The 66,349-nt window shown below is 49.5% G+C and overlaps 3 protein-coding genes across 9 annotated transcripts; 1 reads left to right on the top strand and 2 right to left on the bottom strand.

Moving 5' to 3' along the window:
* Window positions 1-14,256: 14,256 nt before the first annotated feature.
* GUCD1 (guanylyl cyclase domain containing 1) lies at window positions 14,257-26,123 on the bottom strand. 5 transcript variants are annotated; one of them, XM_058531949.1, is made up of 7 exons: window positions 26,047-26,123; window positions 25,386-25,536; window positions 22,017-22,101; window positions 20,994-21,159; window positions 19,686-19,777; window positions 17,525-17,766; window positions 14,257-16,786 (listed from the first exon to the last, which is right to left on the bottom strand). In XM_058531949.1, exons 2-7 carry the CDS (start codon window positions 25,426-25,428, stop codon window positions 16,692-16,694), a joined length of 723 nt encoding a protein of 240 aa, XP_058387932.1. In that variant the 5' UTR covers window positions 25,429-25,536; window positions 26,047-26,123; the 3' UTR covers window positions 14,257-16,691. The 5 variants fall into 5 exon arrangements, with proteins under 5 accessions (XP_058387932.1, XP_058387935.1, XP_058387936.1 ...); XM_058531952.1 differs by lacking the exon at window positions 25,386-25,536 and adding an exon at window positions 24,305-24,422; XM_058531953.1 differs by lacking the exon at window positions 26,047-26,123 and adding an exon at window positions 24,305-24,422 and having other exon boundaries at window positions 25,386-25,465.
* SNRPD3 (small nuclear ribonucleoprotein D3 polypeptide) lies at window positions 26,124-44,936 on the top strand. Of its 3 annotated transcripts, XM_058531955.1 has the most exons (5): window positions 26,124-26,480; window positions 26,831-26,915; window positions 28,157-28,300; window positions 42,563-42,755; window positions 44,692-44,936. In XM_058531955.1, exons 3-5 carry the CDS (start codon window positions 28,175-28,177, stop codon window positions 44,751-44,753), a joined length of 381 nt encoding a protein of 126 aa, XP_058387938.1. In that variant the 5' UTR covers window positions 26,124-26,480; window positions 26,831-26,915; window positions 28,157-28,174; the 3' UTR covers window positions 44,754-44,936. The 3 variants fall into 3 exon arrangements, with proteins under 3 accessions (XP_058387938.1, XP_058387939.1, XP_058387940.1); XM_058531956.1 differs by lacking the exon at window positions 26,831-26,915; XM_058531957.1 differs by lacking the exons at window positions 26,124-26,480; window positions 26,831-26,915 and adding an exon at window positions 26,551-26,644.
* Window positions 44,937-57,253: 12,317 nt separating this feature from the next.
* On the bottom strand, window positions 57,254-63,917 carry LRRC75B (leucine rich repeat containing 75B). The gene is made up of 4 exons (XM_058531948.1): window positions 63,744-63,917; window positions 61,049-61,177; window positions 59,591-59,706; window positions 57,254-58,073 (listed from the first exon to the last, which is right to left on the bottom strand). The coding sequence occupies exons 1-4, from the start codon at window positions 63,915-63,917 to the stop codon at window positions 57,533-57,535; spliced, it is 960 nt and encodes a 319-aa protein (XP_058387931.1). The 3' UTR covers window positions 57,254-57,532.
* Window positions 63,918-66,349: the final 2,432 nt, after the last annotated feature.

Below are 66,349 nucleotides of genomic sequence, written 5' to 3'. Positions count from 1 at the left end.
TAAACCACACATTCTTAAACAACCAGTGGATCATAAAAATCACAAAGTAAATTAGAAAATGTCTTGAGACAAATGAAAACAAGAACAAAACACACTAAAACTTATAGAATGCAATGAAAACAGTGCCAGAGGGAAATTTAGAGCTGTAAACACATTAAAAAAGAAGAAAGATCTCTAATCAACAACTTAATTATACACCTTAAGGAACTAGAAAAAGAAGAGCAAACTAAAACTGAAGCTAAGAGTAGGAAGGAAATAATAAAGACTAGAGCAGAGATAAAATAGAGACTAGAAAAACAATAGAGAAAATCAACAAAACCAAAAGTTGGTTCTTCGAAAAGATCAACAAAATTCACAAAACTTTATCTAAATTGATTAAGAAAAAAAGAGAGACAATTCAAATTACCCAAATCAGAAATGAAAGTGGGGACATTACCTATTCTACAGAAATAAGAAGGGTTATAAGAGAGTTCTATGAACAGTTTGTTGGAGGAGGTCATCCAGAGGACATGACTGCCGATTAACCCGTGAGCTGGACTCAGGCAACTGGAGGCTCCTTATCCCCTCCCCTATCTTTGGAATGTACATTCTGCCCACTGTTTCTGCACTAGGAGCTACTTCAAGCATGCAGTCTTGAGAGAGTAATGTGTTATTGAGACCATCTAGACTGCATATGTGACTGAACCCTGTTAAGGCCTCTATATAAACTCTTAAGATTCTGCCAGGTGGGTGTGGAGAACTACTCATCTTGCAGCTGCCCAAGACAAGCCTCATATGTAAGTTCCCTTGCTTATTAAAACTTTCCTTGCCCTCTGTGTACAGGGGCCACTTTCAAATTTCACCCAGGGAACTCTCGATGTCGCAAGCCAATACAATTGTATGCCAACAAATTGGATAACCTAGATGAAATGGACAAATTCCTAGAAACACAAAACCTACCAAGACTGAATCACAAAGAAACAGAAAATCTGAATCAACCTATAACTAGTAAGGAGATTGAATGAGTAATCAAAACCCTCCCAACAAAGAAAAGCCCTGGACCTGATGGCTTCACTGGTGATGTCTACCAACCATTTAAAGAACTAACACCAGTCCTTCTCAAATTCTTCCAAAAAACTGAAGAGGAGGGAGTACTTCCTAACTCATTCTATGAGGCCAACATTACCCTGACAGCAAAGCCAGACAAAGACACTACAAGAAAACAAAACTACAGACCAATATCTGTTATGAATATTGATAGAAAATCCTCAACAAAATACTAGCAAACTGATTTCAGCAGCATATTAAAAGGATTATACACCATGACCAAGAGGGATTTATTCCCAGGATGCAAGGATGGTTCAACATACAAAAATCAATGAATGTAATATATACCACATTAACAGAATGAAGGAAAAACACCTCACATGGTCAACTTAATTGATGCAGAGAAAGTATTTGACAAAATTCAAAAGTTTTTCTTGATAAAAATTGCTCAACACACTAGGAATAGAAGTAAACTACCTCAACATAATAAAGGCCATATATGAAAAACCCACAGGTAACATCATACTTACTCAATGGTGAAAGACTCAATGCCCACTTTTTCCACTTCTGTTCAACATAGTATTGGAAGTTACAGCCAGAGAAATTAGGCAAGAAAAAGTATCCAAATTTGAAAAGAAGAAATAAAATTATCTCTGTTTGCAGATGACATAATCTTATATGTAGGAAACCCTAAAGATTCCACAAAAAAAATTATTAGAACTATTAGAACTAATAAATGAATTCAGCAAAGCAGCAAGATATAAAATCAACACATAAAAGTCAGTTGCATTTCTATACACTAACAATGAACAATCTGAAAAGGAAATTAAGAAAACAATTCCGTTTACAACAGCGTCAAAAAGAGTAAAATACTTAGGGATTAACTTAACCAAGGAGGTGAAAGACTTGTACAATGAAAACTACAAAGGGGGCTGGCCTGGTGGCATAGTGGTTAAGTTTGCATGCTCCGCTTCAGTGGCCCAGGGTTCGCAGGTTCGAATCCTGGGCGCAGACAGACACACTGCTCGTCAAGCCATGCTGTGGCAGGCATCCCACATATAAAAGAGGAAGATGGGCACAGATGTTAGCTCAGAGCCAATCTTCCTCAGCAAAAAAACAAAAACAAAACTACAAAACATTGCTGAAAGAAATTAAAATAAGATCTAAATAAATGGAAAGACAGCCCATGCTCATGGATTAGAAGACTTAATATTAAGATGTCAATACTACCCTAAGCAATTTACATATTCAGTGCAATCCCTATCAAAATCCCAATGATGGTCTTTGCAGAAATAGAAAAATCCATCCTAAAATTCATATGAAATTTCAAGTGACCCTGAATACCCACAACAATCTTGAAAAAGAAGAACAAAATTGGAGGATTTATACTTCCTGATTTCAAAACTTAATACAAAGCTATGATAATAAAAACAGTGTGGTACTGGTATAAAGACAGACACATATACCAATGCAATAGAATAGAGAGCCCAGAAGTAAACCCTCACATGTATTGTCAAATGATTTCTGACAAGGGTACCAAGACCATTCAATGTGGAAAGGACAGTTTTTTCAACAAATGGTGCTGAAAAACTGGATATTCACATGCAAAAGAATGGAGTTAGACCCTTACTTTACACCATAAACAAAAACTAACTCAAAATGCATCAAAGACCTAAATGTAAGAGCTAAAACTATAAAATTCTTAGAAGAAAACATAGGGGGAAATCTTGATGTTGGATTTGGCAGTGATTTCTTGGCTATGACACCAAAAGCACAGGCAACAAAAGAAAAAATAGATAAATTGGACTTCATCAAAATTAAAAACTTTTGTGCATCAAAGGACACTATCGACAGAGTAAAAAGGGAACATACAGACTGGGAGAGAATATTTTCAAATCGTGTATCTGATAAGGGGTTAATATATAAGAAACTCCTAAAAATAACAAAAACCCAAACAACCCATTAAATGGGTGTGCATGGAAGGCCTTCCTGGTCGCACACCTCAGTCTGTGATGAGCCATGGGCTCTGGAACGCAGGTGTCTGTGAGGTGCTGGCTGAGGGCTGGGCTTCTGCTTTTATTTCTCCATGTTTCTCTTCTCCCCAGCTCTGGGTGCAGAGCAGGCCCTCAGGGGAAGTCTGTTGAGCAAGGAAGGCAGCTGGCTCAGCTGGCACTGTGGGTAGAGGATCTCATGGCTGGGGACTGTGGTAATCAAAAGAGAAATCAGCTTTTTATTCCTGATTGTAGTGAGCAAGTATTTTATAGAAAATTTAGAAAATAAGGAAAAATATGGAGAAGTGAAAAAATTATCTCCAGTCCTCCAACCTAGAGACAGACCATAGCTAACATTTTGGCATGTTTGTTTTCAGTCCTTTTTATGCCTATTTTAACATAATTGGGGTCATAATGTCTGTATAATCTTGTGGTGTTCCCTTCTGTTTCACAATATAATGTGAGCATTTTCCTTCACATAAAAAATTGTTTTTAAACTCTTCACCAGCTGCATAATGTTTGACATGTAGGCAGTCCCTTATTTATTTAATTATTACCCTACATTAGACACTGTTATACATTTATTCATCCATTCATTCATTCACCACTATTACAAATGATGCTGGTATGAACATTTTAATGGCTAAATTAGTCTTATTTCTATAGTTTTCTTCAGGGTATGTTCCAAGAAATGGAATTCACTGTGTTAAAAAGCATCCCGTCTTGTCAAGAACTGGGAAGAATCTGAGATCTTACCCTATTCACAAGCTGACAAGTTAGCCTACTTCAGTTTCATGGATGCTGGCAGAACACACGACATTCCTGGGTCAGAAACAAAGGAATTTATTACAGCAATAGTAGCAGCCAGAATACTGGCATTTTCTTGCAGCAGTTCCCCAAGCCCCAATTACCACAGGATAACGCAAAGAGGGCCAAGTGACTCCTGTACATGTAGTGGGTTGCATTCAGGAGAGAAAGGGAAAAAGAGAGAAGAGAGCTTAGAGAATTTGAATCTTTTATACTAGACAGTAAAGTATGCCTGCTCCTTGCTCTAAAGGCACTGTCTCTATCTACCAAGGTCACAAGAACACCTGCCTTTTACTTTGGAGGGAGACCTATCTCTACCTTCCAAGGCTGTGGACTAAAGAAACATCCTTGAAAAGATAGTCCAGGGCAAAGGTATTCATGGTTTTAACTCACAAGTCATGCAGAAATGGGAGAAATGTGAGACACCCACAGCAATAACTTCCAACAATATCCACCCCTCATTTCTACACCATCTTGACTTCTGGCAATTTCCGCGTGAGTATACCACTCCATCAGTTGCTCTGATTAATCTGACCAACAGAGGCTGGACCAAATCAGTTCAGTTTATCTCACAGCATTTAATTGATTTCATCCACAGCACTTCAAGGAGCCTAAGGAGCCCAACCTGCCCCCTCAGTCTTGCCCTGCCAAGTTCCTCCATCCAACAGACTGGACAAATCTCATATACTGTCAAGATCTACCTTAGAAAAAGCCATGTGGCTTTCTCAAATATTGACCTTTCAACTTGGCCTAGGTCATTAATCCAAGTACAGAAGGACATATTAGTATTGCCCATTCTTGACTTTGGCCCACAAGGAGGAAGTGTAGGCAAGTCTATCATCCGTATCAATCCTGGCCAGTGAGTTGGACAAACGTTGTATCACCTTTTCTAATCAGATGACTACCATCACAGGGAGAACTCCCCACAGAGGGTGCACATAAATAACAAGTCAGTTATGTGTCCAGGAAGCTCCCTGAATAGCTAAGGCTAGCCTCATTGTAGCAAGATCTCCGCAGTTTGTCTGTGGGCTTCCTGATCTATTGGTGTTGTGTGCTTAAACACTTGAAGGTCCCTTACGACCACTATGAAGATGCAAGACACTGTTTTGGGGAGGTTGGCAAGTTAATGCCTGGCTTCCACACAAGAACAGTCATCATGGCACACGTGGTGCCCCTAGAAAGAAAGTATTGTTTGCAAGTGTTGGGGTCCCCCAAGAGGGACCTACATCAGTCAGGGCAGAGGTTGATAATGCCTCCAGTGTGGCCTCCTGGCCAGTTGGTAGGTCTTTGGGTTCCCAGTTTAGTTTGCATAATTGAGTCTAATCCTTATATTTGGAAGGACTGCCTGAGGGCAATCAATCCAATCTATCCTGTTTGCCCATGCCACCAGCAGGGTGGCATTCATCCTCCCCATAGAATGACTGAGAGAGGTCTGTGGGAGTGGGGATTGGGAAGACATCTGGTGGTATTGCAGGTGTTTCTCCTGGGAGATACAGGAGCCAGGGGTATCCCCTGCATTTCCAGTAGACTTCTGGTAAGGTTAATAGGAATGGTGATCATGCTGTGCAAACCCTGCCATCAGTTACTTTTATTTATTATTTATTTATTTATTTATTTATTCCCCCAAAGCCCCAGTAGATAGTTGTGTGTCATAGCTGCACATCCTTCTAGTTGCTGTATGTGGGACGCTGCCTCAGCATGGCCAGAGAAGCGGTGCGTCCGTGCGCGCCCGGGATCTGAACCCCAGGCCGCCAGCAGCGGAGCGCGCGCACTTAACCACTAAGCCACGGGGCCGGCCCGCCATCAGTTACTTTTAAGGTACTTGCAGAAGTTTGGGAGAGCTGCACCAGGGCATGTTTGTTCATAAGGAAGGCTCCAGAAAGACATAGATCATTAAGATTAATGCCCCTCCCAACCTATCTCCTGGGATCTAAGGTGTTCCTATCTAGGTGCCAAAGTTGCTGTTCCCCCTCCAAAATCGGTGTAGCTAAATTCCAATAGCTAAAACATCACCTCCCCCCCCCCCCGTTATCTTTTTCTCAAATCCAAACCTTTTGTTTGGAAGGATCAGGTGCAAGATGAACAAGGGCATTTTTATAAAATGCACAGAGACCCATCTTGTTCCTCACTTTGTCCTGCATGGGCCACCATAGGGGGTCTCAGTGAGCAGTGTGTTCCCCCAAGTGGTCGTTGTCCTTATGATCGAAAACCATGTCAACCAACAAGAGAATCCAAGTGGCTCAACCAGAATCAAATTTGAATCCCTAGGCCCACTTTCAGCTGGAATGTCTCCTAGAAGATGTGCCAACTGGGCTGGCCTGGAGTTGCTCTTAGGGGAAAGAAAGAAGCACCATGCCCAGAAAGAGTCAGGTCTGAATTGGCAAATTTCAAAACAGGTCCTTATGACTTTCATACCATTTTCATCCAAATATACCCAGGAAGTGGCCTTTCTAAGATAGCTGTGTTCAGTGACCAAAATGCTTTATGAAAGTGTATGGACTAGGAGGGAGCGAGGGAGGTAGAATCAGAAACCTTTTTGAGTTGATTTTCGAGGAGGTATTCTAGTGTTGAACAATTCTAGATGCCTGTGGATGGCACGAAGTGTGGAGGGTCCATTGAATACTTTGCCTGCCCATTGTTGAGTAGCTTTTGTGATAAAAGGTGCACCCTCATCAGACTGCAAACGGTCCATAGAGCCAAAAACATCACACAGATTAGTTTCAAGGGCCACAATGGTGTGTCCAGAGTTGGCTTATTGGACTGGAACAGGAACTCCATAACCTGAAAAAGTGTCAGCGGTGGTGACGTTCCACCAATAGCCCCGAGAGGGAGACAGAGGTATGATGGAGTTAATCTGCCATGAGCTGACCAGGGCCATGCCCTGTGCAAGGTGACCTCCTTCTCTGCAAGATTGTGGGCCAGCCCTTGGCAGGAATCACAACTTTGGCATGTGCTGGTAGCCTCTGCATCAGAAACCATCTTTTCCTTTGTGCCCGGTCCACAGTGGGGGATGTGTTGCCATGCCCAGCACAATGATGAATCCAGGGGGCAATCTGGGTGCTATAGGTGGTGCAATCAACAGCCTTATTCCAGTTGGTCTCATCAGAGAACAGGCTCTTACCATGGACATCTACATGAGTGACCTAGACAGGTCGACCACAGCCACAATTTATTTCCACAGCTGATGGCCCCAGAGAGGAGTGTCTTTAATCTGCCAGTCTGAGGTTTTCTAAGTGGCAGACCAAACAACTAGGCCATTGGCGACAACCCAAAAGTCAGTAAAAATATACTAAGGTTTACCAAGTGGAGTATTGGCCCAGGGCCATAAGAATGGCCTTGAGTTCTATCTACTGAGCAGAGGGGCTCACATCCATTTTCAGTTCGGGGTAGTGCTGCTAAGGGTGAATAGCACAGCAGCCCAGTGGACACCATCAGGTTTCAGCTTAGTTGACCCATTGGTGAACCAGGCTCAAGCATTTCGAGGAACTTGAGGTCACCAATGAGCCAGTGGCTTTGCTTTGGTGGAGTAGGGGATATGTTTCCCACAAAAGATTAGCTGCCAGTTTTTTCATGTAAAGCTGAGGTGTTCCTCAGGCCAGGCCAGCTGTGTTCTTGAATGTTCAATTTCCATTTCACAAGCAAGGCTTCCATGGGCCAGGTATTCAGTTTCAACAAGAGCCCGATAGTAAGCTTTTCCAAAGGGGTGTATATGGTCACTGTGTCAAGGAGGCAGTACATCCAAAACCCCAAGGGGCACCTCTGGGTGCAATCTGCCTCCCTTTGCCAGAGGCTCCAGTTAGTACAGCCATCAGTCACAGAGACGTATATGGCTTAAAGGGGTCATAGAGTTGTGGGGCCCCAAATGTAGAGAGTGGGCCACACCTTGCTGGATGTTTTCCAATGCAGGCCGTGGTTTAGGCCTTGCTCAAAGGGTTTGCAGTTTAGCCAGTATAAAGGACCAAGTAGGATGCCCAGGTGAGGCAATACTGTCTCCGATACCAAAGATTCCAAGAAGGTGCCAGGCCTCCTTTTTTGGGAGTGGTGGAGGGGGAAAGAGGAGGCAGCGGCTTTTCCTTACCTGCTGGAGGGATTAAGCGTTGAGTCTGCCTGCCTAGTCCCAAGAAACTGAATTTGGTCAGGGTTTATCAGTCGTCCCTGCTGGTGGAGGCATGAAAAGACTACAGTTAGGATCTCTGAGGCTGAGGCTTTTGACTTGCCACCAACAGGACTTCATCTATGTAGTGAAAGTTTTGGACATCAGAGGGTGAAGGGGCTCACACTAAATTCTGACCTACCCACAGGGGGCAAAGGGTAGGGGAGTTCATCCCTCTAGCACTTAGAGAGGTACATGCAGGTCTTCCTGATTGGGAGAATCCCTGCTGGCACTTATGAACTAGAAGGACAAGCATCAATTCCTATGAAACCTTCAGATGTAGATGGAACAATACACTGAATTGCACCAAAGGGTCCCAGGTCCTTAGCTTTTTCTCCCCTCGCTGGGCAACCAAACCTCTCAGTTGAATTTGGAAACCTTTCTCCCCCTCAAGGACTGGGTAGTTTCGTGACTTGGGGACTCATATCCAGCAGAGCCATGGAAGTTTGAAGCCCTCCCATCCCTAAAGTTCCCTCGCACACTCAGACAGGGCCCTCAGCCCTGACCTCATTTCTCCTTAAAGCAGCTGAGGTTGGGGTAGAGGGGGAGTGAGGGATCAGGGATTGCGGAAGGAGAAAGTGGCTCCGCGCCGTTAAACAAGGGCACATTCACTTTCAGTTTGCAGTGGTGTGGCCGAGGTTCATAAGTTTTCAGCCCAGCCCAAGCCCTACAGCAGGTGGCAAGGCCATCATTACTGAGGACATCTCCTTCAGCTTTGGGGACCCCTTGATCTGGCTGGCGCTGCAGGCCTTTTGTTCTTGGCTGACACAGACTAGACGTGAGCCACGGTAGTTTTTTTTGAGGAGTCCAGTTTAATCTGAGACATTTTCTGCCCCGCCTTGTCAATAACGCTTCAGTTTTTGTTCAGTTTTCACAGAAGGACTAGGACAGTTCTCCTGGTGGCGGGGCTGACTGCAAGACTTTATCTAGACTTCTTCGGGTCAGTTTCTCACTCCCATCTGCTCCCTTCATCAGCACTGCAAACCAGTCGGAGGCAGTAAGAGCCCAGCTTAGTAGCTTCATCTATAGCTTTCTGTGGGAGTTTGTCTCAGGGGAATCTCTCTGAGAGGGCCAAAGCTTCTTTGTAGCAGCCAGAACCCACTGCAAAAAAACTCTGGGGCCTTTTACTGTTGTCTGCTAATGGAGTTCAGGTTGGCGTGAGAGAATGCAGGAGAGGCTGAGCAGACAGAAGGCCCAGCTGTGCCATTCCTCCTTAGCAAGCACTGCGTGCTCCAACCCATCACCACCCAAGCAAACCAGCCAAGGTTCCAGTGATCCGCTTGCTTTCTTCCCACAGCTGTCTTGAATTTCCTACCCTTCAGGCTCAGTGTAGGTGTGCATCTCTGTAACTGGTGTTTGAAAGGGGTTGCAATCATCTGCCCACCTAAGACTTACTACTGGTTATTACAATGGGGAGGACATGAAACTGACCACCAGATAGTGCAGGACGCCTCCTGCTCAAGGACAGTTAGCAACAACCAGGGCACCATCCAGGTAGCTGTTTTCGAACCTGCTTCCGGGGACTAAGCCTGCAGCCCCTCCCCAATTCTTCTTCATTCACGGGCAGTAAAGTGAAGGACCATTGATCACCTGATTACCATACAAGTTTGTCAACAAGTTTGCTACTGTCTCTCATGGACTTCCCATTAAGTGGACTGTAAGGCCCTCTTCCTTCTTGCAGAAAGCCATGTCTCTGTCAGCATCTCATTCTTGCCATAACTGTCAGGAACCATAAAGGGCCTTATTTGCAAGTTAGCCTGCCACAGTTTCGTGGATGCTAGTAGAAGACATGACATTCCTGAGTCAGAGCTGTCAACTTAAAAATAAAATTTGCAGTTATTTTATCTCGAAATGAGTTTATTAAGGAATAGCCAAAAGAATTGCAATACAGGATGCGCATGCTGCGGCAAACCATAGGCGAATCCAGAAAAGAAAGGAGAGGAGCTGCCTTTGTAGAGAAAAAGAGGGAGTAGGGAGGGGCTGTTCTAAACGAAAGTCCATTGGGGGAAAGTAACAGTTCAGGGTGGCAACGGCTTCTCATTGGCTGAGCTGTTGCCCGGTAGGGAGAGACATCTTCCTTCTGTAGTGAAGTAGTTTTACTTCCTCTCCAAGATGCAAGCATTCTCTCTTCCTGGTTGGTGTAATTGACGATGTATGCTAGGGTGTGAGAGCTCCCCCTACAAGCCTTCCCAACTCCAATTTAGTTAAGGTTTCTTTTATTAATTTCCACAGAGCAAAGGACAGTTTATTATGGCAATAGCTCTAGGCAAAGCGCCAGCATTTTCTTGCAGATTCTCCAGCCCCAATTCCAAAGCGGGCCAGGGGATACCTGCATTTGTAGTGGGTTGTGTTAAGGGAGGAGCCCTGAGTTTAAAGAACTGGAATCCTATAATGGGCAGTATGTTTGCCTGTCTTTGGCTCCAAAGGGAGACACATCAAGCCTTCCAAGGCTATTTGCTGTAGGAACATCCCTGAAAAGGTAGTTCAGGTGAAGGTAGCCAGTGCCTCGACCCATGAGACATGCAGAAATGCAGCCACCAGTGGAGAATTGCCTCCCAATAGTATACTGCAAATTACCTATAAAAAGCATTAGCAGTTTACACTCCCACCTACCCTTGTAGGAGAGAATGTCTGCTGAATTCTGCATGACATCAAAGGTTCAAATACAGCCTCCTCTTTAATCATGACCTATGGTTCTGAAAAGTATAGGAAAGCCACTAAAGCAGGTGTTGTTAAAGATCTGCTGCTGACCATTCACTGATGTACTTTATTAAGCAGCTACTAGGTGTCAGGTGCTGGGGCTACAGCAGTGGAGACAGGTAGGCAGGATGCCATGGTTGGGGGGCACAGGGAAGGGGTGGAGATGCTCCTTTAAAAGTGGCGACATTGAGCAGAACCTTGATGGAGGGCACAGGGGAAGAAATAGTAGGTGCACGGGCCCTGAGGGAGGAATGGACTTTGGCAGGTGGGAGGTACCAAGAGGAGGTCAGCTTGGCTGCCTCGTGGGTCTCTTGTAAGGGTGGAATGAGATGTGGACATTAGGCCATTGTAAATCAAGGGTCTCCAAAAGGCTCAGGGAGACTGGCTCACCAGATCTCCTAAGGCTGGGGGAAGCCCAGGATTTCACTCAGGGCTGGGAGATAGCCTCAGGAAGGAGTATTCAGGATGCATGTCAGGGTGGGCAGCCAGGGAGAGGAAAAGAGGGGGCCCAGGAGGAAGAGAGGATGGAGAAGCCACTGGAGAGGCCACTGCGCTGGGCCCGTGGGAGACTCAGCCTCCATTTCCTGGCACTGAGGTTTTTCCATGAACACTCCATTCCGTTCTGGTCCCATCACTTGCTCCCCAGCACTAGCAGCTCAGCAGGATGACGTCTTGGTATCTTCCAGTTTTCTCAATCCTGTTGTGAAGCTGGAGGATGGGGGCAAGTCCCTGGATACTGTGGCAAGGGCAGGTCGGAAGGAGGCAGGAAGAGCAGCATCTGTGCTCTTCCAGGGTATCAGGACCACGTGCCAGGCTTTCCACCTGGAGGTAGGCCCCCAGGGGCCAGTGGCAGCCCATCTCTGGCTCCAGAACTCAGAGTTCACTTCCTGGCTCTTCTGGCATTGGTTCCCTTCTACAGGGTCACCAGCCGTGGCCTCGACTGAGGGTTGGGAAAGCAGCAATGACAGGTTTGGGTATAGCTCTGTCTACAGCTCGTTGAGTGATGACCTTGGGCCAGTCACTCCTCTTTCTGGGGCTGCAGTCTCCTTCTTGGACTAGACCAGTGGTTACCTAAATGTCAGCGTATCTCACAGAATACCGGTGTTACACAAAACCAAACTGTGGCTAAGTAATTTGGGGAAACCCTAAATTAATGGGGTCCGCTTGCCGCAGGATTATACAGAGCCTTTTCTGCACAACCTAAATCTCCTGGAGGGGACTGCAACATGCAGTGTTCGCCAAGCTGACCTGACCAGGGCACCTCATTGTATAGAACTTCTCACCATTGGCATTCTGAAAGGCATGCCTCTGGATGCACTAGACAAGATGGTCTCCAGGGTCACCCCTAGCTTTGTTTTGAGATTTAGAAAACAGAACTACCCGTTGGCTGTCGTGGCAGGCAACGTTTCAGATGACTTCCAGTGATCCTTGCCTCCTGGTATTCATGCCTGCATAATCCCCACTGTATGCTGGACTTTCTGATTGCTTCTAACAGATAGAACACTGCAGAAGTGATAGGATGTCACCTCTGAGATTACGTTATAGAAAGGCTGTGGCTTCCATCCTCAGCGTGCTCACATGCTCTCTCTCTCATTCTCACTCTTACGTGGCCACTGAATGCAATTATGGGAGAAAAATGACAGAACGAGGGAGGTGTTCAAGTAGGAGGGACAAAAGTGGGTGGGGTGGTGAGTCCTGGGTGGAGTTGGCTGCCCAGGGCATGCAGGGCGGGGATAGTAGGGCAACAGGCTGAGGACTCCTGAGAGGGGCCCCATTGGGAGCCAAGGGGCCAGGCCAGAGCAGAGATCTGAGCCCAGATGCCACATCAGAGCCAACTACCCAGGGGTGAGAGGGTACACATGCCACCCCAGCTTGCTAGTCTAGTGTCCAGACTAGTGTCATGTTAGGAGGACACCCAGGCAGGCTGTGGCCAGCAGCCCTGTAAGTGAACTTGGACACAGATGCTCCAGCCCCAGTTGAGCCTTGAGGTGACTGCAGCCCTGGCCAAGAGCTTGATGGCAACCTCATGAGAGACCCTGGGCCCAAGGCACCATCTCAGCTGCACCCACATTCCTAACTCACACAAACTGCCAGATAATAAATGGAATGTTTGTTGTTTTAAACTGCTAAGTTTTGGGGTAATTTGTTATGCAGCGATAACTAGTAAAATTGTGCAGTGTCTTCTACAACCCATGTGTGTGTGATTCTATTGGTATAACCGCTAGATTACACGTGTAATGGTGGAACCTACTCGTCCTGTGACATCCCCTGTGCGTCTCCCCCTGGCACTGAGTGTCTAGTGTCCTCTGGTGGCCCCCAGGGGTTCTGGATGTAAGAAGGAGGCGGCCTCATGAGGTGGTGTACAGACAGGAGGTGGGCTCACAGGGCATCTGGGCATGGGGGTGCTGTACCCTTCCAAAAAGCAGTCTGGACAATAGACTAGCAAGGTGGGGTGGCGTGTGTGCCCTCTCACCCCTGGGTAGTTGGCTCTGGTGTGGCATCTGGGCTCAGATCTCTGCTCTGGCCTGGCTCCTTGGCTCCGAGTGGGGCCCCTCCCAAGAGTCCTCAGCCTGTCCCCCAACTATCTACACCCTGCATGCTCTGGGCAGCCAACTCCACCCCAGACTCACCACCCTACCCACTTTTGTCCCTCCTACTTTAACATCGCCCTCATTCTGTCATTTTTCTCCCATAACTGCATTCAGTGGCCACTCAGAGGCCCCATTCTCTCCCATGCCTGTCTCAACCCCTGATATGCCCATTCAGGATGGGGCCCCTTCCCCTAGGGTGGGTAGAAGGCTCACTGAGGGGCAGAGAGGGGTGAGCTCACTGCCAGTGTTCACAGGCTGTTGGCTACACGTTTAAAACACCTGGTATGCTGCCTGGCACACTCTAGTGGGGCACCCCAGCTAGTCACTCAGCTGGTCAACTTCCTGACTGAAGGCATGTCTACAGGGCTGCTCTCCAGTTTGGAGTAAGGAATCCAAGACCTCGGTCAGAACTCCTACTAATATATCTCCACACCGTGGGGCTTGGGGAGGGCAGGGCAGCAGGCAGCCAGGAGGAGCACAGGCCGGAGACCAGGACCCTATCCAAGAAGCCAGCTCCGCTCTTTCAGCTCCCCGTGGGACCGGGGGAGGTCTGAGGTGCCAGATTAATGCAGGATTTCCAAATATTTCCTTTTTCAGAACTAGAATTCTTATCAAATGCAATACTAGAAGAGCCCAATAGCTAGTAGATAAGGGGAGCTGCTGGTTGGGGGTGGCGGGTGCAGGGAGGGCTGGAGCCCCTCTATTCCCTCTTGTGGGCCCCACTGTCCCCCTCTCTACACTGCCCCCCCAGGCCCTCCTCCTACCCAAGGTTGTGCGTCCTCCGTCTGTCCGCTGAGCTCCGAGGCTCTTCCATTTCCAGCACTGTCCCCCCAGGCTTCGCACAAGCATCAAGGCCCGAATAGGAGAAAACCAGATTCCAGACCCAGCTAAAAACAGGCATGGCAAGTCAAGGACCCGGTTCCCACGAGCTCATGCTGAGAACTTGGGAAGGAGACAAGAATTCACAAAGGTGGGCCAGAGGCTACCATCATTTTGCAGTGAGAATGTTTATTGAGAATGGCTCATTACAAACAAAATATATTTATGTATAAAATCTCTGCAGTGCAAAAGATCCCTTTTGTCCCCGAGTGGCTACAGTGAACAAAGCCAGCTGTCCAGTGTGGCTTTGGGAGCTGCACTGGTCCCCTAGCATGTGGATAGGGGGCCACAGATGCCACATGCTGTGGGCAGAAGTTCCTGATGTCCAGGCTCCTTCTCCGGCCCCACTTTCATGACTTGTACAAGAACACAACATAGTGTGGTTTGTGTTCTGCCTCCATGACCCTCCCCAGGCAGGTGGCACCATCTCAGGGGCAGGTAGCTTTCTCATTCATCTTCTAGATAGGTGACCTCTAACTTGTGGCTTGTCCCTGGAAGCCATCCTCTGAGCCTGGGGACTGAGCATTTCTAAATGTTACATGGTGGGCTGAGGTGCGGTGACTACTCTCCACGGAGGCTGCTCTCTACGGCAGCCCCACCAGCATGTGCACCGTGTCTCACTCACATTCAGCCAGCCTGAAAGCTTCACTTCCTCTCATTGTTTTCCTTGATACATCTATTCTCACCACAATTTTACCCAGACCCTCCTGAGGACGCCCAACCCCCACAGCTGCCACGTGTGGTACTCCTGAGTGTAGACCCAGAACTCCCTGGGATCTTGGGCCTCCCAGCATTAAGGCAACAGAGATGAGACCAGTCTAAAGGCAATGCTAGTCTCTGAAACCAGGGTGGCTGCCCAGCTAACAGCGCCTCCCTCTTGGCCAAAGGCTGTACCTGGTGTCGAGGAGCAATACGACTGGGTGGTCTGATAGCCCTTCTAAAGCAGAGCCCACCTCTGCCCCTCAGAGCAGCCACAGTGGGGAGGGGCCAGCTGGCAGGTGGGGGCAGAAGCTGAGCGTGGTTTGCAGCCTGAAAGAGGGGCAGCTGCCACCACATCATGCCCTGGGCACTGGAAGACCAAGATGCAGGGGTACAGGTGTAGTATGGCTGTTGGGGCACCCCTGCCCTTTGCCAGAGGCAGCCCATGAGGGGTGGGTGTCCCCAGCCCCTTTGGGAGTGATCCATTTCCCTTATTTTTTAGGTGCAGACCTGGGTTCAAGACCCAGCTCCACCACTGTCCTGGGCAAACTTGCCCCAGACTGGGCAGATGCTGTCTGGAAGGTGAAGGGCCCTGGCACTCAGCCCGGGGGCCGTGAGTTCCCCTTCTCTTCGAAAGAGAACTTGGGCTGGCTTACCTGCCCCGTAAAGAGAGGTGTCTGTGGTTCCAAAGTACCTGCAATCTCACTATTATTGTCTTACTTGAAGGTGATTCTCACCTCCCAAAAGTTATAACGTAAATCTAGAAAGACAGACCGAAGGGAGGGAGGGAGGGAGGAAGAGCTCTAGTCTATGCTACGTGCCATGCTATGTGATCCTGGGCAGGCAGCACCCTTCTCTGTTGAGACAGAAGAGACCCAGCATTCTGTGCAAGAGGTCCTGGCATGAACATCAGGGTGGGTGGGAGGTCACAGGCTGCCCGTGCCATTGCTTCCTTAGTGCCCCAGCACGCTCAGCCCTGCGAGACTCGGGGTCCCCACACTCGGAGGTTGGGCCCTGCTGTCGGGACTCAGGCTAGTGTCAGGAGGCCTTGTGGGTGGGGGGGATCTCTGGGGCTCAGGCAGCCGTTCTTGGCCCTTAGGGTCAGGTATTCCTGGAGCACACTCAGCACTGCCAGCCAGCAGGAGCCAGGGCCCCATTATTCCCCTGATGACCCTCCATCCTACGTGGCTAGGGTACCTGGAGGGCTGCTTTCTGCCTGAGGTCCAGCCCTCCCTAGGCCCCGGAGGCCTCACAACCAGCCACAGGAATGTGGGTCCACTGGGAGGCAAGAGGGGGTGGTGGCACCAAAGGGCATGGAGGCGCTGCAGTACTTCCAGGGGAGAAGGGTGAGAACAGCTCCAAGCGAGGCCTGGAGCAGTCCACAGCCCTGGGGGCCGGGATCAGATACACACACACAGATGCTGTCCTGACGAGCGGTGTTTCTCTCCAGGGCTCAGGCCCCAGGTCTTTGGGGAGACAGGCTCGGCTTCTCCCCTAACCCTGGCTGGCAGGCAACAAGGGCACCTGTGAGGCGGAATGTCCCCTGGGCACGGTTGGAGTCAGGCTCAGGGTCCTGGGGGAAGCTCTGCTCAGACGCTCCGGGGACACCTCCAGCAACCAGCAGGTGCCCAGGCTAAGTGGCATGATGACACACTCAGCACTGGCGGACAAAGCAGGCACGCCGCAGCCTCCTAGAGTTCCCCAGGGCTCTGTCACACGGGCCAAGGCTGCAGCTCCACATCTGAGCCCCAACAGCCCAGGGCCTGGGCCAGGGACTCCTGAGTGGGCCCAGCTGGGGCGGGGCAGGGTGGGGTCTGAGGGCCTGGGCACACCAGGCTTCTGCTGTCAGCTGTCCAAGTAGACAAAGAGGATGTCCTCGTCTGTGCCGTAGCTGGTTCTGGCCTCCTCGAAGTTACTGATGCTGGTGCTGCACATTCCTGCTGGGGGCAGGAGGGGCAGAGCGGGGTTGGCAGGTGGAGGGAGCACCCCCTTCACTGGCACCCAGGGGAGCCAGGGGAGGTCTGACCATGTCCTGCCCGCCGGGCCACCTCTTGCTGATCAAGTCTTCTACCTCCAGGAAGCCCTCGTTGCCTATTTCAACCTTCGTGAGCTCCTTCTCTGACCCCTCCCCAGGTTAGCAGATGGAGAAAGTGAGGCCCAGAGAGGGGAAGAAGCATGCTTGAGGCCACATGGGTAAGTCTGCTTGAGTCAGGGCAGTCCTTCCCTGTCCCCAGGGCAATGGGGAGCCCTAGATGGGTCTGGAGCAGGGGCTGGGGCTGGGCACTATCTCTTCTGACGAGCATGCTGGCTGTCCTGGGAGGGCCAGAGTGGGGGAGGGAGGAAACTGCAGCCTGTGCAGCATGAGGCTGAGGCGGGGCCCTGGGTAGTGGCATGGGGCTGGCGGTGTGGGAGGGAGATGGCCTGGCCTGGCCTGGCCTGGCCTGGCCTGGAGATGACTGGGATGTGGAGGCCAGCAGGGCCCCAGCTTTGTGACTGGTTTGCTGCACGACCAGAGGGGTGGCATGGATGACAGGAGCCCAGGAGGAGCAAGGGCTCTAGGGAGAAGGCAGTGAGTGAGATCAACCACAGCAGGTTGAATGGAAAGGAGTCATGGGGGTGGGAATAAGGGACCGTGAATGCAGCCTGCCCCACCCACTGTCCCCACCTTCGACACTCACGGTCTGCGTAGGCTGGGTTGTTGTAGAAGATGCAGCCGGTGGCCCGGTTATAGCCACGCAGCACGATGAAGTGGCCCTGGTAGTCGGGGGTGCGGCAGAAGCAGCGGTGGCCACTGGGGGCAAAGCAGCAGTACTTGACGGGGCTGGAGCAGAGGTCGCAGTGCAGCACCCCCGAGTTCACCAGCACGATGGCCACGTGGCCCTGTGCCAGGTGCTCCTGGATGTCTTGCACGCTCACAGTGCTGTGGGTGGGAGGAGGGTCAGCTGGCGCCGCTGGCCCCATTCCCTACCTCTCAAGTGGACCCCTGCTGGAACCCATTCCGCTCTATGTCACAAAGCTTGGGGACATGGCTCGTCTTCTCTCCGCCCTGAGATCCTTGCAGGTGGGAACGTCCTGCTTTGTCACTGTGGCCCAGGCTCAGCACATGGCCAAGCACAGGACCAGGGGGGTGGCTCTGAGTGTGCCCAAGGATAAGCTGGCCCCGTCAGGCCCTTCCTGGGGTGGTAGGAGGTCCGCTCCGGACGGGACCCTGTCAAGCGCCACTGGAGCAGCACATGGGACCCCGCCTCCTGGCCTGATTAGTGAATTTTTTTTGCCAAGCATCCCTCCTTGGTCCTTTACCCTAAATCATGTGTGGTTTACACTGGAAACTGTCAGTTTAATTCCTAAAATCTGAGCCAAGCATGCCTTTGCCAGTTTCAAAACCAAATGCTTCTCTGAAAGGGCTATTTTTCTCTTTTTTTCTAAGGCTCCTCATGGCAGAGGGGGCTCCCCAAGAAAGGCTGGTCAGCAACACTTCTGGGGGACCCCCAGTTCAGCAGAGCCAGTCGCGCCCTGAGGCAGACTCTGAGGCACTGCCCCATTCGATGCCCCACAGAAGGCAGCCAATCCAAATAAGAACTCAGAAAGGGAGAAGGGCTGGGGTGGTGGGGGGCACCCTTGAGGCCGGGGCTCCACCATCTTTGCAGGAGGGGACGCTCGCCCACTCGGGCCCTCCTTCCTTAGCAGTCTCCTCAGGAGTGGCCGCATTAGCTACGTGGCCTGGCCCAACCCCAGTCCACAGCCGTGTCGCATGGCAGTTTGGTTTGAGGCCTTGGCCGGGGAAACAGGCCATTTTTCCATTTGGTCTTTGAAACGAAACAGCTGGCTGAATTCCCAATGGTATGTACAAGAGCGAGATTTCAGCCACAGGAAAAAAAAGCAGGGGCTGAGCTGGAAACAAAAGCAGCAGGCTTCATGGAATAACCAGGTGCGGAAGGGCCAGGTTTGGATCACAGCATGGCAGAGTTGCTGGCGGTGACCGTGGGTGGCTCACACCGTTTTCCCCATGCCCAGTTTCCTTACCTGATGAATGGGCACGGCACCAGCTTCCCACTCAAAGAGACAGCACCTGTCAAGTGCCACTACATAACACATGCTGCCTTTCCTTTCAGCACGTACTCGGGTGGCCGAAGAACATGCGGAGACTTTTCCCGTTTTCCAAATTGCCTATCATGTGGCTACATTATGTTAAAAGTGAAAACAGAAATCTGTAAAGAACAGCGAGACCTGAGAAGAGTGGTCCAGGGGAGCCTGGCCAGGGTCTGAGCCAGCAAGCCTGAGCAGGGCACCAACAGTGAGCCCAGAGAGGATAGTCGCTCATGTCTAGGCAAGTTACTCCCAGGGTCTGGCTGAATCCTGCCCCCACGTACAGAAGAGAAGGGGGAGATCCATGTAGGTTGATGGCAGCCCGTGGGGAGATCTGGGAGCCAGGCCTTCCTAGACAGCCTACACACTGGGCTGTCCTGCCAGCCTTCATCACCATGCTGGCATGTTCCTCAGGCTGTCACCCCTTCATTAGAGTTCCTGTGTTCTGTCCCATGCCACCAATCTGTGAGCAGCCCGAGGGCTGGCTGGAGTCTGTCTTGCTCACCTGTCCCTCCAGCCCCTGCACAGGATCTATCCCAGCCCAGAGTTTTGTGTACAGTAGGTCAATAGCCCTACTTGTCCCCATTTTATTGATGGAAAAACTAAGGCTCAGTGGGGAGGCAAGTCAGTGCTACGGCCACCTGGGTAGGAAACCTGATTCTACCTGACCTCCAGGTCCCTAGACTTTCCTGTGTGCCATCCCGCAAGACTGCAGGTGAGCAGGCGAGCAAGGAAGGGCGAGGGGAGGCTCACCGTTTCTCTACCAGCACCTTGCAGGCTTTGGCTTGTGCAAACAGCTGGTTCACCCGGGTCTCCTCTGTGTCAAAGTGCTTCCTGTAGAAGGACTGAAAAGAGAAGAGCAGTTGGAGGGGTCACCCGTCCTGGCTGCCCTCACCCCACCTGAGTGAAGTAAAGAGCACATTAGAGAGTTAGAGATGGTGGGAGAGCAGAGGAGCCGGCCTGCCTGGGGAGACAGCATATGCAGCATGCCTAGGCAGAAAGCTGTGTCTGTCCTGAGCTGGCAGGGTGGCTGACTGGAGTGCACAGGACCACCCACAGGCATGAGGAGGACACTTAGGAGATGGGTGGGCAGCCGGGCTCAGGTCGGCCCCCTCAGGAAGCTCAGTCACCCCTGGGCTTGTACATCCCCGAGGGCATGAACAGGAGCCTGTAGTAAATGAGCAAAGGGGGGCTGAGCCCACTTGGACGCTCAGCTACCACCCGGCTTAGCCAGGTGAGGTCCATGGAACATACTTTGTTTGGTGCAGGGGCCTTAAGAGGGCCAGAGTCCCCGTAGGGGAGCAGAAGAGATCTTGTTTTGGGGACCTTTTCTCTGCCCCGAAGCCATGGTGACCAAGCCAGATTGTGAGCCTTCTTCCCCTGGCCCGGAAGGTTCAAAGGAGAGTTAGGTTGACCAGCACTGGCCACCAGGCAACAGCCCTCTTGCTAACGAGGCCAGTGGTGACTCTGCTCTGCCAAGTTTCAGAGCCTAGGCTGAGATCTGCCTCCAAGGCAGGCAAGACCGGCTCTAGCTGTACAGTGAAGGATAACGCACTGGTGTATTGGCAAGGCTATGTTGGCATTCCTTTTCAAAAAAAAAAAGAAGGAAAGACAGTATTTTGGTTTTTCTTCCAGAATACCAATTGACTTGGAGCTTGGAGCCAGCTGGCCCTGTGAGAAGGAAGAAAATGGGCAAATGATGCCTGGACAAGGTCAAAGTGCTCTGAGGCCCTGGGCCTTGCCTTGTCCTGAGGGATAGCAGGGAAGGACTCAGGAAGGCGGCCTGAGATGCTCCCCTGCACATCCTCAAGTGCTGTCGGAGGCAGGCAGCAGAGGGCTCTGGGGTGGGGGTGCCAGGAGGGCACCTTCCTGAGCTCACTGCTCAGATCCTCTGGGCAGGCCAGACCTCAAGGTCATCGGGTCTGACTGGCTCCCAAGTCCTGCCCATGGCAGGTCTGCCACTGCTCCCTGGTCTCTGCACACCTGTGTGTCTACTTGGGTCTCGACCGCACCCTTTTCCAACGAAGGGACCTGGTGAAGGCTCGGCGGCCAGCCACTCACCTGGTTTTTGTAGCCCTTGTCGACGCCCAGGGTCTGGGTACAGAAGCGGTGCCTCACGCCAAAGTGGCGCATCAGATAGGCCAGGTCGATGGTCCAAATGCTCCTGGTCAGCCGCAGCTCCTGCAGGGCACTCTCGAACTCACTGTCGTCCAGCTGGCCCAGGTACCTGTGCAGACACGCCACTGAGGTCGGCTTGCCCTCGAGGAGAAGCTGGTCCAGGTCACCCTCCCCCATGGGCCTATCAGCCACTATCAGAGCTCCCACTCCCCAGAAGTCTCCACCCTTTGGCATGAAACCCTATGTCCTGCCCACATACTGCCTGGACACAACCTGAGGCTGCCTGGGGTGCCATGCTGACCTCGGAGTTGAGGGCCTAGATTGTGCTTCTTGAGTCTCTTGCAGGCTGTGTGACTTTGGGCAAGTTGCCGCCCTCTCTGGCCTCATTAGCTTTGTTTCTAGGATGAGGTGCTTGGACCACGTCAGTGATTTTCTAAGTTCTAGGCACAGACACCTTTTGTTGAACCTTTTCTTGCCTGGAACTCCAAGATATAAAACAGGTAAGGGAGAGGCTTCTCTGGGGTTCCAGGCAGCCACCTAAAAACTCTCCTACAAGGACATGGCTATGGTCCCTTCAGGCTCTGATGGTCAAGGTTCCTGTGATGTTCACACAGCCTCAGCTTAGCAGTCAACTCCCCAGTGACCCAGTCTCCCAGGAGCCCGAGGCTGGAAGGGTGGAGGGCCCTCTGTCCCATCATGGGGTGACTCTGTGGGCCAGGCCTAGGCACCTGGAACTTCCCTGACCATCCCCAGAGCCCTCAGGCATTTCCAGAGTGGAGACCTGGAAGGCCTGGTCCACTTCTTGTTTTTGCAGATGGGACTAAGCCTGGTTGGAAGCTGAACTTCCCACAAGCCCCAACAAAGGACAGCCACATGGATGATGAATCCCACCCAGGTCTCTCCCTCTGTCTTCCCCAACCCGGAGAAGGTGGTGTGGATGGGGAGGGCCTCAGCCTGCCCACTCACCGCAGCACCATCCTGGAGCAGGCCAGGCCACAGTCCCAGTGGTAGAGCTGCTGGATGATGGGCACGGGCAGCTGCACAAAATCCCCTGCATGGAAACACAGGGAGGTCACAGACCCTTGGCATAGTGCCCACCACTGCTGCCCCCATTGGAGCCACCGTCTTTGGCTCCTGCCCAGATCTTGCAGGGGTTGTTCAGGGGCCAGCCCACAGCCTTTCAGGCCCCCCGACCCTTTCTCCTTACAATAGCAGTGATCTCCCAAAACACCAGTCGGAACAGCTCAGCCTGACTCAAAATCCTCCAGTGGGTTGGTTCCCATATCTCTTAGGACAATGCCTTCAAGGCTGCTGCCCCAGCGCCCTCTGCTTCCTCACCTCCCCTCATCCTCAACAGGTCACCCTCCAGGCAGACCTTCAGCTGCTGTGATCCCCTATGCCTCTGGGCCTTTGCATACCTACTCCCTCTGCCTGGACTCTCTTGGCATCACAGGCGCCTGAGCTAACTCCTGTCTTCGGACGTCACTTCTCCACGACGCTGCCCGTCATGCTCAGCCCCCCCACTCTGTGCACTCTCAGAGCAGTGGGAGCTCCAGGGAGGCAGAGATAGGGCCAGCACATGAGAGGCACTCAGCAGATATTCATGTCTGAATTCACGAGGCCTCTGGAGGTTTGCCTGACTCCAAAGTCCCCTGGGCCAACAATGTGTGAAGACCATAGTTAGGAGGAAGGGACTGTAAGGTGATCAGTGTATGTGGAAAGCTATCCTCGGCAACCGCTCAGTCTGTCCTTGCCAAGCAGTGAGGCGGAGCAGAATGGGCCAGACCTAGGCATTCTAGCCCTGGCTCTGTCACTGGCTGGCTGTGGGCTGAGTAGCTGACTTCCTCTTGCTGGTCTGGGTCTGGCCATCTCTAAAGTGGGGGACTTTGGTCTGATTCAGCCATTCGATCAACAAATATTTCCCAAGAGCCTGGCACATAACTGGAGATACAGTGGTGAGAGACATAGACAGGGCCCTGTCCCGGTGGACAGCAAAAACAGGCAAGTATAAGAGAAAAACAGGGGACTAGACTAGGGAAAAGGGTGAGGTGTGCCTTAGAGAGGCAATGCTCAAAGTCTCCTCCTCTAAGAGGCTTTTGCTGACTATGCCTTTGCTGTAGGGGGGGCCCTCCTTCACAGCATCCTGTTTGTTTCCTTCACAGTACTTAATAAAAGTAACAACAAAAAAAAACTAAAGCTACTTTGTCTCCCCACTAGACTATAAGCTTCCTGAGGGCAGAGAATTTGCTAATCTTGTTCACTGTTATTTCCAGTGCCTAGTGTCTAATGCTTAGTAGTAACTCAATAAACATTTGTTGGAAGAAATGAACTTATTAAACACCCACTGTGTGCTAGCCTCTGGGGACACTAAAGGTGACCAAGACCCAAGCCCTGTCCTCCAGGGATTCATATTCTAAAATAATTCCCCCCAATGAGCTGAGTGGAAGGAGAGCTCTAAGTAGGGTGCTGTTCCCTCATGGTGGGATACCTCCCTTATCAAGAACCCCTCACTGTGGCCATAAACTGCCCTTTTTGTTTTTCTCTACACAGGCTGTTTACTCCTCAGCCTTTGCTCTTGCATATCCCTTAGTCAGACTGTTATCTCCCATCTCTGAATGTCCAAATGCTCTGGTTTCTTTCCCTCTCTGAGCCCTTCAATATGGAGTATTTGAGGTGGTGTCTGCCTTCCCCACCAGACAGGCCAAGAATTCCTCAGTGACAGGCAGGGACAGGGTTGCATTTGTCTCTTCCCAGCCCTAGGCCCAGTGCAGGCATTCATACATGCTCGGTGATTGGAAGGCGTTTTTCCAAAAAGGCCTTATCCCTTGCGATGTCTACTTGTCACTGCAATGCTCCCCCACCCAGGCTTCCAGACTATGGACCTCTGTTCACAGCTCCCTACTTACTTTGTGGCCTGGGCTCTCACATCAGCTAGCTGGGCCATCTTTGGCCAGGCTTTGACTCTGTCTGTGCCTTCTCCTATGCCTAGCTGTAAATGTGGCATAGGACAGCTCTCTGTAGGGCCCTCAGGAACTCCACTGCCCCTCCTCTTCTTGCCCCAATCCCTAAAACACCTTGATCCTGAGACCCGGCAGGGCTATACATCCCCACCTGACCATCCCAGTCTTGGCAGGGGCAGGTCAGCCCAATGGAACTCAGAGATACTCCTGTGGGGAGTGATAAGGGTAGGTGAGGCCTTCCAAGCCCAAAGCTGCTGCCAGTTGTTGATGCTTGGAGCCAAGGGACTGTCTCACCTGAGAGCTAGCGTCTGCCTGGAAGGCCCTGGCCTGGCTTCAGTTGGCAGGTGTCGCCAAGGAAGGAAGGCAGCTCACTGGCCCTGGATACTTAACCCCTCAGCCTCAGTCTGCTCATCTGCAAAAGCGCAAATAACGATGGTAACCTACTTCATGGGGTCGTTATGGGGATTAACGAGGCACTGCATGTAAACAATTTAGCACAGTGCCTGCCCATAGAAAGCTCCCCACGAATGTGAGCCATTACTCCACGGAGGCTCAGGAAAGGCAAGCGCCTGGTCCAAGATCACAGAGTTGGAGGAGTAGGGATGCAAATCCCAGGACAGCATCAGACCCTACTCCTTGTTGTAATCACAAAAGAGACCACTCCCTAGGTGGGACACCATGGTCCCACTGATGCCTTAGGGTGGGGCTGGGCATGCTCTTGACCTCTCCCATGAGCTGGTACCTCACTTTAAAGTTTACTAGCTTTAGAGTTTACTTTCTCTTTCTCATCAACCCTACACCTCACCCGGAGCAGGAATCACTACTTCCTCCCCCACTTAGAGAAGCAAACTGTGGCCCACGCACTGGATGTCAGTCTTGGTTTCCGCCCTAAAGGAACTCAGACCACCTTGGGGCAGAAGGAACCAGAGGATGAGGACTGTAGCAAGACTAAAGGCTAAGCCGGGGAGGCCAGGGGAAGGGGACCTCCCACTGCTGTGTTCTCGGCCAGCTCCCCGCCCTTCTAGGCGTCAGTTCTCCCACAGTTCCCCTAGGGGACAGGATCTACCTGCGGCTCCAGCAGGACTTTTCGCTTCGGGGAAGGTGGCGCCCCTGCCTCACAATCAGGACCCTCCCATCACGACCGCTATCAGAACTACTGGGGTCCCAACCCTGGGAGTAACAGGAAACACCAACTGATGGCAGCTGGGGAGAGTGGGGGCCCAGGCGGGAGTGTACACCTGGCCAGGTTTCACTCAAAGCTCTACAGCCTGAGGCGGCGGTCAGCCCAAGGTCGCGCAGCCAGACCCTGCCCCGAGCTAGGGCGGGGTCCCCTCGTTCCCCGGGGTGAGGGGTGGGCCCTCGGGGAAGCACTGACCGGACTCGAGCGGCGCCCCCGCTGCCTCCGCCTCCGTCCTCATGACCCGGGCGGCGCGGGGCGCCCATGGCCCCGGCCCGGCGCCGGCTGCAGCTTCGCCTTTGGCTGGGGCGCGAGCGGGGCCGGCGCGTGTCGTGCTCCTCTGCCGCCACTGCCACCGCGGTGGGGAGAAGGGGAGGCGGCAGCTGTGCCGCCCCAAGCCCCGCCCCGGCCCTTCCAGGCCTGGGATCCGGGGGCCCGCCCCTTCATTAAGCCCCTCCCCTCCCCTCCCCTCTCCCCGAGTCCTGTTCTTAGAGGCCCCCAAGCCTCCTGCTCTAAGCCCGCCCCCGCCTTTCGCTGTCTCGGCTTCTGGTGGCCCCGCCCCTTTCCCAGCCCTCGCGCAGACGCGCAGGCCCTTCTCCGCCTCCGTTCCCCGGAAGCCCCGCCCCTTTCCTGAGCCCCGCCCCTAACCCCAGCGTTCCAGGAACATTGGCTCCCCAGAGGCTCTTCCCTTAGCAAGCTCCGTGTCTGCCCAGCCCCAGCCTCAGGTCTAAGGTCTGGTCCTGCCCCATACACCGCGGGCCTCGGGAGACCACGACCCTGGGCCTGCCCCCGCTCTACTCTATACCTGTTTCCCTATCCGTACGGTGAGATAGGTCGCCTCAATCAGGACGCCCCTTACCTAGAGGTGCCGGGTTCCAAAGATTAAATTGTGAGGGGAGGTCTTGGACCCTCGGCCCCACTGCCTGCCGACCCCGATCCCCGCCTTGCGGTGCAGTCCGTCCCTGGTCTGGGGTGCTAGGAAGCGCGAGTCGTCCTCTCCCCTTGCCGCCCCGGGGGTCGGTGTTTCCGGCAGTACCTGGGCCCGGTCATCAGCCGTCCATTCCGGGGCCGGAACTATCATACTAGAGCGCACGTTTCCTAGCCGGCGGAGTGAGGAGGAAGGAGAGACGAGACCGCGGTCACCGCTAGGAAAAGGAAAGGGGCGGGTCCTGCGCGAGGCATTTTGGGAACGCGTGGTATTCTGGGAGCGCGGGCCCCGCCATTAGTTCCCCACACGCTTACGCGTTCGCCAGAGTCCCTGCCGCCCTAGAAAGGAAGAGGAGGCCGGAGCCGGTGAGGAGAGGCCGGGGGCGGGCGAGGGTAGGCCGAGGCACCCGTGAGGGCCCGGGGGCTGGGGAAGGAGGCGCTGCCGACGAGCTCTGCAGGGCTCGAGGAGGGAGAAGAGCGGAGAAGGCTGGGCCACCCGAGCATCAGCGGTGCCTCCCTAGCGCCTGGAAGTGAGTTCATTAGCTTTTCCCCAGAGTACATGTTCTTCGCCTTCTATACCTCTCCAAGTCAGTGTTTTTCGAAGCATCCAGGCAGTAGTCTTGAAATCATTCCTGGCTGGTTGCCTCCTTCCCCAAATCCTACCTGGGTAATCTTTTTCAAAGTTCTTTGCATCTCTGCCTCCATCCCCCTTTCAGCCGCTGGTCCTCTCCTGCTTTCCACGCTGTTACAGAAGTTCTGTCAAGTTTCCCTGCTTCTAAACCGTGTTCGATCCATTTTGTTGTAAGTGCTGCTGCCTTTTCATTTGATCATTCCTTACCTATAATCCTGCAGTGATTCCCCGCTGCCTTCAAGTATAAAATCTAGACTCCTAAAGCTCCTCACCAAGGGAACTTGTCTTTCCCAACCTCGTGTTCCCTTTCCTGTCTTGACCACACATAATATGTTCCAACCTTCAGTCGTTGCTCACCTTGGAATAAAAAGTCCACTGCTTGTCTCTTCTGTGACATCAAGTCAGTCACTTACCCTGATTATATTTTTCCTACCTGGATTTCCTGCACATTGTCGCTTTGTGAGCACTTTGTATTTTCTTTTTAGCCTTGATGGTGAAGTAAGTGGAGGGTCATGGGCACTTAATGGGTTGAATTGAATGCACAGCCTCTTCTACCAGATTTGCCTGGATCCTTTGGTCTGTATCTGAATTGCCTGATACTGTACACATGTGCCCAATACTAGTACCCACATGTAGCCACTGAGCGCTTGAAGTGTGGCTAGTGTGACTGAGGGACTGAATATTTTAATTTTATTTCATTTTGATTGAGTTTAAATAGCTACATGTGGACTGTGGCTACTGTATTGGACAGCTCAGGTCTATGTCATGAGTTCTCAAAGTGGTGTTAACCACAACTATGGGTTGACAGATACCTTGTATGCACGTTCATTCCAACCCCCTTTCCCCCAACACACAGTATGGTTAATGGTTATTTGATGAAGATAAAGGGACATATGGTAGCAGGGAGGGAGATGGAAAGTACTTTCTTTTCATTCCCAGGCCCCCTCTTTCCCCCTACCCCACATCTTGCATGTGTTTGCCAGATAGGGTCCTCAAGCTAGGAGTTAAGCTCTATTTTTTTTTTTTTTTTTGGTGAGGAACATTGGCCCTGAGCTCATATCTGTTGCCAATCTTCCTCTTTTTGCTGAGGAAGATTGGCCCTGAGCTAACATCTCTGCCACTCTTTTTCTATTTTGTATGTGGGACGCTGCCACAGCATGGCTTGATGAGTGCTGCATAGGTCCGCACCTGGGATCCGAACCTGTGAACCCCGGGCCGCCTAAGCAGAGCATGCAAAGTTAACCACTAGGCTACTGGGCTGGCCCCTTAAGCTCCTTTTTTCTATAGAAAGTGCAGCTTTGGCATTTTTACTAAGTTTTATGGAGTGTCAGGCCTTGAGGGAGGCATGGTGTGTGCTACATGCCTTCTCAGGCTCTGAAAGATGGACTAACTGTTGTCTGTTTCACCGTAGAACTCTCTTCCTGCCAAGATGTCTATTGGCGTGCCCATTAAAGTCCTACACGAGGCTGAGGGTCACATTGTGACATGTGAGACAAATACCGGTGAGGTGTATCGTGGGAAGCTCATTGAAGCGGAGGACAACATGAACTGCCAGGTATCTTGCTTTGCACATGAGGCTGGGGGGAAGCTTGGGCCTCTGTCTTGGACAGAAAGATGGTGATTGGAGGTCTTTTTGAAGTTGTTCTCATTCCTCGGTTATTTATTGAGTGCCTGATGTGTGTTAGGAACTGTTATAGTGGCTGGGCATTTGGGCATAAATAAGAGCCATTGGGAATATTTAACTTTGTGCTTTGTTTTCTCCATCCCATAATCATTTTCTTCCATATTTTGGAGACCTGTTTAGGAAACATAGCTCTACTACCTTCAGTAGAATCCGTCAGGATCGGGGCCATTATCCATTTGCCCCTACACATTTGCGTAATGCTTGGTGCTAAGCAGAATCTTACACTCACGTGCTATGTTTGCCATTTTTCTTGGAGGAGGCATCTTGTTTGATTATAGCAACTACCTTGTGAGGTAAGCAGAATTGGTGATAGGTTTGTCATCCGTATAGTAGGGAGAATAAGATTAATAGACTCATCTACTGAATGTCAATCTGCTAATAAATGTTGGGGCAGCTTCCTGATACAATGCCCTTCCCGTGGCACGATTTTGTTTGCCTTTTGCTAATAATCACGTGAGTTTGTATAACATTGCTTTACAAAGTGTATCAGCACACTTTCTCTCTTGTTCTTTAAACCATCACATGTGGGTTTAAATCCTAATTGTCTAATCTTAGGCATGTTAATCACCTCAGTTACCTTATCCGTAAAATGGGAATGGTGTTATTTTGAGTTGTCTGAGATGTAGATGCCAAGACAAAATTAGTTGTGCAAGAGACTTATTGGAGGAACTGACAATAAAGGAGAAGGAGTAGGGGTAGGCAGGAGAGTTTTCAGTCTAGGATACTGGTCTGACATTCGTGAAAGAAGGGGAAAGGAAGGAGGATTGAGTAGGAAGAGCCTGAGACTGCAGTGTATCTCTAAGGAAGTCTTGGCCAGGCAAAGATTGCTCATTAGAAGAGTCTAGCATGGGGCAGAAGTGGTCTGGCTCTGGTTCCCCCACTGTGGTCAGTCATTGGCTGGCAGCCTAGGGAGAAAGTGGCCTCAGGTTGAATGCTGTAGTGGATCCCACAGGTGGCAGCTGGAAGCTGTTAGCTCCCTGCATTCCTAATAGCCTTTGTCCCCCGAAGGGAGATCTGAGCAGTGCACTCCCAAGTCCACCACAGGGGTGAACCTACACCCCAGGGCTGTTCCCAAGATCAGATGAGTTATGTGTGTGCAGCAGCTAGCTCAGCACCTTGTACATCATAAATGTCAACATATGGTACCTTTTAATATTTTCCAGTTCTCAGAGAGGTAAAGTGACTTACCTAAGGTCACACTGCAGATCAGCTGTCCTAACTATCCATTCTTGTCAGGGCTCATTCATTTATTTGTGATTTCTCTGTAGCTTGAGGCATCATCTTCCTGCCAGGTTGACCAGCTGGGACATTTCCCTGACATTTGGGAAGATAGACATCTGGTGACTGCAGATTTCTCTCCTCGGTGTTGATGCCATAAAGATGTGTGGTGTGGGATCTCCAAAGGTCCTGTGGGGCCTGGCTTCCTTTGCCTTTGTGAGGTACCACCATCATAGATCCAGTCCTCTGGCTTAAGGCATCCTTATTTGTTTTAGGGTACTTTAGTTTGGTGAGCAGAATGCAAGACTGAGGGTAGGAAATCTTAATATGTTTATTCAGCTATTTGGACAACTTCTGAGCTTCCAGGGCCTCAGACTTCCCATCTGTCATGTGAGGAGGGTGTCTAACCAGATAACATTGGTGGTCTCTCACATGTAGCCAGTATGATGTAAAGCACACACAGCCTGGTGACAGACAAATCTGGAATCAGGTTGCAGCCTGCCACCTAGTGTGACTTGGGACGAGCTTTCGACCTCCCTCACCCTCTGTCCCCTCCTTTCTAAATTGGGTAAAAAGAGCACCTCAGCCTCAGGACGATGGTGCAGAATAAATGAGTAGATGTTTGTCACATGGTGGGGGCCAGCCACCTACCTCCCACCTGTATTAATCTGTTAGGGCTGCCATAACAAAGTTCCACACTGGTGGCTTAAACAGCAGAAATTTATTCTCCGAGTTCTGGAGGCTAGAAGTCCAAGATCAAGGTGTCACAGGGTTGTTTCTTCTGAGGGTTGTGAATGAAGGATCTGTTCCAGACCTCTCTCCTTGGCTTATAGATGGCCATCTTCTTCCTGTGTCTTCACAGGGTCTCTCCTCTGTGTGTCTGTATCCTAATCTTTTTTTTTTGCCACAGAATAAAGATCTAACTAAAAGTTGCGTGTAATCTCCACCCTTAAATACTCGGGAGGCCAGCTTTATTTTTCAGCACTCCCAACACACAGAATCCTATTTACACTCTGCCTTAACTGACACCGTATTTCAGTGTCCTAATCTCTTCTAAGGAAACAAGTCATGTTGGATTAGGGCCCAGTTACCTCTATAAAGATCCAGTCTTTAAATATGACCACGTTCTGAGGTATTGGGGGGTTACGACTTCAACATATGAATTCTTGAGGGGAAGGGGGGATACACAGTTCAGCCCAAAACACTGCCTGTGCCAAGATGTGAGGCTTGGCTGGGTCTGCCTAAACCTGGCAGGCACATTGAATAAACCCAGCAGGCTGTGGCCAGCTGAGCCCAGCGGCAGTGAACGTTGAGCACAGCTCACTCCCGTCCTTTGGTCCCCGCTGCTCTCCATCTTTCCTGGCCCATTAGCAGCTTCGGGGATGAGAGCAGCCTCTTAGTACTTGCGCAGCTTGTTCCGTGCTAGAAGGCAGCTGGAGTTTAGTGTTTGCCATTTGGTGTTGGGTTTTTTTTTTTTTTTAAGGATTTTATTTATTTATCTTTTTTCCCCCCAAAGCCCCAGTAGACAGTTGTATGTCATAGCTGCACATCCTTCTAGTTGCTGTATGTGGGACGTGGCCTCAGCATGGCCGGAGAAGCGGTGCGTCGGTGCGCGCCCGGGATCTGAACCCGGGCCGCCAGCAGCCGAGGGCGCGCACTTAACCGCTAAGCCACAGGGCCGGCCCCGGGTGTTGGGTTTTAATAACATTTTTTAATATAAAAGTAGGATTGATCACACACTGCAAAGATTTGGAAAACAGATGAGAGAATCCTACCAGAGTCACGATTGGCATGGACTTTTTCCCCTAGGAGTATATTTTGAGGTTTTAGTATTTTTTATTCTATCTTCTTTCAAAAAGAGGTACAGGTGGCTTATAAGATATCATATGGTAGGATGGAAATAGATAGGTCAAGGTGCAGGTCAAGGTGCAGGTAAGCTGGGGAGACAGTAAAATGAAGCCAGGCAGTCAGTACCCAGAAATGTAAACCTGAGTCCCTGTGCATTTGATAGAGGTACGTTTGGGTGTAAGCTCAGAACGTTCCATTCTAAGTTTCCTAGAGGCCAGGCAGAAGGAAATCATCGGTTCTGAGGTGTAGAGTGTCCTTAAGATAAAATACCAGTTGTGCAGTTTTCTTTGGCACTCGGATATGAGAGACGTTTTTTCCTGGGCCCTGATAAAGGAGATATTGTCTCATATTAGATAATGTCCTCAACAACATCCGTGTACACCTTCTTTTTGGGTTCCTTGGGTGTTTTTAATGTAGCCTGTTTTGCCCTTTTTTGACATTTGAAAATGTAATGTATGCATGCGTTAAACCAAGGATGGGGTCCCTGAGATGGTGTTTATTGGGTCAGAGGGTGCAGGTGCTTCTGTGCATCTGAGGTTTTGCTGGGAAGGCTGGGAGCCTTGCTCTCCCACTCCCTGCACCCCATGGATGCGAGGCAAGCCTGGTCTGCAGGTGGCCAGTGCCACAGGATGTGGCATCAGCTACAGATGATGGTGCCCCACACGTGCTGCTATGAGCATCTCCTGAGCTGAGCAAGGCCACTAGGGCTCGCCACATGATCCTCTGCAGTAGATTTTCGTTTGTAGCAGAGATGGGAACGATGGAGGAGTATATTCCATCTCTCGCCCAGCTTTGGTATGGATGATTTAGAACCAGAAGCCCCCAAATGGGGAAATTTCTGTTCTTGGTTATGTGTATGCACCACAGGCTTGAAGCATCTTGTCTTTATTAAATGTCAAGGAGGGAACTAAGGGATTTTTCTTCAAGATCATAAAAAACAATATTTCTTAAGAAAGAATCCTCTAGTCAGATATTTGGTAAAATATTAAAAACCATAAAAGGAGTTTTAAGGTGAGGGATAATGAGTAGAAATAAGCAAATCATTTTGATTTTACAAACTAGACTGTATTTATTTAACCTTTGGGGGAAATTTTTATTTGGCTGTGGATTTTATTAGGTGTCCAGGGTGAAGGGTCCCCAGAGGTTCCTTCTTAGATTCTTAGTGAATGCCAGAAGTGTTCTCCTGGCCCAGCTGTACGCAGTATTCAGACACTTAGGACATCTCATGATTTTTTTTTTACAATGAAAGTTTATTGTATTTAATATATAATCATTTTTACAAGTGAAGAATGTTAATTTCCCAATTAAAAGTGGACACAAATCATAAAATGGATATATCATAAAAGAAAAATATATAAATAGACATTTTACATACAAAATAATAGCCTTATTAATAATCAGACATGCAAATTAGAAAACAGCAAGAATGTCTAGGCCGGCCCCATGGCTTGGTGGTTAAGTGCGCGCGCTCCGATGCTGGTGGCCTGGGTTCGGATCCCGGGCGCGCACCGAGACACCACTTCTCCGTCCATCCTGAGGCCGAGTCCCACATACAGCAACTAGAAGGATGTGCAGCTATGACATACAACTGTCTACTGGGGCTTTGGGGGGAAAAAATAAATAAATAAAATCTTTAAAAAAAAAAAAAAGAATGTCTAAACTTGCAAATTGGCAAGATAAAATTAATAATGCTACCAGGGTTCCTTGTTACTCTGACAGGAGTGTAAATTGTTACAACCTTTCTGGAAACACATTTAACGTATGTTGATGTAGAAGAGTTCATGCCCTTTGATGCCATAGTTCTACTTCTAGAAGCCAATCCAAAATGGTGGACGGAGGTTTATATGCAAGAGTATCCATTGCAGAGCTGTTTTTAATAAAACAGTGCTGTTTTGGGCCGGCCCCGTGGCTTAGAGGTTAAGTGCGCGCTGGTGGCCCGGGTTCGGATCCCGGGCGTGCACCGACGCACCACTTCTCCGGCCATGCTGAGGCCACGTCTCACATACAGCAACTAGAAGGATGTGCAACTATGACATACAACTATCTACTGGGGCTTTGGGGGGCGGGGGGGAAAGGGGGAGGATTGGCAATAGATGTTAGCTCAGAGTCGGTCTTCCTCAGCAAAAAAAAAAAGAGGATTAGCATGGATGTTAGCTCAGGGCTGATCTTCCTCACAAAAACAAACAAACAAAAAACAGTGCTGTTTTAAACCTGAAAACAACCAACGTTTCTACTGAGTTAAATAAATTATGATTAAACAAATAAGGGTACATCATAAAGAATGTTATTCATCCAAAAAAATAGCATAGCAGAATATTTGATGTCATGGGAAAATGCTGTTGACATTAATGGGGAAAAAAGAAAGAACTCCACAATATGTTCCCAATTTTATAAAAATAAAACCAAGCAATAAAAGTCAATAAAGAAATAGTAGACTTACATGAAAAACTGGACGAGATGGACCTAGTAGACGTATACAGAGCACTCCATCCAAAAGCAGCTGACTACACATTCTTCTCAAGCACGCATGGAACATTTTCAAGGATAGACCATATGTTGGGAAACAAAGCAAGCCTCAATAAATTTAAGAAGATTGAAATCATAACAAGCATCTTTTCAGACCATAATGCTATGAAACTGAAGTGAACCATGAAAAAAAAAACAGGGAAAGTGACAGAAATGTGGAGATTAAACAACATGCTACTGAACAACCAATGGATCATTGAGGAAATTAAAGGAGAAATCAAAAACTATCTGGAAACAAACGAAAATGAAAATATGCCATACCAAACCATATGGGATGCAGCAAAAGCGGTCCTGAGAGGGAAACTCATAGCGATACAAGCCCACCTTAACAAACAAGAAAAAGCCCAAATAAGCAACCTTAAATTACACCTAACAGAACTAGAAAAAGAAGAACAAAGCCCAAAGTCAGCAGAAGGAGAGAAATAGTAAAAATCAGAGCAGAAATAAATGAAATTGAGACCAAAAAAACAGTAGAAAGGATTAATGAAACAAAGAGTTGGTTCTTTGAGAAGATAAACAAAATCGACAAACCCTTAGCCAGGCTTACTAAGAAAAAAAGAGAAAAGGCTCAAGTAAATAAAATTAGAAATGAAAGAGGAGAAATTACAACGGATACCACAGAAATACAGAGGATTATAAGAGAATACTATGATAAATTATATGCCAACAAATTGGACAATCTAGAAGAAATGGATAAATTCTTAGACTCATACAACCTCCCAAAACTGAACCAAGAAGAAATGGAGAATCTGAATAGACCAATCACAAGTAAAGAGATTGAAATAGTAATCAAAAACCTCCCAAAAAATAAAAGTCCAGGACCAGATGGCTTTTCCGGTGAACTTTACCAAACATTCAAAGAAGATTTAATACCCATCCTTCTCAAACTATTCCAAAAAATAGAGGAAGATGGAACAATTTCTAAATCATTCTATGAGGCCAACATCACCCTGATACCAAAGCCAGACAAAGACAATACAAAGAAAGAAAATTATAGACCAGTATCGCTGATGAACATAGATGCAAAAATCCTCAACAAAATATCGGCAAACTGAATACAGCAATACATTAAAAAGATCATACACCATGATCAAGTGGGATTTATACCAGTGACTCAGGGGTGGTTCAACATCTGCAAATCAATCAACGTGATACACCATATTAACAAAACAAAGAATAAAAACCACATAGTCATCTCAGTAGACACAGAGAAGGCAGTTGACAAGATACAACATCCATTTATGATAAAAACTCTCAACAAAATGGGAACAGAAGGAAACTACCTCAACATAAGGCTATTTACGACAAACCCACAGCCAACATTATACTCAACAGGGAAAGACTGAAAGCCATTCCTCTGAGAACAGGAACGAGGCAGGGCTGCCCACTCTCACCACTCCTGTTCAACATAGCACTGGAGGTTTTGGCCAGAGCAATTAGGCAAGAAAAAGGAATAAAAGGAATCCAAATAGGTAACGAAGAAGTGAAACTCTCACTATTTGCAGATGACATCATTTTATATATAGAAAACCCTAAAGAATCCGTTGGAAAACTATTAGAAATAATCAACAATTACAGCAAAGTCGCAGGGTACAAAATCAATCTACAAAAATCAGTTGCATTTCTGTATGCTAATAATGAACTAACAGAAAGAGAACTCAAAAAGATAATACCATTTACTATTGCATCAAAAAGAATAAAATACCTAGGCATAAATCTTACCAAGGAGGTGAAAGACCTATACAATGAGAACTACAAGACATTATTGAAAGAAATCGATGATGACATAAAGAAATGGAAAGATATCCCATGCACGTGGATTGGAAGAATAAACATAGTTAAAATGTCTATATTACCTAAAGCAATCTACAGATTCAGTGCAATCCCCACTGGGATTCAGTAGAGTCCCAATGACATTCTTCACGGAAATAGAAAAAAGTATACTAAAATTCATATGGGGCAACAAAAGACCCCGAATAGCTAAAGCAATCCTAAGAAAAAAGAACAAAGTAGGAGGGCTGGCCCCGTGGCTTAGCGGTTAAGTGCGTGCGCTCCGCTGCTGGCGGCCCGGGTTCGGATCCTGGGCGTGCACCGATGCACCGCTTCTCCGGCTGTGCTGAGGCCGCGTCCCACATACAGCAACTAGAAGGATGTGAAACTATGACATACAACTATCTACTGGGGCCTTGGGGAAAAAGAAAGAAAGAAATAAAATCATTAAAAAAAAAAAAAAAAAAAAAACAAAGCAGGAGGCATCACAATCCCTGACTTCAAAACATACTACAAAGCAATAGTAATCAAAACAGTGTGGTACTGGTACAAAAACAGACACACAGATCAATGGAACAGAATTGAAAGCCCAGAAATAAAACCACACATATGTGGATAGCTAATTTTCGGCAAAGGAGCTAAGAACATACAATGCCGAAAGGAACGTCTCTTCAATAAATGGTGTTGGGAAAACTGGACAGCCACATGCAAAAGAATGCAACTGGACCATCTGCTATTGCCATTCACAAAAATTAACTCAAAATGATCAAAGACCTGAAGGTGAGAGCTGAAACTATAAAACTCATAGAAGAAAATGTAGGCAACACGTTATTTGACGTTGGTCATAAAGGAATCTTTTCGGATGACATGCCTACCCAGACTAGGGAAACTAAAGAAAAAATAAACAAGTAGGACTTTATCAGATTAAAGAGCTTCTACAAGACAAGCAAAACCAGAATCAAGATGAACAGACAACTCACCAGTTGTGAGAGAACATTTGCAAAACATACATCTGACAAGGGGTTGATCTCCATAATATGTAAAGAACTCACACAACTGAACAAAAAAACAAACAACCTGATAAAAAAATGGGCAGAGGAAATGAACAGACACTTCTCCAAAGAAGGTATACAGATGGCCAAAAGGCACATGAAAAGATGTTCAATATCATTAAGCATCAGGGAAATGCAAATCAAAACAACACTAAGATACCACCTCACGCCTGTTAGAATGGCTATAATCACCAAGACAAAAAACAACAAATGTTGGAGAGGATGTGGAGAAACAGGAACCCTCATACACAGCTGGTGGGAATGCAAACTGGTGTAGCCTCTATGGAAAACGGTATGGAGAGACCTCAAAGAATTAAAAATAGAGATGCCCTATGATCTAGACATCCCACTACTGGGAATCTATCCAACGAACCTGAAATCAACAATCCAAAGAGGCTTATGCACCCCTATGTTCATTGCAGCATTATTCACTATAGCCAAGAAGTGGAAGCAACCTAAGTGTCCCTGGACTGATGATTGGATCAAGAAAATGTGGTATATATATATACAGTGGAATACTACTCAGCTATAAAAAAAGACAAAATCGTCCCATTTGCAACAACGTGGATGGGCCTGGAGGGTATTATGTTAAGTGAGGTAAGCCAGAAAGAGAAAGACAAACACTGTAGGATGTCACTCATATGTGGAATTTAAACCAACACATGGACAGAGAAAACTGTATTGTGGTTACCAGGGGCAATGGGAGTGGGGGGTGGGGACAAGGGGTGAAGGGAGACATATATATGGTGATGGACAAACAAAAATGTACAACCCAAAATTTCACAATGTTAAAAACTATTAAAACATCAATTAAAAAAACAAAAGCAAAAAAACATAAAAATAAATAAAACCAAGCAATAAATGATACATAAAGATGCATTATTACCAGAGGGGAAGGGGGGAGGGAGGAGGGCAAAAGGGATGTTTAGGCACATGCATGTGGTGATTGATTGTAATTAGTATTTGGGTGGTGAACATGATGTAGTCTATGCAGAAATAGAAGTATGATGATGTACACCTGCAATTTATACAGTTATAAACCAATGTAACTGCAATAAAAAATAAATAAAAATAAAACATTAGGAAAAAAAGATGCATTAAAAGTTTTTGAGGAAAACTAGAGTAGTATCTTTTAGTGGAAATCATATGTCATTAAAATTGTTTAAAAAATATTTTTCTCATTTAAAAAATGACAAGCATGTGTTAAATTTGTGATCATAAAGCACAGTAAATATTTTTAAAAAAAGGGTAATGGTCACACCCCCAATTTCACTATCTTTAGAGTGACATAATTCCTAGTTTTGGTGAGAGAAAGTGATGGAGTTGATAGATTCTGCAGGAGCTGAAATGGTGCTTTGGGGCCTTTGGCATGACTACCTCATCACTGACTGGACTGTTAGAACTCTGTTTTCTTGTCTGTGGCATAGTGGTCTGTGGGAAATGGTCTCTGCATAAGTTCTTGTAAAAATGATAACCAAAAAGAAGCTCTCACATGACTGTCAGGAGAAAACTACCCAGAATTAACAGCAGGAAAGCTTTTGGAAGTGCTCAGTGAAACGTGGTTGGGAATTTCTTCAGATACCTAGCTCTGTAGCCAGAAGGAAAACTAATTTTTAAACTAGTGTATTTAATTGTTGTGTATATTTCCTAATAACAAATATACTCTCGGGGCCGGCCTGGTGGCATAGCGGTTAAGTTCGCACGTTCCGCTTAGGCGGCCTGGGGTTTGCAGGTTCGGATGGACCTACTCACTGCTCATCAAGCCATGCTGCGGCAGCGTCCCACATAGCAGAACTACAAGGACCTACAACTAGGATATACAACTATGTACTAGGGCTTTGGGGAGAAAAGACAAAAAGAGGAAGATTGGCAACAGATGTTAGCTCAGGGCCAATCTTCCTCAAAAAAACAAAAAACCCCTCCAAAAACCAAATATACTCTCTTACTGTATCCCCAGTACAGTTATTAATTCAGGAACTTCAACATTGAATCAGTACTTTAACCTGCAGTCCATATTCTGATTTCTACAAGTGTCCCAATAATGTCCTTTATGGTAATGTTTTCCTCTCTGCCTCAGTTACTACACTTAATTGTCAGCTCGCTTGATGCTGCTTTAGTCTTGGTCACTTCCGCTGCTTTTGCTTTTCACACCATTGATGTTTTTGAAGAATAGAGTCCAGTTATTTTTTTACAATGTCCCTTGATTGGGGTTTCTCTGATGTTTACTCAGGATTAGATTCGGGTTGTGCTTTTTTTTTTGCTATTACTGTATAGATGATTTCATCTCCTCAGTGTGTCACACTCAGAGGCCCGAAACGCCTGTTTGCCGTTTATTGGTGACGTTAACCATGATTGTTTGGTTAAGGTGCTGTGTGGTCTTTTCACTATATGTTCTTTGCCTTTGTAACTAATGAGAATTTTGTGGGGAGATTCTTTAAGTAAATATCTTGTGAGTATTCTGTTCTTCATCAGCCCCCTCCTATCTCCTGGCTATTTAGCATCCAGTGAAGATTCTTACTTGAATCTTTTTGCTATGATGATTGCAAAAGGGTTTGTTTTTTTTTTAACTCCATCATTCTTTCTCTATTTATTAGGTCTACTGTATGAAAGAGCCTTTCCTTACTACATTTATTCTTTCATTATCAAAATGGGCTCATGGGTTTCTGTTTTATTAAATTGGTTGTAATCCTTTACTATCATTATTTTGATGTTCAAATTATCCCAAATTTGGCCAGTAGGAGCCCTCTCAAACTGACTCCTTTGTCCTTTTGGTATGTCTTGGCCATTTTGGGGGAGCATGTCCTTACCTTCTGGCACAGATGTCTGTTACAGGCTCATCTTTTACCTTCCCTAACCCAGCTCTGGAATCATTCATTTCTTCAAGGAACCTTGGTTCCTTTTAGGTTGGGAGTAGAATTTAGAAACCAAGATCTGGGTACTGTTAAGTATTTTTAAATAAGTCTTAGTTTAACTTGTGAAGCTAGGACCTATCTCTGAAAGGCTGTGTGCTTAATAGTACCAGAAGCTTCCATTCATTGTGTGCTTATTCTGTGCTAGGTGCTATGCTAGTGTTTTACATACAATAGATCCTTCAGTCATCACAGGACCTCTCTGAGGACAAGCTTCAGGATGCCCAGGGTGACCAGACATGGAAGGAGCGATCTAAACCCAAGTCTCTGACTCCCCAGTCTGTGATCTTAAGGGCAGTCTCTGAAGATGAACCATAGGGTAAACCTGTAAGACCCTCTTGCCTCTGGAAGCATCAAACTGTCAGCTCTACCGAATTTCAGGCAGGAAAATGAGTAGAAGGGATCAGAGGAAAAGAAGGCGGTTCTACTATTAATGGTAAGGCAGGGAAGAGGGGGAGGGGACCAAAGGTTTGTTGAGTGCTTACTATGTGCCCCACAATGGGGATGTTGTGATTGACGATCCTGAAGCACCCCACCACTGCTTTACAACCCTGGAGCTAGCTCCATCTCAACCCAGATGTGTGAGGAGATTCCAACATTTTTGACTGTACTAAGATCTGCTTTCCCCCAGGATGTCATTTCAGTTGGTTACCTGGCTTATGCCGTCTGTGTTTCATTGTGACTCTTTGGGAAAGTTGTGTAAACTGGGTGTTCCTGCCTGACTTTCATTAAAACCTGATTCACTCAAGTTGCTGCCTTGGGCTTACTGACAAGCTGTACCGGCGAGCGGTGGGACTTTGGGGCCTCGTCCACAGCGCAGCCATTTCTCCACTGCTGCAGGGAGAGCATGAGAGCAATGGCAGACCTGGTTCTTAGAATGTGATCAGAGGCAAGTGACCTTGGACCTTTCCTACGTTAGCCAGGACACGTGCCGTTTGTGAAAACATTTAGTTTAAGTTGTGTTAATCTTATATAACAGGGCCGGCCCCGTGGCTTAGCGGTTAAGCGCGTGCGCTCCGCTAGTGGCCGCCCGGGTTCGGATCCCGGGCGCGCACCGACGCACCGCTTCTCCGGCCATGCTGAGGCCGCGTCCCACATGCAGCAACTAGAAGGATGTGCACCTATGACATAAAACTATCTACTGGGGCTTTGGGGAAAAAAAAAAAAAAAAGGTGGAGGATTGGCAATAGATGTTAGCTCAGAGCCGGTCTTCCTCAGCAAAAAGAGGAGGATTAGCATGGATGTTAGCTCAGGGCTGATCTTCCTCACACACACACAAAATCTTATATTACAGCCGCTGTCAGGGATTCTCAAAGCCGGTAGGGGAGATTGTGACAGAGGAAGGAGGGAGATCTACCAGGACGTGCTAGAGGAGAAGTGGCTTGGCAGCAGCACAGCCGCCAAAATAGACATTTTAACTATCATTTAGATTCACCATTTACTGTGCTTCTATTATATGGTAGGCAATGGCGTTTAGAGATACTTGCCTCATTTAATTTGCTTCTTAACAGTTATAGGAAGTAAGTGGTGGTCTGATGTATGGTTAAGAGTGTGGGTTTAGGGCTGGCCCCGTGGTGTAGCGGTTAAGTGGTGTAGCGGTTAAGTGCGCGCGCTCCTTGCAACACAACAGTGTGTTGAAGCTCTAGAAATCATTCCAACTGCACAGATATAGCAGGGCAGCCCTAGAGTGTTGTTAGTCTTTGCACGCTGGGTGTTGAGGCAGAGGCTGGGTGGCCAGTTAGCATTTGAAGAAAAGATCAAGTGAGTCCAAGGTGGGGAGACTGCACACCTCACTACAATGTGGGCTTGACCCTTTCTGAATAAATTATAATCCTCTTCCATCCAGAAGACTCATAAAATAAGCTCCTTTTTCTGGTAAATGTGATGTTGAGATAGGTGCTGGCATGTTTGTGTCACATTCCCACGCCAACCTGATCTCCTGGCGTCTCACCTCTAGGCTCCTTGCCTCTCCATGCCACAGTTTACCCGTGTTGGTATGTTCATCCTTCCAGAGTGCTGCCCTAACCGTATCCACCCTTCCTCTGCCCACAAGTTGAGTGACCTCTGTAGTCTCTGAGGTGACAACCTTGTCCTTGGTCCCAGTTCCACTGCTCCAGTCCTTGCAACCTGTAGGTTCCTGCCCGAGGGTCTTGTCTCTCTTTGTGCCAGCTCTTGCCTCACATCTCTCCAATAATCCGGGTCCTTCGTACAGGCATTGCCACTTCCACTTCTCAGTCCCTAGTCACTCAAGCCAGAGGAGCTTTGTCTTGTCTCCTAGAGTGTGCTCTCTGAGAGGATGGGAACCACATCTGGTGAATGCCCCTGACCTTCACAGTGCCTTTGCAGTCTGTGTGCAGGGAAGATGCGAGAGAGGACACCGTTTGGACAAGCAGGTGAAAGCTGTTTCAGTTAGATTTTATCCACACTGGGAGCGCTTCATGTGCTGGCAGGGAGGCAGGATAAGCAGAGTTAGAGCTTTGGAGCCAAGCCACCTGGGTTCGAATCGGGAGACCTTGCATTCTAGCTCTTTGACTTGGGGCAAGTGCCTTAGTTTTTTTATCTGTAAAAATGGGAAAGCTTACACCTCCCCTGGAGGTGCTGTGAGGAACAAAAATGTGAAGTCCTTAGCACAGTCCCTGGTGCACACAGTAGGCACTCATACTCCCCCAGCTTTGCCTAGCCCTCTTATTTCATGACGTTAGTTTCTGCATTTCTGGACTTCCCACCAGCCAAGGCTTCTCTTCTTTGTGCACCCCTGTTCTCCACTGGTGCTGCTGGCCCTTACTGATGAGGTGGTGATTCCCTTCCAGATGTCCAACATCACAGTCACATACAGAGATGGCCGAGTGGCACAACTGGAGCAGGTGTACATCCGTGGCAGCAAGATCCGCTTTCTGATTTTGCCTGACATGCTGAAAAACGCACCCATGTTAAAGAGCATGAAAAATAAAAACCAAGGCTCAGGGGCCGGTCGGGGAAAAGCTGCTATCCTGAAGGCCCAAGGTAGGTGTTCCTCATGCGCTGGTGTTAACATACAGGTTTGTTGTGTATCTTTTAGGAAAGGGCCCTGTCATTGCCTGGGCACAGGGGTGGACCTGACCTCAGCTATCTTCACACCCATGGCCACCGCTTTTTCCTGCGGTCTTGGGGCCCCCACTTGTGAGGGACTGGGGCCCTTGGGCTGCCTTCTCTGTCTTGCCTTGCCTGAGCATATTCATATGACTTATGCAAAATCCAGAGTGGCTCCTTAGAAAAAAGATGTGGAATCCTGTCCTCAATGAAAGAGTAGATAAGTCTCCTATAATGAATCTCTAGGAGGTCCTTTGTTTCCAGAAATTCTGTCCAAGACGTCTGCGGGAACCTTATTCTTGTCTAGTTTACTGAGCGGGGCCCTTCGGTGTGGGTTAGCTGACTCGTGAGGCAGCAGGCAACAGTTCTCAGAGAGGCTGGGTATGTGTACTGACACTCAGTGTAAATCAGGAGAAATTCTGATGGTGGGGATCCGTTTTCAGATGAGTAACCAGTTTTAAGCCATCTTTACCCATTAAAGGGGGCTGGACTTCTATTTTCAAAGCTTCTTATATTTGAAAATAAATCCTTTCTATAGCATGTTCCGAAAGTGGGGCTAGCCTTTTCCCAGTGACTTAGACTGGCCTTTCTTCTGGTTTAGCCCAGTCAGAGGTTTTATATTTGGGTCCATGAGAAGTTCTGCCATGTTGATTAGCTAAGAAAGCAAGTGAAGTCCTTAGAAACTGTCTTAGTATTGGTAACAAGATTTACAGAGCAGGAAAGTCACTGAATTTGCCATCAGTATCTTTAGCTGCTGTACGTATGTTATATATGAGGTAGCTTTTGAGTTTAAAGATGTAGTAGAGTAATCCTTTCAAATACCTTCCAAAAGAACTGGGCAGAGAATCTCCTTGCCCTTCCTACACAAGAGGCAGTTGTGGGGAGATGGAACCAGGAGCTCTGGACCTTTTGTTCTGGAGAAGGAATGATTTTCAGAAATGCTAGTTTTCTTGCTAGAACTGCTGTTCTCTCTGCCTTCTCAGGGAAGGGCTGTCCTTGTCGCTGTGTAACTGCACCATCTTCTCTAACAAAAGGGGAAACCCAGTGGCTGTGCACTAGAAGGCACTTGGCAGTGAGTTTGCCCAGGCCCACTGGCCTCTGCCTGAGCCGTCCGTGCCTCTCCCAACCCCTTGCTCTGGTCCTGTCTCATGTGGCTGGGTTTTGGGTGACTTCCTCCCTCTTCAGGGCGGCTCCAGGCTCTATAAGAGGAGAGAGGGGTCAGGCTCTAATTAGTAGCCATCAGAATATTTTCACCTGTCCTTTGAAACCACTGGTGCCCTCCTAGAACCCATGGGTCACAGAGAACAGCTATCTTGTTGTACCCTTTGTATGAGGAGTGGTTTTGTTTTTTTGTGAGTTTTTTTTTTTGGGGGGGTGTTTTTTGCTATCATGAAACATTTCATACATGCAGAATAGCTCGAAGAATAATAAAATCCCTCACCCAGATCTAACAGATGTTAACATTTAACTCCATTTCAGAATTCTGAGTGTGAATTAAATGCATCTGTCATGCATTATTAGCTCGCCTGAGGCCAGCTCTGGGAATTCGTCTTTTCTGTGGTTCTCAGACTTGCTCTCCAAACCACCTTCGCTCTCAATGCCCTGCCTCCCAGCCTCTTGTGGAGAGCAGTGCTGGACTGGAAGGCAGGAGTCTGGTGCCCACTCCAGCTCTGATGCCAGGCACCAGTCCTTGCCCCTCTCTGGGTCTCCATTTTCCCCTGTGAAATGCAATGGGGTGGACTGGGTGTTGGACCAGGTGGCCTTTCGGGCCCCTTCCTGTGGCGATGTCCTAGGGTCTGGCTGCCCCCTAGCATGAGCACTCACTGGCCGCACTGACCTGGCCTTGTCCTTTCTCTACCCCACCTTTCAGTGGCTGCAAGAGGAAGAGGACGTGGAATGGGACGTGGGAACATCTTCCAGAAGCGAAGATAAATTTATCTATTGAACAGAGCTTGCCTTTATTATTTTTTTTTAGGTTATCTGGGTTCAGGGCTGGGGAGTGGGGGGTCGGGGTGGGTATGTACTTGTGTATGTGTGCTAGGTTTTCTTTTGACATCTTTCTCTTTAGATCAGAGGAAATGTTAAACTAAATAAATATGGTTGTTTTGGGTTGTGTTTTTTGTTTGTTTTTGAGAAAATGTGGACTGTGTGGTCATTTTGGAGTATGGTGTTCTGTTTGCTTTGGCAGCAGGTTAAATTTTGACACCATGGGAGATGTCCTGGGAAAATGCCAGTATTTTGAAGTAGCACAGTTATTGATGAGTTTAAGCTGCTGTTCCAAGCCCTCAGAAGAAGAGAATACACAGGTTGTCTCATTCGTCTTCAGACACAGGCACTTACCAGGAGCTTTGTTCAGGTAATTTTAGTGGGCATGGTGAACAACACAACACAGATGGTCCTGGCCCATGAAAAAGTCCAATGCTCTGGTCTCTGTGCCCTGGAAACCCTAGTTGTTCACATTTGGCAAAAGTAATCTAACTTTAAAAGGTGATTCTTAGAATCTTAGTGGCCAGCATCTGTGGCTCCTGTACTGGCTTGGTAAGCAGTTCTGTGGTGATTTGGGGGGACAGATTCTTGTGCCTTTGTCAGAACATCTCAGCATTGATTGGCACAGCCAGGTTTCACTGTAGCAAAGGTAGAGAGGACAGGGTGTGCATAGCGAATAACTGTGACAAAAACGCAGAAATTGGAAAAGCAGCCTGAAGAAGTCAAGTACGGAAAAGAGGTCTTGCAGCGGTTTGGAGTAGGGCAAGCTAAGCACAAACTACTGAGGAAAAGGGATCAATTATTGGCCCTTAGAACATTGCTCATTGGATGATTGTTCAAGTAATGGAAGAGGAAGAAGAAAATCCAACACAGCTCTTAACCTGGCATCAAGTAGAGATTTTCTAACAAGATTTGTCTTGTAATCATGATACTGCAGTATCACGATACAAGGTAACAGGCCTTGTATTGTTCCTGTAATCAAGAACTCCTAAGGAGCAAGCATCCGTGGGTCAGTCAGATACCACAGGTGTGTCAAATAAGGCTTCAAAGACCATCCCCGCAGAGCAGCCCCTGTCCCTCTTGCTCCAGCACCCCCACCTCCTCTGAATCCCCCATACTGGTCACCTTGATTTACAGACATGGATTTCTTGGCTTATTACTGAAGCCTACTAAGTTACTAATATAGCAAGTGGGAGCAGTGGTTTTCAACATCAGCTAGGGATCTTGTTAGAAATTAAGATTCTAAGGCCCCACCCCTGGAAACTGATTAGTTGGTCTAGAGTGGGACCCAGGAATCTGCATTTTAAACAGTGCCCTTGCGGGCCGGCCCCGTGGCTTAGTGGTTAAGTGCGTGCACTCTGCTGCTGGCGGCCCGGGTTCAGATCCCTGGTGCGCACCGACGCACCGCTTCTCTGGCCATGCTGAGGCCACGTCCCACATGCAGCAACTAGAAGGATGTGCAACTATGACATACAGCTATATACTGGGGCTTTGGGGGGAAAATAAATAAATAAAATTATTAAACAGTGCCCTTGCCACCCCAGCTAGGTGACTCTGTTTCAGTATATCATTGAGGCTGCATTTTGACCCTGGACTGGAGTATGTTATGTTAGTATGATTACAACTTAAATTATCATACTTTTACAGGAAACAATAAATAATAATACGCTATACTTAATAGTAACAAATGGCATCCTGAATCTGAAAAGCTGACTTTGGACATGATTCAATGCAGGAATACCAGCCTTGAACGATTCTGCACACAGTGAAAACTAGCTGTAACCCTAGATCCTAAAAAGTGAAAGGGGTTCTCATTTATGGCTTTGTTTCTAATTAAATGTTCACAATAAAAATTTGGAGGTTTTTTAGAACAATAAAAGAAATTAACCTAAAATACGTAGTTTTATAAACAGTTTTATATCCAGCCAGCACTTTAGAAAAAAATCAGTTATTCACATTGAAAGAGCAAACAGTTCTGCAAGGTTTATTATGAAAAACAGCTCTGCCCTTCTGCCCTGTTCTCCCTCCATGTCTCAATGTAAGCATGTTTGCCTGGGTGCTCCTTGATGATTCCATTTTAGGCATTATCGTTTGACTTTTCTCTATTCCTCCTGCCCAGTGTGCATGTACTCTCCATCACCCACTTCCCTGATATTATAAGTCAAGTTAGATAACAGTGTTTACATTATTACGACTGGGTATTTACATCAAAGCTGAGCCATGTAGTGGGCTAGATTACTTTTTCTGCAGAACTTGCTTTTCCCTAGAATTAATAATCGTGCATTTTTATTTGCTTAGTTTTCTGTCTACGTGTCACCAATTAAACCCCAGAGTTCTCTAAAGACATTCACACATCATCTATTTCATCAGTTTCTTCTTGAACCACTTGACCCCCAGTTTCTTGCTCTCCCTTGTGCCTGATGTATTGCTGTCATCATGGGCTCTCCGCACCGCTCTCTGTTCAATCTCCTGTTTTCTGTGTAACCTCTTCCTCTCTCGAGTTGTTTCCTCATTTTAGTAGAGTACCCGTGGTAGGAGGGGTATTTGAGAAGTAGTTTTTTGAGTGACCACATGCCTGAAAATGTCTTGTTCTCTCACACTTGATTTCATTGGTTATGAAATTCTAAGTTGGAATTTGTTTTCCTTTAGAACTTTCAAGGCGCTGTTACTGTTCCGTCAGGCATCTAGTGTTGCTGTAGAGGAGTCTGAAGCCATTCTGAATCCTGATCCTTTGTATGTGACTCTTTTTTCCCTTCTGTCACCAGTGTTCTGAAATTTCACAGTGACACACTGGTGAAGGTCTGTTTTCATGCATTGTGCCAGGCCCTTGATGAATCCTTTCAGAATGGACTCGCCTCCTTCATTTCTGGGAAACTTTCCTGAATTATTTGCTAATGGTTTCCTTCCTTTGGTTTTCTGACTTTTCTTTCTGGAATTCCTGTTATGTTAATCAGATGTTGGATCTCCTGGACTTACCTCTGTTCTTACCTTTTCTCTCCCCACCACCTCCAATTTTCTTGTCTTTTGATCTCCTTTATAGAAGATTTCCCCCAAGTTGATTCTTTGAATGTTCCTTTTTTTTTTTCCTAATAGGAGCTTGTTCTGTAGTTGCAATACTTCTTATCTCTGAGGATGTTGATATGTTTGTTGAAGCTTTCATCTCCCTGCACAATATTTTCTTCCCCCCTTTTTTTTTTTTAGTTTTTCATGTTACAGACTTTCCTTAGCTACCTGGCAATCTTTGGTTGTCCACTTCTATTTAAGAGTGGGGTATTAAAAAAATTGAACTTTTTTGGGTAAATCCCCAATGTCTGTACCTTTAGGACTTCCTCTTGGGCTGGTCAGATTCCCTGGAGAAAATTTCCAGTCTCTTGTCAGGTGGGTTTACCTTGAACTGCTGGCCTTCTGGGAGCTCAGAGGGGGAAGAGGGCTGGGGAGTTTCAGCATTCTGATAGGTCCAGATCACTTCATCTTCCAGGTTTTGGGGAAGGCTTCCTAGTCCAGCAACCTTCTAATCCCCTCTAGAGAATAAGCTTCCAACTTGTTGCCAGGATTGGGGAGGTCTGAATATTTAAGCACATTCTCTCTTTTTAAAAAATATGTATTTTCTTTGAAAATATGCTACTTTAAAATTAAAAACAACTTGGCAATATAAAGAAGATATAGAAGAAAGGATGATGTCAGAAGGATGACTATACCAAGCTTTAAGAGATGGATTCTGGTTCTGACTACGTCTGCTACCACTTCTCACCAAGCCTCTAGTTGGTTATCTGTACAAGGGAGGGTTTAGACTCAGTTGATTCATTGCTACTATCTCAGCTTCTACATTCACTTGCTGGGTATTCTATAATCTTTTTAAAAAAATGAAGTCAAAATAAAACATACCGGATTTTTTTGCTTCTGGCCAAGATGGAGGTAATTGCCTGGATTTATCTTCATGCCTGAAAAAAACCAAAACTCAGACATTGAAGGAGAGTAATCCCTAAGAGATGGAAAACAAATAAGGTGGGCTACTGCCTTGCAAGAGTTTCCACTCTGAGGCACAGTGAGGGGGAACTGAAGTGGATCCTGCTAGCCTACCCGGGTTGAAGAGTCAGAGCTAAGAGTTCAGAGAGGCTGAGGCAGCTCGAGTTCATAGGACAGAATACCAGAGAGGAGAAAGCTACACAAAGAGCCCAGGAGATCTGCAGAAGGTCCCTTTTGAATATTCAGAGTACTGATCAGCACATGAGTGTGAGAAAACTAACCGCGGCTGGGGAAAGAACCATCAAAAAAGATTACAGCAGTGTGGTGCCTGGTATCACACAGGGCTGGGAATAGTTCATGTTCCCGCCAGCCAGACAAAAACTCAATTCATAGGATATTGGGTAGACAATTGTTTTAAAATGTACCAAGGATTTTTTTTCGTCAGGAATGGTATGGTGACAGACATGGAGACAACTGCCTTGAAAGAAAAATTTATTACTCACAGTTCCCAGGAGGAGGGAGCACACCACACCACACAGGGTCACATGAGGAAACACCAGGGTGGGTCATGAGGCAGAATGAGTGATGGGAGAGCATGACCCAGAGCCTTTGTTGTGGTTTCCAGGGGGAAGGAATGGACGAGGCAGGTTAGGCAAGTTTGAGTAAGTTTAGAATTGAATAATTAGAATAAATTCAAAGGGCTGTGGGCTATAAGGGTGGTCTCTTGTCTAGTACCTGGCCCTGGGGTGGTTTAGGGCAGGGGAAATATTGGCTTGGTGTGTGAGAGTTAGATAAAGGTGGTTGGGTGTAGAGTTTGGATTGGTTAGTTTGTATATGAAAGGCATGCCCGGCGGCAAGTTATTTACTGTCTCTAAGAATTAACTGACTCTGGGAGGGGCAGTCTGCAGGATTAGCAAAGCCCCAAGATGTCACAGTGTCATAAAAAAATTAAAAAACTTAAAATACAGAATACAAAAATATGATTAATGAAAGCATCCAGGAAAGTCTTGCCTCATGAGTGAGGGCTTATTAGCCCTAGAGTGAGCACTGCTCTGGATCCACCTAATAAGTCCTAAAAACAAGACTTAAAAGGGTCAAGACTTGACTGTTTCCAGGTCAGTTAGCTGTATTCCAGAACAAAGCTCAAAAAGATTTATAGGAATATAAAAATTTCCAGCACCCTAAAGGTAAACTCACAAGGTCTGGCATCCACTGCAAGATGACCAAGCTTGCAAAGAGGCAGGAAAGCACAGCCATAACGAGGATAATCAAAACAAATCCCAGATGACACAGATGTTAGAATTAGCAGAGAAGGACATCAAAACGGTTATTTTAACTATTTCATATATTCAAAAATTAAGTAGAGACATGGAAGATTTAAAAGGGGGGGGGAGAAAGGGAGGAAAAAGAAGGAAAAGTAGGAGAGAAGGAGAAACTTCTAACTGAACTTCTATAGCTGAGTGAGATTAACATCAGATCAGACATTGCAGAAGAAGAGTAGTGAACTTTAAGGCATAGCCATGGAAACTATCCAAAATGAAACAGAGAAAAAAGAATCTGAAAAAAGGACAGTTACAGAACAATTTCAAGTGTCCTAATGTATAGGCAGTTGGAGTCCGCAAGGGAGAGGCAATGAGGGGGGACAGAAAAATTATTAGAAGAAATCATGGGCGAAAAACTTGCCAAACTTGATGAAAACTGTAAACTCACAGGTTCAAGAAGCTAAGTGAACTCCAAGCACAAGAAACAAAACAAAACTAAGGCATATCATAACTCAAAACCAGTGGTGAAGAGAAAATCTCAAAAAGCAGCTAGAGAAAAACGAAATGTTATAATGAGAGGAACAAAGATAAGGATGACATTTCTCACTGGGAACAATGCAAGCATGAAGATAGTGAAGCAACATCTTTAAAGTATTGACAGAAAAAAATCAATCTAGAATTCAATACCTGGAAAAAAAAATCTTTCAAAAATGAAGGCAAAATAAATATTTTTTTCAGACATACAAAGACTGAATAATTCATCACCAGTAGACCAGCTATACAAAAAATGTTAAAAGACATCCTTCTAGCACAAGGAAAATTATACCAAATGGAAATCTGCCATCTACACAAAGGAGTGAAGATTGTACTGTGGCTTTATAAAACATATGTAAAGGTAAAATGCATGATAATATTAGCATAAAGGCCAAGAGAGGAGAAAGGAAAGTATATTACTGTAAGGTTCTTATACAAGCAGTGGTATATTACTTGAAGGTAGACTGTGGTAATTTAAAGACATATAGTCCCCAAAGCAACACTAAAATAACAAAGAGTTAAGCCAACACTCAAATGTACATCAACTGATGAAAGGATAAACAGAAGTGGTCTGCCCATACAATGGAGTAGTATTGAGCCATAAAAAGGCATGAATTACTGATGTACATACTGCAACATGGATGAATTTTGAAAACATGCTGAATGAAAGAAGCTGGACACAAAAGGCCACATATTGGATGATTCCATTCATATGAAATGTCCAGAGCCAGCCCTGATGGTCTAGTGGTTAAAGTTCCATGCTCTCCGCCTCAGTGGCCCAGGTTCGTTTCCTGGTTGTGGAACCACACCACCCGTCTGTCAGTTGCCGTGCTGTGGCAGTGGCTCACACAGAAGAACTAGAAGGACTTACAACTAGAATGTACAACCATGTACTGGGGCTTTGGGGAGAAAGGAAAAAAAAAAATGTCCAGAATAGGCAAATTCATAGAGAGAAAGCAGATTAGTGGTTGCCAGAGACTGAGAGAGGGGAGAATAGGGAGTGCCTGCTTAATGGGTATGGAATTTCTTTTTGGAGTGATGAAAATGTTCTGTAATTAGATAGTAATGATGGTTGCACAATATGGAGAATGTACTAAAAGCCACTGAATTGTACACTTTAAAATGGTGAATTGTATCATGTTAATTTTACCATAATAAAAAGAGAAGAGTTAAGCCAACAAAGGAGATAAGTAAGTAATGGATTTATAAATAAGTAATTATTCCAAAAGATGGCAAAAAAAGAGGAAGAGAGGAACAAAGAACAGATGGGATAAATAGAAAATAAATAGCAAGATGATAGGCTTAAGCCTAACCATATCAATAATCACACTAAATGTAAATGGTATAAACACTTCAATTAAAAAGCAGGATTATCAGATTGGATTAAAAAAAAGCAAGACCCAAACATATGCTGTCTCTAAGAAACACATTTTAAATATAAAGACATAAATAGGTGAAAAGTAAAAGGATGGAAAAAAACAATACCATTGCTAACACTAGTCAAAAGAAAGCTAGAGAAGCTATATTAATATCAGACAAGTAGGTTTCAGAGCAAGGAATATTGCGAGGGATAGTGAAGGTCATTTCATAATGATGAGAAGGTCAGTTAATGAAGGAGTCATAACAGTCTTAAACATTTATGTACTTAATAATAAAGCTTCAAAATACATGAAGCAAAAAACAGATAAAACTGTAGTAAGAAGTAGACAAATACAATTACAGCAAGGGATTTCAGTTCCCCTCTCAATAACTGATAATGCAAGTAGGCAGAAAATCAGCAAGGATAAAGTAGACTTGAACAATACTATAAGTCATCTTGACTTTGATTAACACTTATAGGACCACCCAACAATAGCAGAATACACATTCTCATTTGCACATAGAACATTTACCAAAATTCAAAAGGCTTCAAGCCATATTAACTATGTTGTGTGACCACAGTGAAATTAAATTGGAAATCATTAACAGAAAGATTCTTGGAAAATCTCCAAATACTTGGAAACAAAATAACACACTTCTGAGTAACCCATGGATCAAAGAAGAAACCAAAAGAGAAATTAGAAGTTATTTTGAACCAACTTGAAAATGGAAACAACATATCAGAATTTGTGGGATGCCACTAAAGCAGAACTTAGGGAGGTAATTTATAGCACTAAACACCTTTATTAGAAAAAAAGAGGGGCCGGCCTGGTGGCTTAGCAGTTAAGTGCACGCGCTCCGCTACTGGCAGCCCGGGTTCGGATCCCGGGCGCGCACCGACTCACCGCTTCTCCGGCCATGCTGAGGCCGAGTCCCACATACAGCAACTAGAAGGATGTGCAACTATGACATACAACTATGCACTGGGGCTTTGGGGAAGGAAAAAAAGGAGGAGGATTGGCAATAGATGTTAGCTCAGAGCTGGTCTTCCTCAGCAAAAAGAGGAGGATTAGCACGGATGTTAGCTCAGGGCTGATCTCCCTCATAAAAAAAAAAGAAAAAAAGAAAGGTCTCAGATCAATGATCTCAGCTGTATTAATATCAGACAAGAAGATTCATTTAAGAATCTAGAAAAACGAGCCAATGAAACCTGAAGTAAGCAGAAGAAAGGAAATAAGGATCAAAATGGGTATCAATGAAATAGAAAACAGAAAACAATAGAGAAAAATCCCTGAAACCAAAAAATAATTCTTTAACAAGATCAGTAGAATTGATAAACCTCTAACCAGACTGATCAGGAAAGAATAAATTCATAAAAAAAGACAGAAGACGTAATTGCCAATCTCAGGAATGAGAGAGGTGACTACTATAGATTCCACAGATGTTAAAAGGGAATATATGAACAACTTTATGCCAACAAATTCAACAACTTAGATGAAATGGACAAATTTCTTGAAGGACCCAAATTACCAACACTCACTCAAGAAGAAATAGCTAACCTGAATAGTTCTGTATCTATTAAAGAAATTGGAATTGTAATTGAAAATCTTCCCTCAAAGAAAACTTTAGGCCCACGTGCTTTCACTGAGGAATTCTACCAGATGTTGAAGGAAGAAATAATATCAGTTCTACACAAAGTCTTCCAAAAATTGAAGAGAAGGGAATCCTCAACTCATTCAATGACACCAACATTACTGTGATACCAAAACCAGGCAAAGATATTACAAGAAAAGAAAATCATAGTGAGATACCACTACCCAAGAGAAAAGGAAATACATGTTCATGCAAAAACTCATACACAGATATTCATAGCTGCTTTATTTATAATAGCTAAAAACTGGAAACAACCCAAATGTCCATCAGCAGGTGAATGAACTGTGGTGCATCCATCCAACAGAATGCTACTCGACAGTTCAAAGGAACTATTGATACATGCAGCAACATGGGCGAGTCTCAAAATAATTAATGCTGAGTGAAAGTCATAAAAAAGAGTACACCTTATATGATTCCATATATCTAAAACTCTAGAGAATGCAAACCAATGTATAGGGACAGAAAGCAGAGCAATGGTTGCTTGGGGAAGGGGGCAGGAGGGAGGCCTTACCAAGGGGCAACAGATATGGGTGTGACAGGTATGTTGACCGTCTTGATTGTGGTGGTGTCATGGATGTATACACAAGTCAAAATGTACCATATTTTGACTTGTGTATACATCCTAAACTCTAAACTTGTAACACTTGGTATGTCCACTTTGTTGTATTTCAATACACAGTAGAGCACAGTTATCTTTTCAACGTGTTTCAATGCTCTGAGCATCCTAGCAAGGCAGGTTTAGGCTTGAGGAGGCTGAGGCCCCTCAAGTGAAGGTAAAGGCATCTGCAGCTGCAGATTGCCAGAAGTGGGTGTGGATCCAGCACTCCTGGGCACAGGGCTGGGCTTCATTCAGTCTGACAAGTACTTCCAAACCCACTCCTCATTAGTTCCTTTCAATCCTGGAAAAGGGCAGAGCCTGGATCCACACTGCTCCCCTCCCCACCCATTTTGCACACAAGGAAACTGAGGCCCAGGGAGGTCCTGACTGGTCTTGCTCCAGGGGCCAGCTCCCCGCTGCAGGACGCCCGCCAGCAGAGCCACCACGGTGCTTCTTCTGTCTCAAATGGCCTCTGGCAGGGGCTTGCTCAGGAGTTGTGGTGAATCTTTGGCTTCTGGGATGGCTGTGGGACAGGCAGCATCACAGTGGTTAGCATCACAGACTGCAGCCAGGCCACCTGGCTCACATCCCGGCTTCTCCAGTTCCTAGCTCTTTGACCTTGGACAAGTCACATAACCTCTCCCTGCCTCAGTTCACTCACCTCCAAAATGGAGGTGGTGATAGCACCCACCTCCCACAAGTGCAAAAAGAATTAAAAGGAGTGTAAAGCCATTGGAACAGTACCTGGCCCAGAGAAAGGCTGTCGGAGTGCTTGTTAAATAAATAAATGGCTTCAGCTTGGTTTAGTCCAAAGGTTTGGGCTTCTGCCATTCCCAGCCAGAGGGCCCTGGGTGGAGGCCCCACTGATACTGAAGTGCGTCTGGTCTGTGCCACCCACACAGCAGGCACTTTCCAAACCTTGTGTCATCCTCACTCCAGCAGGATAAGGGGAGGCTTGTACCTAGTCCCCGAGAGGACCACACTGCCAGCAGGTGACAGGGCCGGGATTGGGCCAATCCTGCCTGCCTCCAAGACTGGACCTGGGTGAGTACCGGTCTGAGCAAGGCCCACCTGCTGCCTCCTGGGTCCGGAACTGGGGCTGGAGCTGGCCTGGAGGGCACACAAGAGCCCGCTTCCTAGAGTGTGCCTGCCTGTAAAGTAGCCTCACTGGTGGTCATGAAGCCCCGACGTGAGGGCCTTGCACCTGCATGGCAATAAGGCCAAACCTCTTCTCTTGAGCTGTTTCATGCTCCATCTTGGCTATTGCATCGCAAGCCTCCTTCCGAGAGGCGGGGAGATTGAGACCAGCTGCCGCTGCCTGGATTCTCTCAGAGCTTGCCTGTCGACACTCTGCTCAAGTCCTCAGATCATCCTGGTAGGAATCGCTCCGAGCAGGGACGTTCAAGGTTTGTGGGCTGAATTCAGGCCAGTGGTGGGTAGGCAGTGAGCGGGGCAGGAGGGCAGGAGAACACAGAGAGCTTGGCATTTCTCCAGCAAGGAGTTGCAGGAGAACACAGCTGCCTGCCTTATCAGTGTGCCTGGCCCAAAGCCGGCTTCCCTATTCTTTTCCTCTCCACTGGCCCTTTCCACCCTGCTTTGCCTCACTCCAGGGAGCCTGAGCCTCCTGTTCCAGGGTGGAGGCACAAAGAGACAGTTTTGTGGCTCCGGAGCCACTGGGCAGGCCCATGTTTTTAAAACAAGGAGGCCTGGGAGGGGCCAGGACCCCGGGATGTAGTGTTGAGAGCTGGAAGGGACTATGGACAGCCAGCCCTATTTAACAGAGGGGAGAAAGGAGAGACCCGAGGCCCAGAGAGGGGAGGGTCTGGCCAGGTCCCACAGCAAGTCGGGAGCAGAGCTGGGCTGAACTGGGTGCTCTTCCCACCCTTCCCACTGCCTCCGGATACGGGTTCCCCCAAAAGCAGCGAGACCAGTGGGGCCTGACCTCGGGATGGGCAGGCAACAATGGAGTGGGAGCTCCTTTTCCTTACCGCCTCCTTTTTGGTCCCGGGACTGACACCATCCCATCCTCACCCTTCTTGGCCATCTCCCTTCTGGCCCAAGAGGCTGCTGTGCCTCCGGCAGGCCCGGGAATGTGCTGTAATCAGTGCTGACTCACAGTCCCCTGTGGGCCAGAGCTGTGGGGGAAGGTCAGTTGGTGGGCCCAGCTACTTAGGTACAGGGGCACCCCCACCTTCTCCTTGGCCCATGGGGCTTCCCTCTGCTGCTGGTCTCTCCTCATTTGGCAGGATCCCACTGCCCCAGACCTGACCTTCTGGCTCTGCACAGGAGCCTTAGGCCACTGGCTTCCCCACTCTGGGCCTCACTTTCCTCCCTGGACATCTCTAAATTCCGTTCTTGTTTCTGCCATGCCTAGTACCTCATTGGGCTGAACTCCAGCTCTCCCCACGGGGCTGTGAGGGTGACCGTGGCATCGGGCTTCTGCCCTGGAGCCTACCCCGATTGTGCTTGGGGAGGAAGGGAGACAGCCCCCTGCTGGGAGAGGCCACCTCCTGGGGAAGCCCTAGGACTACTCCACCCCAGAGCCCCCTGCTGCTAGCTCTGCCCACCTCCACCAGCCTGTGCACGTGGCCCCAGGGCCTGGAGGGAACACACAAGCGCTTTGTCTCTTGCCTGATGTGTCTTCTAACCCCACGGAGCTGCCCACTTGCCAGGTACAGGAGACCTGTACCAGGAGTGGCAGGCAGTGCTGTGCCCTGTGGGAGACAAGGCTTCTGGCAGCACAGTCTTTTCCTCAGCCCAAGGGGCCCTGGTGGGGAGGTCAGCAGCCTAGGCTCAGGCATGAGCTTGCTGTGGGCTCCATTCCGAGCTTTGCCCCTTTCTGGGCTTTCAACCTACCCCTCCCCAAGCGTGACGGCTGGGTCCCTGGAGGCCTCCTCTAACTCTCCAGCCACAGATGGACCCGACCCCCATACCTTGTATCTCCATGGGGGCCCTGTCCAGGGACCACCTGGGGGAGGTCAGAATGAGCTTGGTCCTTCCCTTTCAGGTGGGTGGGGTGCCCAAGTCCCCAGCCACCCCTTCTCCCCACCCCAGCAGCATGGCTGGTGCTCGGTGGCCCTGAGGTCCATGATGCAGAAAGGCTGAGGCAGAGGGGGGCATCACCCTTTATTGTGGGGTATGCACAGTGAGTGCCAGGCTCCTGCTGAGGGAAGGCTGAGACCGCCATCTGGGCTGACCATCTAGCCTCTGATGAGCTCATTCTCCTTCCATCTCCTTAATCCCAAGCTGAGCATTTGCACTGGATCTCTGGGGGCCTGGAGGACCTCCAGGGTCTCCATCACCTTCTATCCTATGAGCTTGGGAGCATTGTCAGTCCAGTGGTAGGAGGCAGGTCACCTGGTGCAGCAGGCCTGGGGCTCGGGTCCTGGCCCAGCAGCTGCAGAGCCCCAGGTGGAGGCAGCGGTGGTGGCCACAGCCCCACCATCCTCAGGCTTGCGCTCCTCAGGCTCGAGGTCCAGGCCCTCATAGATGGTGGGGAGCGAGGTGCACTGGCTCAGCCGTCGGCGCAGGCCGACCAGCAGGGGCTGAGGCAGCGAGGCCACATCCACGTTGTTACTCAGGTCTACCCAGGCCAGCGCGGGGAACTTGGTGGTGTCCTTGACTGCCTTGGTGAGCTCGTGGGCAGTGGCCCGCGTCAGCCGGTTGCCATTGATCAGGAGCTGGGTGAGGTGGGGCAGTGCCCAGAGGCTGGGCAGCAGCAGGCCCAGCAGCTCATCACTTAGCTCCGTGAAGCTCAGGTCCAGCACCGCGAGCCCCGTGCCCTGGCTGCCCAAGTAGCGCATTATGTGCTGCACGTCCTGCGCCGACAGCGGGATTCCAGAAAGGTTCACGGTCTCCCCTGCTGGCAGAGTCTTCTGGAGGCTGCTCTTGAGGCTGTGGGAGGGTTGCAGGACTGAGCAAGGGCCCAGGGCCCAGGCAGGTCCCCACTGGCCACAGTGACCCATTGGGGCGAGGCCCAGGCCCCCACAGTTGGGCCAAGCTGGGATCAAACTGCCCCTTTCTACATGGGTGGCCGTGGGTAATGTTCAGAACTGCTCTGAGCCTCAGTTTCTCCTTTGGAGAAAAGGGGACCTGGATGTCCTGAGGATTAAATACACCTGCATTGAGGCTCCAAGAGCTGTTGTTATTATAAAAACCCACTGTATGCCTGCATCACCACACCTGTTACACCTGTTGTCTCCCTTATTTTTATGCCAACCCAGTGGGGTAGGAATGATGATCCTCTTCTGCAGAGGAGCAAATGATGCTCAAAGAGGTGATGTGACTCTTCCACAGTCACACACCACTAAGAAGGGAGCCAGGTCTCCAAATTGAGATGCTCTGACTGCTGAGCCCACACATTTTTTCAGGTGTCTCCTATAAGGTTGACCTTTTGGGGCTAAGGACAGAAGTTCCTATGAGGGTGACAAGGTATCAGGCTGGTCCCCCCAGCCTTGGGGGCTAAAGAGGGGACAGGCCCAGGTAGCAAGAGGGGAGGTGTGGGTGGTGTGGGTGGGGACCTGACCTGGGGGAGGGCCCCTGTATTCTAAGCTGGAAGGGAAGTTTAAGAGACTGAGGAGGGTCCCCTCCTGCCCCCAGAAGCCCCCTCTCAGTCTCTCCTGTCACTTGCACACAGCCCACTAGGCAGATAGGCCTGACTGGGGGTCAACTGAGAGCAGTGGGAACACCTCCAGGGCCCCCACTTGCCATGGCAGGAAACAACCCTATAGGCTCCAGGTTCAGTGTGGGCCACCAGGCCTGAGGGGGTCAGGGGCTTGGGGGCAAGCAGGGGAGAGCATGGGGCCTGTGGTCTGGACCCCTGGGCCTGAGTGCCTGTGGCTGGTTCCTGGGCTGAGTCTGTAGCCACAAGGCTGTGGTGGAGTGACTGCGGGGGACCCCATGGCAGAGTGAGCTATCAGGCTGGCTGTGGAGGCTTCAGCTTCAGACAGCCTGGCAAAGAATTCCCAAGGGGCTGCAGAATAATCAGGGCAGAGTGTAGCCTTGGGCAAGCCGCTTTGCTTCTCCCAGCCTCAGTTTTCTTCCCTGTAAAACAGGAATCATGACCCAGCATCTGCCTCCCTCACAGCCTGTGTGAGATTCAGCTGACTGCTGCTGAGGTTACCTTGGGGCCTGTGACAGGCCAGGGACTGAGGGATGAGCAAGCGGCAGGTGGCGGATCATACAGGGAGTGCAGCCTGGCTTGGGGAGCATCTGCTGCCACCAGCCAGACTGACTTCCAGTTGGGGCCGTGATGCAGATGAGGGTAAGGGGCCCATAGGGTGGGATTTCAGGCACCAGCCTCTTGCTGAGAGAAGCCTGGGTTCTCCCCTAGGGCCGGCCGTGCCTCTCGACGTCAGCCTGGGAAAGGACCCTACAGGCCATGAGGCAGGGCTGTGGCTGGCAGCTCTTACCAGCTCTGGATCTTCCTCCGGGGCAGGCTGGACCTTCGCTGCTGCTTGGAGTGAGGGGTGAGGTGGTAGATAAGCTGCCGGCAGATCTTGTCCGAGGACTTCCAGAGCTCATAGTTCTGTGCGGGGCAGCGTTGTCAGGGTGAGGCTGAGCCCCTCCTGCCCCCTCTGGGCCTTGGGGACTCAAGTGTGCGCGTGCGCACAGTCATTCATCACGGATCGCTGAGCTGCCCACTGGCCTTTCCCTCCCACCCCCACCCCCCACCCTGGCTATGGCCTGGCACAGAGCCAGGGGAGGCTGCCCACTGGGAGCTGGACAGGCTGGTCCGAGGGCCCACAGTGCCCTGCGGGAGGAAGCCCAGACAATGGGCCCTTGTTCCCTGTTCTCAGGCCCAGGGCCAGCGTCTCAGGCTATCAGCCAACTCCCTGCCCACCCTCAGCGCCCCCCAGGGACTCGCCACAGGGGGAGGCAAGACCAGGCCCCTCCAGGGAGCCCTGCTCCACTGACACCACCCCCAGGGAATAGGAACAAGCCAGGTCAGCATGCTCTTCTTCCTCTCACTCTCCAAGCTAGACTGCGCCTCTAGGGCCTGGGTCTGGGCTGCCAGGGCTGGGAGGGTTAATGTTTTACAGCACCACCACCTGGCTTTCTCCTGGTCCTAAGTGGGCCCTTGTAGAGACCCAGCTCGGGTGGAAGACAGAGTGCCCTGATTCCCACAAAGCTGGCACTGAGCACGCTCCACTACCTGGCACATTCTTTTCTCCAGGCCCTCTGTGAACAGCATGCACATATAGTGGCAGCAAGCCCTGGCGGTCTCTGTGATGTCTCTAGGCTAGCCTCAGAATGCTCGTGACAACTGCATACAGACATGGGAGTTCAGAGCCATCAGGGCTCCTAGGGGGCACCCTTGTTTCATGCGGGGACTCACTGTGATGAAGGAATGGGGGCCGGTGGCTGGCCACAGGCTGTGTCAGGAGCACAGCACCTTCAGTGTTCACGGTAGGATGTCTGCAGGTGCCTACAGAGCAGGACAGGGGTGTGGGGGTGGGGGAGGGGTGTTCTAGGCAGACATGGTGGCAGGGGGGAGTGGAGGCTGCAGGTAGCAGACGTCAACACAAAAAGGGACTTGCTTGTGGCTCGAGCTGCCGTGGGAAGCAGTGAGCACTTGTCCCCAGGGGTATTCATACAGGATGGGACATGTGGATATGGGTTCCAGCCTAGGGTGACTCTCTTCTGGCTCTGGAACTCAGAGGCTGGGAGTTCGGTTCTGTTAGCAGATTTGTCGGAACATTCTGTATAATACACTGAAACTGGCATTAGGTCCCACAGAGGGACAGCAGCTTGCCTAAGGCCATGCAGCAAGCCAGATGAGGACCCAGGCTCCTACCTCCCAGCCCTGGGCTCTCCTGGCCCCTGTCAACCACACTGCCCAGCCTGGGGCCCGTACCCACTGGCCTCACCGTTTTGGGGCACTGCAGGTCCCGGGCCAGGTTCACAAGTAGATCATGGGAGATGGGGTCCACCAGATTGAGGAAGGCCACGTTTCTGTAGAGGATGTTGGTGAGGAGGGTCCCCTCAAGGCCCAGGTCCTGAGTGGTGAGGAGAACTGAGTGAGCCAGGAGCCAGGGCCTCCCTTCTCCAGGCCCCGTCCCAGCCAGCCAGAGCCCCTCACATCCGTTCCCCTCTGTCCATTTCCCTCCCTGAGGCTTGTTGGAGTCTCCCCACAGGCAGCGATGGGCCAGCTGTGCAGGGGCAGGTGGATCTTCAGACGAGGAGAAGGTCGGTGCATTGGGAGCCTCAGGAAGGTGATAAGTGGGTCCTGAACCCTTAGACTGGTTCCCTGGAGGTGAAATGCCCTGCTGTGACACCTTAACTCCTCTGGGATTGGGCTTGTCTGGAGGATTCTTTGGGGGTTCCACTGATGACCCCCAAAGGCTGCTGTTCTCCAGCATTCCTTCTGGGCCCTTTGCCTCTATCCACCTATTCCCAAGCTGTCCTGAGCTATGGCCACCACTCATTTGCCAACAGGTCCAGACCCTTCCTGTGGGGATGAGCCTCTCTCTCAGCTCAGATGTCCCAAAGGCAGCTCAGACTGGGCATGCTCATCTCCTGCCTTGAGGCCAGCCTTGTCTCCTGTGCCACCATCCCCGTCTTCCCAGGCACTTGGGCCAGAGCCCAGGAATCACCCCACACTCTCCCCTCACCCCGCTCTGCCCTGCTCTCCCTCCCTACTGCTCAAGGAGGTTCAGGCCTCATCCCCCAACAGCCTTCTCCTGGGGCTGCTGGCCTCCCAACACCCCCCAGTCCACCCTCGGGCTGCTAGAGCTGGCTCTATGAAACACACACCTGAGCATGACCCTCAGTGGAGACCAAATGTTCTCGAAGTTGTGTGATATTAGAGACTCATGCATAGTCTGCAGTCTCAGAACACCTTGAAGCTTGGTATTCGTGGCCTCCCCCACCCACCAGTCTCCTTGTCCTGGCTCCAACTCTCCCACTCTTTGCAGAGACCCTACTCGGGCCCCTGGCTGCCCTGGGCTTCCTGCCTTCACTCCTTGGCCTCTGCCTCCTATTACTCCCATAGGCTAGTGTGGTGCTCAACACCCTTTCAGAGGGTCCATTTAGAGGATATACTGACAACCTGATGGGGCAGACACAGCCAGGAGGGGCCTCCACACCCCATGTGGGCCCTTCCCAAGCCAGAGAGTGACATGCTCTGTGCATAGGCCCATGGCACAGGAAGTCAGCCAGGTGGGAATGCCCAAAGGTCATAACTGCAGAGTCCCTGTGGATTATGGGGCAGGACAGGTCCCTCATTGGGCCTCGAGTCCCAACCTCTGCGACACAAAGTGGGCAACCTAGCTGGTTTCCCAGCTAAAATGCCCAGCTGGTGCCTTGGGCTCCAGATGCCATCCCAGACAGAGATCTATGCCTCTGGACAGTCTGGCTGATTTGGTGCTGCTCTGCTGTTTGCATTTTAAACACCGTTCAAGTCGCAGATGCCAGCTAGGGAGGATCCAGAAGGGAGGGGTGACTGGTGAGCTTGGGCTGACCCAGACTGGGCCCCAGACTGCAGCCTGCCTTCTGCTGGTCTGGACAGCTCCTCTTAAAGGGCCAGCTCCACCGTTCCAGCCTGCAGGGCCTAGAAAGGAAACCCAGTGCATCAGGAGGAGAGGGGCTGAAAGGCTGGAGGTTGGGCTCTGGGCTTGGCTGGTGCCCAGTTTGCTCTGGTTGGTGGCCCTGGGCTCACTACTTCTTTCTAAGCCTCAGTTTCCCCATCTCTAATCATCCACCTTCAGGCTAAAGACTTGCCTGGCTGATTTCGGTTTACAGGATGGGGCAGGTTGTGGTGGCAGCTGCAGCAGGGGGTGTGGACGTGGGCAGAGAGGGAAGTGGCTTGCTCAGTGGTGATGCTAGGATCAGAACCCATGTCTCCTAGGGCAACCCAAGGCTCAGGATCTGGGACTCAGGTACCTGGTGTGTATGGGACCAGAGCCCCCACCCATCCAGATGTGGGTGGGGCTGGTTGTGCTGTACAGATGCCAGGTGTGTGTACTCAGTGGGCATGGTGAGCTGCCTGTTAGGAGGATGGGTGATGTGTGCTGTGGCTCTGGGCTGCCGTGGTGTCATGGTGAGGTTGTACCCACTGACCAGCTGGCCTGTGGCTTCCCAAGGTGCTCTCTCCAGGGTCCAGTGCAGTGCCTCCCTTCATTCTGGAGGAGCGGGGAGCTGCCCTCTTCCCATTGCCCCTCAATACAAGATGATTCACCCCCCACTTGCCACTCCTTCCAGCCCCCCTGAATCTAGGCTTTTACCTCTAGCCTTGGGACACCCTCAGACACACACAACTGACCTCAAACCCCAGAGACGCCTACACAGTTACTGGGCCCCTCTCCTCCACACTCACAGTCCCCTCCTCACTCTAGCCCACGGGCCTCCCTCCCTCATCCTCTCGCTGAGACAAGACACCCACACCTTGCAGCCAGTCGGACCCTCCCCTCCCCTCCCCCCGGAACCCGCCCTGCCCGCGCGCCCTTCCGGGGCTGGCCCTGACTCTCGTGCCCGAGGCCAGCTCGGTATCGCTTCCCGGCCCATTCCAGGCCCGCGGCGTGCAGCCCCCAGCCCCTCCCCGGCCTGGCCCACTCCTTCTCTCGCCTGGCGCAGGAGGCGCAGCAGCTGCCGGGCGCGCTCGGGCCGCCGCTCACGGAGTGTTGCCTGGATCTCGCGGAGCCAGCGCACCCGGCGCTCATAGGGCGCGGGCCCGCACCTCGCCGCCCCGGCCTCCGAGCCCGCCTCGGGTCCGGCCCGCCGGCCCAGCCGCGACCCCATAGCTGCTGCGCGGCGGGCGCCGAGCGCGCGGGAGGCCGGGCCGTCTGCGCCCCGCCCCGCCTTGGTCTCGCTTGGGCTCGGGATGCGCCCTGCGGGGAGCGTGGGATTGCAGGCTGCGCGCCCCGGCCAGGCTGGAGCGGTGGAAGCAGCGGGTGGTTGCTGCTGGGGGCCCTGGAGCTCCCAGACAGTTTGGGAGGTCTCGCTGCAGGAGGCTCTCGCCCGCGCTAGACCGGGCTCTGGAGCTCTGTCGCCAGGGCTGGAGTCGCCGGGGGAGGCGCTGAGCCGGGCCAGGACCAGGATGCTTGGCGCCTCTAAGCCCTCTGGCCCCAGTGCTGACTGTGGGTGGAACAAGTGCTTTGGCGGTGCAAAGAGCACTGGACTTGGAATCAGGGCGGGGTGGCTGGGGCCTCCGTTGCCGTCTGCCAGCCTTAGGCAGTGCCAGCAGCTGCTTTCAGGAATCTCCCCCAATCGTAGTATCTGACTTGTCCACCCTGTGTGGACACTCCTGCACTGACAAATATTTTCTGCCCCTCCCTGCTTGGCTGGGAGCAGGCCTGGGCAGGCTGGGTGGAGGCCGCCTCCTCTGACCCCTGCCTGGGTGGTAAACAGGATGGCGAGTGCGGGTTAACCGTTAAGCCCAGCTCTGGGCAGGGTGGCAGCAGGCCAGCAGGACGTGCGGCTGGCTTCAGTCCTCCTGCCTGACAGGAGTGGGGGCAGTGTGAGGAGGGGGAGCCCTGACTCCTCCAGGGACCAGGTTTGAGCTGGGGACCCGCCCAGCTCCAGAGGCCTTCATTAGAGGCCTGCTGTCCCCTGCAGCCCCCATCCTCCCAACCCCCCCAGCTCTGGGCCCCTCACATTCCCTGGGTAGGAGGCATTTGGGGCACTCAGATCCGAACTCCCACAGCAAGGAGGGTGTGTCCAGCTTGTGAAGACAGTGTGCCTGGGCACTGGTGCAGGAGGGATGAGCACAGACTGGGGTACGTGGGGGAGAGGGGAGGCTGTCTGAGGGCACATGGTAAATGAGGGCAGAGTAAATGAGGGCAGAGTCAGGCTTCTTCCTTTGGGTTAAGCATTGCCCCCTAGAAGTGTGTCCAGAAACAGGGTGCTGGGGTCTGTGGTCCCCTGAGGCCGAGCCCCTGAGACAAGGCAGAGGATGACTTATATCCTCATCCCTTGACCACCCACTGAACCCTAACCCTGTCGTTGCCTGCTTGGGCACCCCTGTTGAGCCTGTACCTGGGGCCTTTCTATCCTGGGCCCCCTTCTCCCCTGCCATCTGCCAGCTGGACCCAGCAGCCTCCCCTCCCCCTCTCCACAGCCAGCGTTGTCCTGGGGCCACGTTGGCAACACAGGTTTCCTCCTTGGCAAACCTGCACGACTGCCCGGCGGGCCTTCCTCCAGGGCCAAGGCGCTGTAGCTGAACTGACGTGATGGGGCCAAGGACTTAAGCAGCAGCGCCATTGCCCCAGGGACCTCTCAGACCCCCTGTCCAAAGTTGGCAGCCTGGTAAGACCCTCCTCCTCCTCCCCCACAAACTCAGGGCTGGAGCTAGAGCTGGGAGGTCTCCCAGATCCTGACCATATCCTTCCAGAGGCTGAGCCAGGCCTGGACGTTGTCCCCTCGAATGTAAGAAGGCTGAGATGGGATTCGGGGTGGAGGGAGGGAGTGTTGAGCCTGGATGTCATGAAGGGGGCAACCCAGGCAGTGGCGTAGGGGGATGCCCAGAGCTTAGAGTCCTGTGGAAAGCAGAACTGCCCCCCAGCCTCACCCCTCACCCCCCACCCCACCCTCTGTGTCCTTGGCTGAGTGATTCCTGGAGGACATTTTCCCAGGAAAGGAGGGAGGGTGGTGTCTAGACCCAGATCCCTAGTTGGGCCTCCCTCAGCCTCCTGTGGGGGTAGTTAGGTTGAGTTGGCTCTTAGGGACTCATTCAGGCCTAATCTGATCTGGACAGGAGGCCCCAGAGACAGAGCTGTGCCCTCGGGAGTGGGGGCATGTTCCCCCTCACTAGCCTCCATGTGTGCTTAACTAAAGGCTGCTGGCCCTCTCCCCAGAGTTGCCTTAGGTGGCAGAACTGTGTTTGTGGAGACCCCATGGGTGGAGTGAGGGCTGTGATATTGCCTTCTCAGCCCCCAGGGCTGATGTGGGGGTTCAGGGACTTGTACCGGGTCTCTTGGGGCAGCCTGGCCACCCCTGGGCAGCCAGGGAGGTAGGAGGTTGGGGAGCTAGAGAGTCAGGTGGAAGGGACACAGCTGGTCCCCAGGCCGTGCTGGGGGCATCTTGGGCCCCAAGGAGGGCCTGCCAGGAGACAAGTAGCGGTGACAGCCACACCTCTGGCTTCCCAAGCCCTTGGCCATCCGTGTGGTGGCCTGGCTGGAGTGACAGGGAACCAAGGTCCAGAGGACCCAGCAGGCAGGGTGGAGAGCTGCAGC

Source organism: Diceros bicornis, chromosome 35, assembly GCF_020826845.1.
Source record: "Diceros bicornis minor isolate mBicDic1 chromosome 35, mDicBic1.mat.cur, whole genome shotgun sequence".
In the NCBI taxonomy this organism is placed as follows: Eukaryota; Metazoa; Chordata; class Mammalia; order Perissodactyla; family Rhinocerotidae; genus Diceros; species Diceros bicornis.
The sequence above is the reverse complement of the archived record's forward strand: the minus strand, read 5'-3'. Positions and strand labels throughout refer to the sequence as shown.

Excerpts from the sequence above, each read along its gene's own strand:
- GUCD1 (XM_058531949.1), bottom strand. The coding sequence starts at position 25,428 with ATGAGGACGGAGGCGGAGGCAGCGGGGGCGCCGCTCGAGTCCG. Across the intron at positions 21,160-22,016 it reads TGCTCCAGGATGGTGCTGCG|GTACCTGGGCCAGCTGGACG; the intron begins GTGAGTGGGCAG and ends GTGTCTGCACAG. Across the intron at positions 17,767-19,685 it reads AAGGTGCTGGTAGAGAAACG|CACTGTGAGCGTGCAAGACA; the intron begins GTGAGCCTCCCC and ends TCCCACCCACAG.
- SNRPD3 (XM_058531956.1), top strand. The coding sequence starts at position 28,175 with ATGTCTATTGGCGTGCCCATTAAAGTCCTACACGAGGCTGAGGGTCAC. Across the intron at positions 28,301-42,562 it reads AGGACAACATGAACTGCCAG|ATGTCCAACATCACAGTCAC; the intron begins GTATCTTGCTTT and ends ATTCCCTTCCAG. Across the intron at positions 42,756-44,691 it reads TGCTATCCTGAAGGCCCAAG|TGGCTGCAAGAGGAAGAGGA; the intron begins GTAGGTGTTCCT and ends CCCACCTTTCAG.
- LRRC75B (XM_058531948.1), bottom strand. The coding sequence starts at position 63,917 with ATGGGGTCGCGGCTGGGCCGGCGGGCCGGACCCGAGGCGGGCTCGGAG. Across the intron at positions 59,707-61,048 it reads ACCTGCAGTGCCCCAAAACG|AACTATGAGCTCTGGAAGTC; the intron begins GTGAGGCCAGTG and ends TGCCCCGCACAG. Across the intron at positions 58,074-59,590 it reads CGGAGGAAGATCCAGAGCTG|CCTCAAGAGCAGCCTCCAGA; the intron begins GTAAGAGCTGCC and ends ACCCTCCCACAG.